The sequence below is a fragment of the Cetorhinus maximus genome, unplaced genomic scaffold, assembly GCF_964194155.1.
Source record: "Cetorhinus maximus unplaced genomic scaffold, sCetMax3.hap1.1 HAP1_SCAFFOLD_357, whole genome shotgun sequence".
Lineage (NCBI taxonomy): Eukaryota > Metazoa > Chordata > Chondrichthyes > Lamniformes > Cetorhinidae > Cetorhinus > Cetorhinus maximus.
Genome location: NW_027596303.1, coordinates 317,434 through 389,522, shown reverse-complemented (window position 1 = coordinate 389,522; position 72,089 = coordinate 317,434). Strand labels below are relative to the sequence as shown.

Genomic DNA, 72,089 nt, shown 5'->3' with positions numbered 1-72,089 from the left:
TAAGTAGGCAAATTTCAGAGAAGTATAAAAATAATAGGATAGTAAAAGTGGGGGATTTCAACTTCCAGCATTGACTGGGTTAGTCATAGTGTGGTAGGTTTAGAGGGAGTGGAATTCTTAAAATGCATCCAGGAGAGCTTTTAAAGCCAGTACATAGAAGGTCCTACAAGAGGGGGCAGTCCTGAACTTAATTTTCAGGAATGAAGCCAGGCAAGTGGTAGAGGTATCAGTGGGGGAGCATTTTGCAGATAGTGATCATCACGCCGTTAGATTCAAGGTTGTTATAGAAAAGGACAAAGATGGGCCAGAAATCAGAGTTCTAAAAATTGGGGGAAGGCCGATTTTAATAAGATCAGATATGATTTGGCCAGAGTGGACTGGGAGTAGCTACTTTTAGGTAAATCTGCGTCAGAGCAGTGGGACTCATTAAAAAAGGAAGAAATAGGGAGAGTACAGGGCCAACATATTCCAGTAAAGACAAAGGGTGGGACCAACAAATCCAGGAAACCGTGGATGTCGAGGGATATACAGGATTGGATAGAGAAAAGGAGGCTTATGGCAAATACCAAGGGCTCAAAACGGCAGATGACGTAGAGTATAGAATGTATAGGGGGAAAAACTTAAAAAGGAAATTAGGAGAGCAAAAAGGGGGCATGAGAAAACATTGGATTTTTCTTTATTTTACCTGCCAAAGTTATTTTACAAGTACATTAAGAATAAGAGGATAACTAGGGGAAAAAAAAGAGTAGGACCCATTAAGGACCATTGTGGTAATTTGTGTGGGGAGCCAGAAGACGTAGGTAGGGTTCTAAATGAGTACTTTGTGTCGGTGTTCACAAGTGAAAGGGATGACAAGGGTATGGAAATCAGGCAGAAGGACTGTGATATAAGTGAAGAAATTAGCATAGAAAGAGGAGGTTCTAAGTGGTCTGGCAGGTTTAAAAGTAGCTAAATCTCCATGCCTGGATGAAGTGTATCCCAGGCTGTTGAGTGAGGCAAGGGAGGAGATAGCAGGGATGCTGGCAATAATTTTTGATACCTCTCTGGCCACAGGAGGGGTGCCAATGTGACACCATTATTCAAGGAGGGAGGAAGAGATCAACCAGGGAACTACAGGCCAGTCAGTTTAACCTCAGTGGTGGGGAAGCTATTGGAAGCAATTCTGAGGGACAGATTTAATCTACACTTGGAGAGGCAGGGATTAATCAAGGACAGTCAGCATGGTTTTGTTAAAGGGAGATCATGTCTGACCAATTTAATTGAACTTTTCGAAGCCGTGACCAGGTGTGTAGATGAGGGCAATGCATTTGACGTAGTCTACTTGGACTTCAGTAAGGCTTTTGATAAAGTCCCACTTGGGAATATATATAGTAAATAGTGAGGAGGATAGCCTTAGATTACAGGAGGATATTGACAGGCTGATCAGTGGTAAATGGAATTTAATCCAGATAAGTGTGAGGTGATGCACTGGGGCAGATCAAACAAGGCGCAGGAATACATGGTGAATGTTAGGACCCTGGGAAGTACCGAGGATCAGAGGGACCTTGGTGTGCATGTCCACAGGTCCCTTAAGGTAGCGGGACAGGTAGATAAGGTAGAAGGCATATGGGATACTTGCCCATTAGCCGAGGCATAGAATATAAGAGCAGGGAGGTTATGCTGGAACTGTATAAAACACTGGTTAGGCCACAGCTAGAGTATTGCGTGCAGTCCTGGAATTCGCAATATAGGAAGGATGTGATTGCACTAGAGAGTGCAGAGGAGATTTACCAGGGTGTTGCCTGAGCTGGAGAGTTTTAGTTATGAGCAGAGATTGGATAGACTGGGGTTATTTTCCCTGGAGCAGAGGAGATTGAGGGGGGGGACATGATGATTGAGGTGTATAAAATTATGAGGGGCATAGATTGGGTAGACAGGAAGGAACTTTTCACCTTGGAGAAATCAATAACCAGGGGGCATAGATTTAAGGTAAGGGGATGTGAGGAAGATTTTTTTTTCCACCCAGAGGATGGTGGGAATCTGGAACTCACTGTTTGAAAGGTGGTAGAGGCAGAAACCCTCGTAACATTTAATAAGTATTTGGATGTGCACTTGCGATGTCATGACATACAAGGCTATGAGCCTAGTGCTGGAAAATGGGATTAGAATAGTTAGGTACTTGTTTGACTGGCGCAGATGTGATGGGCTGAAGGGCCTTTATCTGTGGACCTCTGACTCGAAAATTGCTTTTGCAATTTTAGATTATATAACGCATGGAAAGTTAACTCTAGATCAAGATAGCACTATGTTGACGAATCTAGTACTTATTTGTGCTGCAGAACAAGACATCCATAAATAAAATACAGTTAAGACAAATTATCAAAATGTCCACTCACTGAAAGGTTGACATTCCCCACTTGTAGCACTGCAATTTGACCTCTCCCACAAGTCATCCTCCTGCACTAATGTTTGTTACCATCCTGACCAGCACATGCCACACCAGTAATCAGGACCATAGTCAAATCTCCACAAAACTGAAGTGCGACACATTGCCAAGTGGAAACAGTGTAGGATGATTACATAGCCAAATATCCAACACCTCCTTCACTCCAAGCACCCTTCAACTATTTGGGAAAAGAAAAACTTACTTTGGAACCTCTTGCTGGTATCTTGGATAGGCAGGGGTGTTCTTTCCATAATCTATCTGCTTTTGTCGCCTCCTCAGCACAGTTTCATCAGTTTCAATTTCTGTTGGTTTCCAGCATTCAGCTGGAGTGTCACAAGCCAGCGGTGTGAAGCTCCAATGTCTGTAGTTTCTGGGTGAAGAAAGTAACAAAAAAAAGTGTTCGATCAGGTTCAGGTTTTAAGTAACATTTTTACAGTCTAGCATCATCCTGCTGGTTGACACTTCAATGTCTGATCTACTAATAGCATGTTTTGCAAAGGAAGAGTTTTTGCCCTGGTACAACACTTGTGAACTAACTTATACCATGAATGACACTATTCTTCTTAAGTAGCTCCGGTGACACATACTTCATACAACTCTGATGTTCTGCCCTTGATCAGGTGGCTCTTACCAATAAGAAACTCCAGAGCCGGTATTAAACTCAGATGTATGGTATACTGCTGGTATCTGCCAATAAGCAAATTAATAATCTTGGAAGCACTAATGCAGCACCATACTGTATAGGAGTGAACATGTTTATATACCTAAGGCAGGTGTGGCCAGCTAGGTTGAGGAAGTAACAATTGATTTTCTCAGGGTGCAGATATTGCTGGCAAGGCCAATATTTATTGTTTATCCCCATTTGCAAGAAGTGGTGTGAGCCACCTTCTTGAATGTGCAAATATAGTTATTTGGTGCAACTGTGTTGCTTGCTGGGCCACTTAAGAACCAGCCACATTGCTGAGGGTCTGGAGTCACTCATAGGCCAGATCAGGCAAGGATGGCACACTTCCTTTCTTAAAAAAGGACATTAGTGGCTAGATGGGGTTTTTCATTAAAAAAATCTGGTAGTTTAATGGTTACCATTTTGGATAGTAATTTATTAGAGATTAGTTCAGGCCTCAGGATTGCTAGTTCAGTAACAATCACGATGCCAATGTACCCTTGGTCACATGCTTCCCCATAAAGAAAGAGGAAATAGACAGACAGTCACCCTTGTACCATTTGGTAACTGAAGTCATCATACAGGCCTGCTAATGCAGCAAAGTAGTCTGAAGACAAACAGCAGCATTCCCAGGATTTAATTGTGACATGCTTTTATGCAACTCTTATTTAAGACAAGATGTCAGGTTCAGGAGCATCCCAATCCAAATCCAAAGGCCCTTTCAACATTAAAATGTCCTATTCCTATTATGGCCTCCACCAGTCAAGTTCAGAACGCTAAGGGAAAATGAGAAGTGTAACCTTTACATTTCTCTCCAAGAAAAAAATATGAAAACTAACTTTTTCTCCCAGCTCCATCTCGTGTTGGGTTCAGATTCTGTACCCACTCCAATGCTGGCTGTTGCAGGTGTATAGGCGTCATCCCTAATGGACATCAGAATTCAGATCGATTAATACTTTTCCATATTGTAATGACTTAGTTGAAACATGAATAGCTTAAAGGATGGTCTCAGCTAAGTATTGAAATAAACATGTCACAAAAAAATGTTAACATTTGCAAGATATGATTTTTAAAATATTCTAGAAGGGTCAGCTTCCAGAATTTTTACAGAGTCCTAACTTCTGAGATTGTCTTCACTGACAATTTTAGATCTAAGGGTCCAGGTTTTGCACCCAGGCCAAGTGAATAACCTTTGTCAATTGTTGTATTTTCTTTTTACGCATACTGGAATTCTCTGACACCCATCTCAACTGCACCACCTTCTAAAGAAAATGGTGAACAGAATAACTTCAGAGTTCATTAAAGAAACAAAAAAAAAAAGGATAAGATCCTTCTCAAATGGGAAACAACTTGCAAATGTAGCACCTTGTCACCAACACAGGGCCAGAATTTTACACTGTTGTGGGCGTGCGCCTGATCCAGAATCGCGTGAAATCACTCAAGACCACATTGGCTACGTGTCCCTACATCATCACATTCACGCGCAACATCATGGTCAGTGGGCGTGCACGGGAGTCAGAAGTGCGCTTGCCGACAATTAAGCCCATTAAGGAGCCACTTGTCAGCAATTTTATGTGGCTTGTCCACTTTTACGATTGAAGGATGGGCCAAAAGGCCTTCACGTTTTTACTACAAAAAAACATCCAGGGTGTGATGATGTCTGGGGTCAAATAAAATAAAGAAAGTGTTTGAGGGATGATCTGCTATGTAGTCTGCTGCCAGGTGCTTACATTTACAGTATTGTCAGTTTATTGAGCTCATTTCATTTTTAAATTACTGCAGCTCCAAGGCAGCACCACAGCAGCCGTCAGCCTCGGTGTGCAAGACCACACCCTCCCTTGTCTCAGCACCTGCCCTCTTCCTGCATCCCCCCACCCCTGGCAGTGCTGAACCTTTCTCAGCACACGTTTCAGGCTGGCTGGCTGGCCATTAATTGGGGAGTCAATGTGAAATTGTGTTGTATTTGGGGGCCGATTGCAGACAGAAGCGCATTTCGCATCCACTTCAGCCCGCAGATTTCATGTGCCCAAAGACTGCAAGATTCAAGCCCAGGTGATCCAAAAGGAAAGTGTTTATTTTGCATAATGCAAACGATACTTTTGAATTAGTCTCATCTGCAGGCAAATGGCAGTCAATTTATGCACAGACAAATCTCATGATTAAACAGAACAGTTCACCGTAGTAATGTTGGAAGGAACAAACATTTGCAAGGATACAATTTTTCCTATAGTAACAAGGAATTGTCAAATAAGCACATTGTGGGATTTAACATCTCACCTGAAAGACAACACCTCTGAATAGAGCATTTCCTCAGCATTGTACTGGAATGTCAGCTGAGATTGAACCAAGAACTGTGACTATTAACTGCAAGTGTGCTACTAATGGAGCCAACTCACATTTGCAATCAAATGCAGAGACTTTTTGTTGATACACAAATTATTATTTTTAAAAATCCTGGGGAAGGCAATGTGAAGCTGATGACAACTACTCAATTTTCACCTCAACTCAATATTTAAACTACAGTGCTTCACATCTCTTTGAAAATAGAGATGGGACTTCTGGATCTGGAAATTGTACCATATTTGAAAATAATTGGCTGTCATCCATAATCAACCTGTGTCTTGGCTCCTTGTTCAAGTTTTGGCTGTTTGCAAAATTGAAACATTTGTATTGAATGAAGTTTTGCTAAAAGACATTTTGTGACTGAACTTGAAGGAAATCAAGCTGAAATGAGATCCAAAGCCACTTCATTTTTGTCATAGTATGACAAGAGCAATTAAGTTTAAATATTTTAAAACTTCCCCCTCCTCTCCCTGACCTCCAAATAATCTGGTGGATGAAATGTACATTGTCAAGCCAGTGAAGACCAGGAAGATCAAAAGCCTCTGCCAAGTAAGCTGCTGATCTCAGTCAGGATAGTAAAATGGAAGTGTTGCTGTGGACTCAAAGTAGAACTAGACAGAAACAAAAAGGTGCCAAGATAACTGTTCCTGAGCATTCCCTCAAATGTATAACATGTTGACACTGGGAGTCACATTCCAAATAGTCAACATTCACCCATTTAGGCCCACGAAGAATAACTAGATACATTGCAATATACACGTCCACACCCCAACACAAGTCATAGAAACAAGCTCCAGTTAGAGAATTAACTATTACTGTAGGAAGCAGATCAAGAGAGGAAAATGCTTATGTTTTGCCTTTGAAAATGTTACAATTCTAATTGGCCATTAATAATCTGAGGCTAAGTACTTTTACAGTTTTTTAAAAAATCATTCAAAGGATATGGGCATCACTGGTTAAGCCAGCATTTACTGCCCATCCACAATTGCTCTTGAGGTGGTGGTATTAGTGGTAGTGAGCTGCCTTCTTGAACCGATGCAGTCCATGTGGTGTAGGTACATCCAGAGTGCTTTAGGGGGAGAGTTCCAGGATTTTGGCCTAGCGACAGTAAAGGAATAGCAGTATAGTTCCAAGTCAGGATGGCGAGTGGCTTGGAGGGGAACTTCCAGGTGGTGGTGTTCTCTTGTGTCTGCAGCCCTCGTCCTTCTAGATGGTAGTGGTCATGGATTTGGAAGGCGCTGCCTAAGGAAGCTTGGTGAATTCCTGCAGTGCATCTTGTAGAAGGTACACACTGCTGCCACTGTGCGTCAGTGGTGGAGTGAATGTTTGTGGATGGGGTGTCAAATAGGTTGTTTTGTCCTGAATGGTGTCAAGCTGCCTGACCTATTAGAGCTGCACTCATCCAGGAACATGGACAGGCTTTGGGGAGTCAGGAGGCGAGTTACTTGCCTCAGGATTCCGAGCCTCTGACCTGCTCTTGTGGCCACAGTATTTATATGGCTAGTTCAGTTCAGTTTCTGGTCAATGGTAATCTCCAGGATATTGATAGTGGGGGATTCAATGATGGTAATGCCACTAAATGTCAAGGGGCAATGGTTAGATTCTCTCTTGTTAGAGATAGTCATTGCCTGCTGTAAATGTTACTTGCCACTTATCAGCCCAAGCCTGAATATTGTCCAGGGCTTGCTGCATTTAGACTGCTTCAGTACCTGACGAGTCACAAATAGTGACCATTGCAGGAAAGATCCCCACTTCTGACATGATAGAAGGAAGGTCATTAATGAAGCAGCTGGAGATGGTTGGGCCTAGGACACTACCCTGAGGAACTCCTGCAGTGATATCCTGGAACTAGGACGATTAACCTCCAACAACCATCTTTGTGCTAGGCATGAGTCCAACCAGCAGTCTCCCCCCCACCCCCCACAAATTCCCATTGATTCCAGTTTTGCTAGGGCTCCTTGATGCCATACTCAGTCAAGTGCTGCCTTGATGTCAAGGGCAGTCACTCTCACCTCAGGAGTTCAGTTCTTTTGTCCATGTTTGAACAAAGGCTGTAATTAAGTCAGGAGCTTAGTGGCCCTGGCAGAGCCCAAACTGAGCATCAGTGGGAAGGTTATAGCTAAGCAAATGCCACTTGAAAGCACAGGGATGACCCTTCCATCACTTTACTGATGATCAAGAGTAGGTTGATGGGGCAGTAATTAGCCAGGTTGGATTTGTCCTGCTTTTTGTGTACAGGACATACCCGAGCAATTTTCCACATAGCTGAGCAGATGCCAGTGTTGTAGCTGTACTGGAAGCGCTTGGTACTGAACAGCAATAGAATAGAGTAAAACGAGACAAAAATTTTTTGCTGGCTGAGTTCTTTTTAACTTTGGTTCAGCAAGATATCACATTACTACTTCTTTCTTTGTATTTCATAGAGTGTCATCCATAAGTGTACTTGCAGACTATCATTTATCACAACATTCCATTAATACTCTAACCTCTTCACTGCCCAATTAGTAGAATCAACATCTGGGACTGCTGCTGCACCAATGTTTCCAAAGTCCAACCATGGAATGTGAGCATCTGTAATAGGGAAACTGAAATACAAATTGTAAATATCAATAAACCATATACAATAAATTTGATAGGCAGGTAAATTTACATCTCATTGTTTAGGCAGGCAAATTCTGAAAGATTAATTGAAAACAATAAAGCCAGATGTACAGTAAACTTTTCACAAGATAAATCTTCCTGTACCAAAGAAGTACCCTCAAACACAATTGAATATTTATATTTCAAAAATTAGCCAGCTTTATGACCACAGGCCAAGAACAAGCAATTTTGGGCTGTTAAATCATACATACTAGGAACTTGATCAAGACTGCTTCAAACATGTCACCTGGCAATATTGCACCAGGAAGTGGTGGTTTTTAATTCAATTATTATGGGCTGGATTTAAATCTATGCCCAAGGAGTCTGAGGTCAGAGTGCCAAAACACCACTCAACTCATTGCATTTAAAAAAAAATTAAAGCTTCATTTAACACAAGCATTACATCAGGAGATGCCCTAGTCATCAATTTGCACCTTCAGAGATGTTGCAAAAACCCATTAAAGTTTTTACAGCTGTCCATGTGCAAACACCTTGAATGGCAAAGGAGGCAAGCCACTTCATCAGCAATATGGAACAGTATATTCACAAACTGGTGCATAATAGAAAACTAAACCAAGTTGGAGTAAATTAAGGTGCATTAAGCCAAACAATTTCAGCTGACACTACTTCCCATCAATTCTAACACCCTACAACACATTTTAGCAGATAACAGAATCAAGTCAGTTACATTTCTACTCCACCCACTAGGTGGCAGAAGTGACATTTTTAAAAAAATCACTGACTAGCTGCAGTGAAAAAAAATTAGCAGTCCAGAAAGTCAAACTCTAGAAAAAATAGAAGTAAACAAAGATAAAACATGCAGAACAAGATTTTACAACCATCAAAAGAGGGCAAAATCAGCTCACTCTTTACAAGAGCACACATAATTTGTACCATCCAATCTTCCAAGGAGGTACTTAACCCCAAATAGAGGTTGAAGAGAATGAAGTCTCATTAAGTCAGCCCCCAACCCCTGCAGGTAGTTAGTAACATTACAGAAGTCACCATTGATACTATACTATCTAACTGGTTCTATTCCATAGATGACATTCCCAGCAACATTAGATTTATTTTGCATAAACTGCTTCATTATCCTGGCTCCACACTTATTGACATAGCCTTCAAATTCAGGTTTAACAAGATATCAAGTTATATTTCAAAGAGGCTTAATAAAAAATAAAAATAAGAAACCAATTAAACCAGGCTTTTTCCAACCAATTTCAAACAAGAAAGTTAGCTGTTAAACACTATATAATTATAACCTGTTTGCATGTGACTTGTGACTATAAAGGCTAGCCTGCATTATTTTTTTTTACCCCACTCTCCTTTACTATTCATATTAAATCACAGCTGCAGTCTTTAAATACCACACCACCCAGAAGGGGTGGGCCTTGTCTCACAATTCAGCCTATTGGGCTGCTCCACAATACAAGAAAAGGGGTCATGAGATTGTTTGCTTCTCCCCAACAAATTTTATCAAAAAGACCTCATGATATATTAAACTGTTAAGCGTGGTCAGCACTTTGAAATAATATCAAATTAGTGACTGTTCTTTCAAAATGTACAGTTTGAGCAATTCAATTATACCTCATTAAATATTTAACACTTCCCAAAAGATATACAGAAAAAATGGATGCTTTAATTACATTTTAAAACTAAAACTGCCATTGAAATACTGACTTTTTTTCACAATTTTCAGTTTTTAAAGCAAATTTCTGAACTGTGTCGGTGTTAAATGAAAAAAATATAGATAACTCTGTGCTACACAAATGCATGCTGAGATATCGTAAATATCTGAAATCCTAACTTACAAATGGCAACCAATCTGAGGAAGTTATGGATATTTAATCCGTTTTGCATTTTTTAAAGAACTAGTAGAAGTTAAACAAAAAGAAGTATATTTAATTGGAACTGCGTGCACCTCTAATTCCTTCAGCCCACCAGTGGTGACCATGTCTTCAGTCAATCAGGCCCTAAACTCTGGAATTCCTCCTCTAAGCCTCCACAACTCATTCTCATCCTTTAAGATGCTTCTTAAAACTGACTTTTTGACCCTGTCCTAATGTCTCATTCTTTGGACGAATTTCAATTCTTTTTGTCAGAATATGCTGCAGTGAAGAGCCTTGGGACAATTTACTATCCTACAGGTGCTATATAAATGTAACTTGTTGTTGGGATCATGACATGGTAATACTGAAGATCTTTTAAGAGTTTTTCTCAAAAAAATGCAGTTTAGCCCATACTGCATTGTGGGGGTTGTAGGTAATATGGGTCCTCATGAGGGAAGAAGTTTCAAGACTCGCTTTGTCATGAGAGGCATCCATTATGTACTCGTAAAACGTACTCGTATATTATCAATGTTTTCTCTCATTAAACATCCCCCAAGCAACTTTGTAGGCAATTCCACAAGAAAAGGATTAACTGTCCCAGTTTTCCATCCTTTCTGATGTCATGTCTGGCCTCTGATACCTCCACACAGCAGTCATTGGAGCAGAGGTACAGGAAGACAGGGCACTTGGGCAGGTGGGTCAGGTGATGGGGGGCATTCAGGGAAACAGAGAGACACCAAGGACTACGGTTAGGTGATGAGAGATAGAAATTTGATCATGTCAGGCCTGATGATATGGCATCTGCAAATGTTATTGCTTTTATCTTATGAAGATTATCTCCTATGTCGTGCAGTATCTTTGCTCTGGGTTTGCACCAGCAGCTGTTGTGTGGGAAGTTCTGAGAGCCAGGTGGCCTGGGGAGATTGGGAGACTGGGGATTGGGTTGAGAGGAGCAAGGGAATGGGGATTTGGAGAGAAAGAGAGAGAGAGAGATGGAGTTCTTGCAGGGGAGAGAGGGAATTCAGGGATGGAGGCTTGGAGAGAAAAACAGTGAAGGACCAGGTTTTGGGTAGGGCGATGGGAGTCAAATGGTAGGCGAGAATGACTGAGGGTTGTGGCGATTGGGACTCAGGCGGATGGAAAAGATTGGGGGATGGAGTGGATGTGGGGTCCAGAATTTTCTACAGAGATGGGAGCAATACCAGCGATGTGGTAAGTGGAGTGGTGTCAAGAGGCGCGCAGCTAGTAAAGGATGAGTGAAACCTGGGGCGCTTACTGTAGGTAAATAATGAAAAATTGTTTCCTCTGCTGGGTGAAGATATAGACCAAGGATTCTCCTTGGAAGAACCAAGGGGAAAGGGAGAATGAAAATTGTTGAATTGAGAGCAATTGGACCATGGAATGCTTTACTGCAAGTGTTTTCTGAGGCAGAGACTAGAACATAATTTAAAAGAAATGGTATAAGTATTTGAAAAATAGGAATATAATAGGATCTGGAGGGAGTTGAGTTACAGGAGAGGTCACCATCTCAGACAAAGGCAGAGTAGGGCTGAATGGCCTCCTTCAGTACTGTAATTTCTATAATTTATGAAACCTCTCCTTTTTTTAAGCATGAGCCCAGGGAATGGTTTAGAAATATTGGTCCTGAACTGAGTTTAGGACAATGTGCCCCAAACAACAAGCCCACTGTACCATCTCTCAGTTTGAGCCAGGTCAGATTGTCTCAGCTAGTTTTGACAAGCCCTTGTACAGATCAGCTCTGACTGATGCTTCTAGGTTGTTACCTTCAGACAGAACATGAATCAAACACAGAGTCCAAGAAGATTGGGTGTGTGATGGGGTCCATTAAAAGTGGCATTGACAGAGCAGCCTGACCACACCTTGTGCGATGGCTGTAGTTGCAGGCGGAATATCAGAGGGTAATAGAGTATTATTATTTGCAGTTAGGATACAGTACACCTAGTACTACCAGTTACATATAAACCATCAATCAATTATTGTATTACCGTTGGTAATGAGAATCTGAGTGCTACCACTATTATTATTGATTATCGGTACAATTTCAGCGAGCTACTGTTAGTTACTGAGGGAATCAAAGGTCCTCTTACCTCTGGTTTTGCCTCTGCAAACCCCTTCCCCTACCTTCAGTTTCCTTTCCTTCCCTAATCATGGGTGGTCTCCTGGTGCTCAGAACTTCCCACACAACAGCTGCTGGTGCAAAGCCTTGAGCAAAGATGCTGCGCGACATAGAAGATCTTTATCTTTATAAGATAAAAGCAATAACATCTGCAGATGCTGTATCATCAGGCCTGACATGATCACATTTCCAGGAACACCTCCAATCAGAGTTGCTAACCTTACTCTCAGGTCAGGTATAGCATACCCAGCTCCATCTACTCTGGCCCAACAATGTCCCTCAACATCTAACTCAGAAGATTATCTTGCCAATTGAACAATACACCATTTTTCTATTTCTACACACACAATATTCTGCAGTCTTTTCATTTGAAATTGCAAATTTGTGCCAAATTACGGACAGTTTTATGCTATAGGCTAATTCTCATGAGGGAACGGCTTGAGATAACCCAACTCATTTCACTATTGCAGCCTTCAGACACAGAGATGTCACAAATGAGGTCCCTTTGAATCCAGTCACAACAAGGACTTTAAAAGTCAGCTGCAGTTAAATTCCATACCAACCAACCTAAGTTGGTTGATGATGTTTGACCAGTTGTCTCTAAGGTTATAGGCTTGAGAGTGGAACCCAGCCACATAAATCGAGTTTATACACATGCTGCTATTTATTCTCCTCTTCACCTGTTGTTAAATAAATTCACTTGATATTTGAAGTTTAAAACAAGGTCTGATGTTTTGCTGTCTGCTGCCCTTTTGTAGATGAGAGAAAAATATTGTGGAGACACAGGGTAATTCCAGTAACTAAATTAAATAATGGAAAGCTTTATTGTTTACTCTTCTGGGCTCATTACTAAAAGCTTACATAAGTATCAGTGAAGATGCTCACAAAGTCACAGGGAGTCACAAATCATAGAATAGTATAGTACAAAAGGAGGCTATTTGATCCATCAAGACTGATGGCTCTTTCACAAAGTAATCCATTTAGTCCCACTCACTGGCACTTTCCCCATATCCCTGCAGTTTTTTTTCCCTTCAAGTAATTATCCAAATGCTTTTTGAAGGCTACAATTCAATCGGTATCCATCCCCTTATCAGGTAGTGCATTCCAAGTTCTAGGCACTTGCTTCGTAAAAATATTTTTCCTCATGAAGCCTCTTGTACTTTTGCCAATCTCCTTAAATCTCTGGTTGTCAACCCTTCAGCCACTGGAAGCTGTTTCTGTTTATTTACTCTATCTAAACCAGCCTCGTCCAACCCATGGCCACAATGCAGCCTCTGAAGCTTCTGTATCCAGCCCCTGGAGCCAGTGTTCAAACTACGGGTAAGTTCAATTAGAGTCTGCAAGGAGCTGCCCCTTCAATCAGAGGCTGGTTCTCTCCTGTTTTTGCTGGTGATAGGCTCACTGGTGATAGGCTCACTGGTGGTAGGCTCACTAATGAGCCTATCACAGCAAAAAGGTACAGAAGGTTTAATAGTTAACCCTGCTGCTTTTAATGGTCATTTTTATTAATTACTTCTTTAAAATTATCAATTTATTGCTTTGACATCAATTTTTAAAAATTCCCGTTTAACATTGTGCCAAACCTTAACTTGCCAAAATTCGCTTGTTGGCCCCTTGAGTGAGAAAAAAATTGAAATCTGGCTCTGCATGTGAAAAGTTTGGACAAGCCTGATCTAAACTGTTCATGATTTAAACAGCTATATCAAATCTCCTCTTACCCTTTCCAGCTCTAAGGAGAAAAATCCCTGCTTCAACACTATATCATGTAACAGTAATTTCTCAATCCTGGAACCATTCTAGTAAATCTCTTTGTACCCTCTCTGAAGCCTTAAGTTAATGTTTTGAGTCAAATATGACTCTTCTTCAGAACTTCTTCTTCTGAAGAAGAAGCAGAGTCATATTTGATTTGAAATGTGGACTGGAATTTTCTGTCTCCGATGTGGAAACTGCAGTAAGCCAACCAAAAGTCTATTGACTTCGGCGAGACCAGACGATCCCGCTGGTAGGCGGGACTGGAAGATCCTACCTGTTAACTCTGTTTCTCTCTCCACAAATGCTGCGGAAATGCAGAGTACTTCCAGCACTTTTTGTTCTTATTTCAAATTTCCAGCAGCTGCAGTATTTTGCTTTTATTGCTATTCTCCAACTATATATGATAGATGGTACAATTTTAGAAGAGAGAGACCTGTGGGTGTAAATGCAGAAATATTTGAAGGTGGCAGGACAGGTTAATAAAGCAGCTCATAAAGCATTTGGGAATGGAGTCATAGAAAAAGCCAGGAAATTATGTTAAACCCATATAAAACACCAGTTCAATCCCAACTGGAGTATTGTGTCCGTTCTAGGAATCAAACATTATGTGAAGTCTTTGGAGAGGGTACAGAAGAGAGTTAATAGAATGGTTTCAGGGTTGATGGAATACAGTTAGATGGATAGGGTAGGACAAGCTGGGGTTGTTCTCCTTAAGCAGAAAAAGGTAAGATATATAGTTTATGAGGAAATAATGAGTCACTGCTTGAAAGACTGTGATGTAGTCATTACAAGTTTAGTGAATGACAATTGATTACCAGAAAACAAGATCAGTAGAACAAACTACTTAATTACATAACCATATTACAATGTTAAATATGTTTCCACGCTTAATCAGCTTTGGTTCAGATTCCTTATCTTATTCTAAACTACCTGTCCTGACTATCAAACTAACTATTTTAAGTATTTTGGGGTCCTGCATTTTGCTTCTTTTTATCCCCTTTCTCTTAATGGCATTGACTCTTTCTTGGATCAAAAAATTCCTCTGGGCCCTTTGTTATTCATGTACGTAGTTAATTAATTCTAACTGCCCAATCCTCTCCCGTCCATCATGATGGGCTAACATCGGGCCCTTGATTTCCATGAGGTTATGCACCTTGAGAATTCCAAAGCTTTTGTTTTGTTGCTAAAGGAATTCTAGACCATGTGTAACCCCAGGATGCCATTTAATTCTAAAGTCCATTTTTCTACTGTATAACAAATGATTGTTAGAAATGGAAGAAAGTTGGGCGCACTAGTGAACAGAGCTGATAAGATTCATTACCAATACAGTGAAACAACATAGGGCCAACAGGTATTGGTGTGTATTTATAGGACAATTGAGTGTAAGACAAAAACAAACAATTTTGTCCTTGTACAAGGCCTTGGTCAGGCCTCAGTTTCCAGTTTTGGCCCCCACATGTGGTGGTGATATGCAGGCTTTGGAAATGTTGCTGAGGAGGACCAAAAGATTAATTTCTAGTCTGAAACATCTTGTTTATCAAGATAGGCTAAAAGCGACTGTATGTTGGAGAGAAGCGTAGACTTAAAGCTGATTTGATTGAGGTTTATAACATGATAAAGATAATAGGCTGTGTTTGAGTAGACAATTGTTTGGATTAAATGGTTAACGAGGACAGGAGATCACAGTTTTAAGCTGAACATGGCCAGATCTAGTTTGGATGTCAAGAGGTGGTTCTTTCCTGAGAATAGTGAACCTCTGGAAAAGGCTGCTGGCTTGTAGTGGACACTAATTCATTGAATTCCTTCAAGCGAGAGCTAGTCCTGTTTCTGGCTGGGATCATTCAATCACTGCATTAAATTACCAAAGCCAGAATGATCTTGATTAGTTCTGATCACCTTAGGGGTTTGAATAGCAATTTCCCATATTTTATCCCCACATAGTATTTTTTTTTTGCCTCTTCATGTAATCAATGCTGTATCAGTAAGGGTGGTGAGTGTATATTGTGAGGGGCAGCCTGGATGGGGGCCAAAGGGTCTTCCCATGACTGTTGGAATGTTTGTATAAATTACTTGGCATGGCATATATCTCCATTGTATACCCTCCTGCTCTTCATTCCTCCATAAATAATGTTTGTTTCTTGGTCCACCATTGACTGCTACGCTTTCAGCCACAATCCCCGGAACTCCTCATTAAGATCCCTCATCTTGCCAACTCCTTCCCTGCTTTCAGAAAGCTCCTCAAATCTCTTTTTTTGGTTTTTCTTACAACCCCAATAACTTCTTACTACAATTGGGAAGAATCATGGCTAGAGATTCTGATGTTTTCCTTGAAACATTTATAGCCACACTTCCACTTCAAAAGGCAAACTCATAAGTGGGAAAAGTATATTTTGCTGCTCTCTCCCCTTACTCCTACCTCAGCTCCCAGTTGCCCTCAATCTACTACCCGGTCTACCTCAGAAGCTTCTCTGTGTAGTTTCTTGCTGCCCCACCCTATCCAAACTCACTACATCCATTAGATCCAATTCCTGCTCCCCCAATACTCTCCCCATTTAATTACTGACTGCCCTACTAGTCCCCGTGCTAGCTGACATTGACAGTAGATTTCTTTTCTCAGGTATTTTTCAGTTCCCCTTCAAAACTAGTTATTATTGCCCTCATCAAAAGAAACACCTATGCTGCTATCTTCCAATTGCTAATCTTCCTTTCCTCTCTAAGGCCATCAAATATGTTGCCTGGCAGATTGGTGCCCCCACTCTGCTGAAACTTCTGTTTAATTCTGTTCAGCTTCCTTTCTGACTTTCTCCCACATCACTAAAAAGGCCTCAACCAAAGCCACACATTATATCCTCTATGACTGTAGTATGTTATGCACCCTTGTCTTCCCGGAGCTTTTAGCAATAGTTTGGTTCTTCCTGTAAGTGTTGATTTTGGGCGTCGCAGATTACCCGAAAAAGGGGGTCAGGCTCATAAGGGATTTTAAAATAGTTTGTTAAGGAGCAACAGTATAAATGTAATGCATAAATTAACTAGACAGAAAAAACATATGGCCCGTGACAGGTGAGAGCGGTTTACTGGTCTCGATGGACGAATGGACGGGTGACGCAGAGTGACTGATGGTCTCTATAGCCAGTGGCTGAGGTGGCAGCAGCTTCTTCTACTTTTTAACTGAAGTGTTAGGGAGTTCTTCCTCTGTCTTCTTCTGTCTGACGAAGGCTGCAGCCAACATATTTCACTTCGAAAAACTCCTTTCTGTCCAAAGCGATTTTGTTTCTGATGAGCCTGTTTTTAATCTTTTCTCAAATTTATCTTTATGTATGGATCATGAGATCCAACCTTATCAGGAATGTCTGTGCTGGAGACATGTTGGCAGAGATAACTGGCCTGTCCAGTGTTTTTCAGCCAGCAAGTTGCGGTGGGAGTTTTCTTCACAAGATTTCTACAATAGTCTATAAATTTCTTAAGATTTTATAGTTATTATACAGCGATTTCTTACATTCTCCCACATTTCTCTTTGAACACTTAATGTAGGATTGTGCTTGCCTGATTTCACTCCTAATGCAGCCAGTAGATCCCCAGTATTGGCTTCCTTTCCAACTCTGCACTGTGATTTCTGACAATCTATCTTATCTGTTTCTCTCTCCACAGATGCTGCCGGACCAGCTGAGTATTTCCAGCATCGTGCTCCAGAACTTGCCACGCCCCTAGCCAAGTTATTCCAGTACAGCTACAACACTGGCATCTACCCAGCTATGTGGAAAATTGCCTAGGTATGTCCTGTACACAAAAAGCAGAACAAATCCAACCCGGCCAATTACTTTTCCATTAGTCTACTCTCAATCATCAGTAAAGAAATGGAAAGGGCCATTAACAGTGCTATCAAGCAGCAGTTGCTTAGCAATAATCTGCTCACTGACGCCCAGTTTGGGTTCCGCCAGGGGCACTCAGCTCGTGACCTCACTACAGCCTTGGTTCAAACATGGACAAAAGAGCTGAACTCCTGAGGTGAGGTGAGAGTGACTGCCCTTGACATCAAGGTGCATTTGACCAAGTGTGGCATCAAGGAGCCCTAGCAAAACTGGAGTCAACGGGAATCAGAGGGAAAACTCTCTGCTTGTTGGAGTCATACCTAGCACAAAGGAAGATGGTTGTGGTTGTTGGGAGGTCAGAGATCTCAGCTCCAGGATATCACTGCAGGAGTTCCTCAGGGTAGTGTCCTCGGGCCAGCCATCTTCAACTGCTTCATCAGTGACCTTCCTTCCATAATAAGGACAGAAGTCGCTGATGGTTGCACAATGTTCAGCACTATTCACGACTCCTCGGATACTGAAGCAGTCCATGTCCAAATGCAGCAAGACCTGGATGATATCCAGGCTTGGGCTGACAAGTCGCAAGTAACATTCGTGCCACACAAGTGCCAGGCAATGACCATCTCCAACAAGAGAGAATCTAACCATTGCCCCTTGACGTTCAATGGCATTACCATCATTGAATCCCCCACTATCAACATCCTGGGGGTTACCATTGACCAGAAATGGAACTGGACTAGCCATAACCATACTGTGTCTACAATAGCAGGTCAGAGGCTAGGAATCGTGTGACGAGTAACTCACCTCCTGACTCCCCAAAGCCTGCCCATCATCTACAAGGCACAAGTTAGGAGTGTGATGGGATACTCTCCCCTTGCCTGGATGAGTGCAGCTCCCACCACATTCAAGAAGCTTGACGCCATCCAGGACAAAGCATCCCACTTGATTGGTACCCCATCCACAAACATTCACTCCCTCCACCACTAACACACAGTAGCAGCAGTGTCTACCATCTACAAGATGTACTGCACGGAATTCACCAAGGCTTCTTAGACACACCTTCCAAGCTCATGATTGCTACCATATAGAAGGGCAAGGGCAGCAGATAGATGGGAACACCACCACCTGGAAGTTTCCCTCCAAGTCACTCACCACCCTGACTTGGAAATACATCACCGTTCCTTCACTGTCGCTGGGTCAAAATCCTGGAACAATCTTCCTAACAGCACTGTGGGTGTACCTACACCACATGGACTGCAGCAATTCAAGAGGGCAGCCCACCACCACCTTCTCAAGGGCTACTTGGGATGAGCAATAAATGCTGGCCCAGCCAGTGAAGCTCACATCCCGCAAATGAATTTAAAAAAATCCTGCTTTTATTTCTTTTTCCTTGCTAATCTTCCATCTTCCATACATTCCAAATTATCCAAATGTTTCCACGTGTATCCTTTCCCAGGCTAAATCCTGCTTGACCATCACAGAGATTTTTAAATTCAAAATCCTGGTCCTCATCTATAAATCCTTTCATTGTATTTCTGCACCAATCTCTATTATCTCCAGCAGCCCCATTCCCCTCCCAGCTGCTTCTTTAATTTGATTCCAGCCTTCTGTGTTTCTCCACTGCCTTTGGCCCAATGTTTGTAACAGAGCTTTCAACTGAACTCTCTCTCTCTGTGTTCAAAAACCTTTCAAAATCTTCCGTTGAACTTCCCTCAGTCTACCAAATCTCTTTAATCCTTGTACAGCGTCCATTCTTCTTACACCTATTTAAAAAGAATTTTGGGATGTTTATAAAAAGGACTTCTGGTTATCAACTTACATTTTAGAAAATTTTAAACAACCAACTCATAACGTATATAGTCCAATCTTGTACAGGTTGTGGTAAACCATCGAGTCCATGCTGGCTTCTCGCAGAGCAATCCAGTCAATCCCTCCCCTGCTCGTTCTCTGTAGCTCTGCGAGTTTATTTATCTCAGGTGCCCATCTAATTTCCTTTTGAAAAAATTAATTGTTCACACTTCAACTACACTCATGTTCCAGGTCATTACCACTTGCTGCGTCAAAACATTCTTCCTCACATTCCCCCTGCACCTCTTGGCCCAAATCTGAAATCTGTGTGCCCTAGTCCTTCTACCATCAGCTAATGGGAAGAACTTTTCCCTGTCTGCCTTATCTAAGCCTGTCACAACCTTGTGCGCCTCTATCAAATCTCCCCTCAACCCTCTTTTCTCCAAGGAAAACAACACCAGCCTTTCTATCCTAACCTTGTAACTAAAATCTCCAATGCCTGGTATCATTCTGGTAAATGCACATTCTGCACTCTCTCAAGGACCTTCAAATTTTTCCTAAAGTATGGTGAACAGAACTGGACCCATTGCTGTTTGGTGGCATTTTGTTGGTGCATTAGGTGTTGCTCAGTTGGTAGCACTCTAATCACTGCATCTGAAGGTTGTGGATTTAATTCCTATTCTAGGCTGACACTCGATTGCATTGCTGAATGGGTTCCGTCTTGCTGTCTTTTTGGTGAGATATTAAGGCCTTATCTGCTCTCTCAGATGGACATAAACAATCTCATGGCGCTATTTTGAAGAGCAGGGGAGTTATTTCCAGTGTCTTGTCAAATATTTATCCTTCAGTTAGCATCTCAAAAAGCATCCTTGATCATTTTCACATTGCCATTTGTGAGTGTGCTGTTTACAAATTAGCTGTTGTTTTTATTACAATACAACAGTGACTACCCTGTAAAAAATATTACATTGGTTGCAAAGTGCTTTGCAACATACTGGAGTCGTGAAAGGTGAGGTGTGTGTGGCACAGACTGAGCTGTTGAGCAACCTGCTTTGGGATTTCGCTAGATGTCAGTGCAACTTTTTATTTGAACAAGCCCTCTGTCTACACCTGTTGCAGCATACCTTTTTGGAATGGAATTATTCTTGTTTCATTCATTGTAATGTAGAATTAAGCACTTTGTCTCAGATCACACTTTATGAAGGATGTGAAGGCTTTAGAGAGGGTGCAGAAAAGATTTACGAGAATCGTTCTGGGAATGAGAGACTTCAGCTATGTGGATTTCTTTTTATTCTTTCATGGGGTGTGGGGGTTACTGGCAAGGCCAGCCTTTGTTGTTCATCACTAATTGCCCTTGAACTGAGTGGCTTGCTTGGCCATTTCAGAGGGCGGTCAACAACATTGCTGTGGGTCTGGAGTCACATGTAGGAGAGACTGGGTAAGGATGGCAGATTTTATTCCCTGAAGGACATCAGTGAACCAGATGTGTTTTTGCGACAATCGATAATAGTAATATGGTCACCATTACTGAGACTAGATTTTAATTCCAGATTTTCATTAATTGAACTTTAGATCCTACCAGCTACTGTGGATAGATTGCGGCTGTTCTCTTTGGAGAAGAGAAGGTTGAGAGGAGAATTGATAGAGGTGTTCAAAATCATGAAGGATTGGGACAGATCAGGAGAAACTGTTCTGATTGGTGGAAGGGTCACTAGCCAGAGGACACTGATATAAGGTGATTGGCAAGAGAGCCAAAGGCAACACGGGTGAAACTTTTCTATGCAGTGTGTGGTTAGAATCTGGAATGTGCTGCTTAAGAGTGTGATGAAGGCAGATTTAATTGTTGTTTTCAAAAGGAATTGACCTGAAAAGAAAATAAATTGCTGGGCTATAGGGAAAAGGCAGGGGAGTGATATCAGCCGAATAGCTCTTATAGATAGGGCTGCCAACTGTAATTAAATGCATTCCTGGAGGTTTCATCATATGACATGCCCCATGCACCAGCCATTAGTCGGTCAGCACATCCATCCTTGTGACGGACTGCCTTCCTACGCAAATTGGAAAGCAATAAGGTACATTACCTAATTGGATGATGCTTGACTGTAAGCCAAACAGCATTTTTTTTAATTTACCATTTTTGATATTTTTATATCTGGTCAAGAGAAATGTTCAAAGAAAATGACACAAAAAAAATCTCTTCGAATGTCCTGATGATTTTTCTCCAGGGCTACATACAACAGTGTCCTGGAGATTGATCTTCAATTCTTGGAGACTCCAGGCCAATCCTGGAGGGTTGGCAACCCTGCTTACAGAGAACTGACACAGCACGACGGTCCAAATGGCCTCCTTCTGCACTGTAACCATTCCATGACTGTGCTTCCCGCACCACCCCTCATATGCCTACACTACATCATTGCAGCTCTGAAGAAGGTCCATACGGACTCGAAACGTTCACTCTGTTTCTCTCTCCACAGACGCTGTCAGAGTTTTGCCGACATTTTCTGCTTTTCTTCTACATCATTGCATGAGTTTTTATTTTCACATCTGCTACATTTATATTTTTTGAAGAATATTTTAACAGAGTGAAGTTTGAGAGAAAATATAATAGGAAGTCACCAAACTACACTCAAATGCCAATTTAAACTGTCTCGGACCAGAAGCTGTGGCTTGATTGGCACTCGCGTTATCCAATCATGCAGCCCGTGACGCTCAGCCCATCAATGGCCAATCAGCGCGTCCGAGAGGTAGGTTCTCAGTCTCCGTGACGCAACATGTAGCAAGACCCTGATTGGTTGCGTCCGAAAGCAGAGACGCCATTGGCTGATGGAATAACCGTGTCATTGCGGCAGATTTAAAATCCATTTGGAACCGGAAGTGGGGAAACAGGGGCTGTGTAGCATGGGAATGAATCTAGATACTGTGCCAGAGAGAGAGAGTAAACCCTGGGTGAGAGAGGCAGAGACTGACTTTCTATACTGAATTCGACTAAGTGGGAGAGTGAGAGATTTTTTAGTACTGGGAGGTAGGGTAAGAATGAAAGAGGCACTGTATACTGTGGAGTGAGAGAGAGAGAGAGGAAAGAGACTAGATTCCGTATACTGGGAGTTAGTTAGTTAGTGAGTGAGAGAATGAGAAAGAAAGAGAAATTGAACCTTTTATACTGGGAGTTAGAGTGAGAGAGAAAACAAGAGTGATTAGACCCTGTGTATTGGGAGTGAGAGAGAGAGAGAGAGAGAGAGTAGATCCTGTATACTAGGAGTTAGAGTGAGAGAGAAAGATAGATTAGGCCATGTATATTGGGAGTGAGAGAGAGAGATGAGACCCTGTATACTGTGAGTTTGAGTGAGAAAATATCAGAGATTAGATCCTGTATGCTGGGAGTTAGAGAGAGAGAGAGAAAGATAGATTAGATCCTGTATATTGGGAGTCGGGATGTTTGAGAGAGAGAGACAATAGATCCTGTTTACTGAGAATTAGAAAGAGAGAGAGGACTCTGTTTCCTTGGAATTGGGTTGAGAGAGAGAGAAGGAAAAAGACCCTGGGTGTTGGCAGTTGTGATTGGAAAAGGAGAGACCAGATCCTCTACTGGGAGTTGGGAGAAGACATAAATGAAACTTTTCCACCTTTAGGAATGGGTGTGTGAGAGAGGGAAAAAAAATCCCTCCTTGTATTTGGTAGTGGACAAGTGGAAGCAACAGCACCTCTTTTCCAAGTGCTGGGTGGAGGCTATTTAGAAGAATAGGCAATAACCCTAGGCAGTTCCACGCTCTGCCAGCTTGGCTTGGGTTTGGTGAATTATAGGTTTGGTGAAGGCATGCCGTCTGCCTGACCAATTAGAGTCAGAAAGAAATCCATGGACCTGTAACCTAAATGCAACCTTGACATTTGACAGCACTCTACTTCTCAAATCTGAAGAGGTAAGTGATCATATGTTGAGAATCCAGTGTTTGTGTAGTTCTATTTTGAACACTTTTTGAAAGAGAGTTGAACTGACTGTATTGGTATCCAGTGCATTGGAACACCAGTGCCTGGTTTTATGATAGGGGGTTGCAGATTCAAATGGCCCCTTGCAGCTGTTGGAGCTGTAGTCCATGCTCATCATTCATCGCAAAATGTTTGTTTTTGTCCTCCAAATACAGTTTTATTTTAGGTTATCTGAACTACCCATATTTTGGACTGTTCTTTCCTGTCTGTGCCTGACTCTACCATTGCCCATTAGTTCACATGACTTTATCTGTTTCTATACATTAATAGCTGCTTGACTGGTGAATCTTCCAATCTAACATGTTGGTGACCGTGTGAATAGCCTAATAATTCCAATGGAGCCTCTACAGTTTTTTAATGAAATTGTTTCTCCAGTTTTGCCCCTGCTCTCCCAATGAGAATGCATTATGTTGACAAGCTGTTTCACCAGTGCTGTCCAACATATTGCCCAGATAGCTATTCTTCATGAGTGAGCTCAGCATAAGGGCATTTGATTGTGGGCGGAAAGCACCTTAGCTGAGCCCAACCTTGTCTTCAATGAGATCTGCCCATGCTATGTTTTCCACTGAAGGTCACTGGCTGCTGTCCAGGAACTATGGTTAATCTGCATGTTCCTGACCCAGGGACCAGCCTTCCTTACCCTACTGCTGCCTCCTAGCTGAAATCTCACAACCCAACAACTTGGTGTCTCTTGTACAGTTCCAAACCAGGTTGTCGTTTACTCATGACCTGCCATCTTTTTCACCCCCATTAGTGATTAATGAAAGTAGTTATTCTAGAATTAACCTAGGTTTTAACATGTGATGTAAAAAAAAGCTAGCTCAGTATCTAATGACCTTGTAACACCTTGTCTGCCAGTGTGTGATTGCCATACATTAAATTAAGTTACTTTTGTTGTGCCAGCAGTGCACGCTTCTCTTTATCCTGCAGTATGTCATATGTGAGTGCACAACGGTATTGCACGTTTTAGAAGTTGGAATGGATAGTACAAGCTAGCCCCAAGCCCTAAGATCAAGTACATTGTCGAAAGAGTCCAAACTTGTACCAGTCATGTGTTCAAAGTGGTTACACCTTATGAAGTGAGTATGACTGTGGGATGCTGCATTTGTTGTTGTCACTACACAGGAGTCATATTTTTATTCCACAACTGGATGCCAGGACATTAGGAATTTTCATGTTACATTTATACTTGTGGCTATAAACAAAAAATAAACCACCATCCATTTAGACTCCCAAGTAACTGCAGCCAGCAATTGAACCATTTCCGGAGAAGCAACTGGCTGCTCTCCACGTAGATACCAGGATAAAGTAAACAGACTGATATTGGAAAACAGGCAGAAGAATGTTTGCAGAGAATAATGAATAGCAGGTGAGAGAGGGAGCTGTGATCTAATGGTGGGGTTCAGGTGTTATAGAGTCAGGGTCATTATGGCACAGAAGGAGGCCATTCTGCCCATATGCTGGCTCCATGCAGTGCAACCCAGTCAGCCTCATTATTTTCTGTGCCCTGGGGATTGGGGTTTACTGGGATATGTCAATCCCAGCCTGGGAGGGGTAGCAAATTGTCAGAGTGATCAACTATTCTGACTCCGTGAAATAGCTCATCATGAGATGACTGTGGGTGCAGATCTATATCTCTTTCTGATGCCATAATCTGGAGTATCCTCAGGATGGGAGAAGGGAATTGCATGACAAACTTTAAAATTCCTGACTTCATCCCCAGTTACTACTACTTTTAGTTAGCCACATTGATTAACCTGTGCTTTGCAATACTGAACATTATTGCACACTGCTTGAATGTTTGCAGAACAATCTTCTTTAAAGGGTGTTACGGAAGAGCAAATCCAGTATATGTCAACATTCACATCCCAGGAAATTTTGGATAAATCCATCTCGTAGAGAAGCAGGAATCATAAAACCTCAGGTTTTACATTTTCTTGGTAGTACAAAACTTGAATATTGCTGAACAGAAGGACATGTTTCTGAAGCTTTTCATCTTGTGCTCATCAGAACAAACTCAAGAATGTTTAAAATTTGGCAATCACAGCAATTTATACTGCTGGAGAGAAGAAGTGCTTGCTAACCAATCAGCACCCTTCCCTCTTGTTGTGACTGTTTGAAATTTGGCATTCTTGCGTTTGTTGTAACGAGTGCAAGAGGAAAAGCTTTGGCAACCTGTCTCTCTTTTTGCAGCAATATTCAAGTTTGACACTTTAGTGTCCCAAGTCATCCATTTCTTTCCATGGTAGAAACCTAAGCAATTCCGCCTCTGTGAATAAATCTAAACTTGCATCACTGAAATAAATGAAACTTTGCTTCACTTATTTGCTTTTTCTTCTCGCAGGTTTTTGGAATCTGGATTGCAATGATGGATGAATGTGAAGATAGTTCCATGGCCCTTAGTCCTGATTTTTGTCCAAGTTTCCGACTGGGTTCCAAGAAGTTGCTGTCTATGATCTGGGACACCAATTCTCCTATGCCCTTCTCCCCTGAGCCTATGACCTCGCCTAATTGTGCTCTCAACATGAGTAATCTTAGCTCCTGTGATGGGTAAGCAAGCGGGATGAGAGATTTACTTTTTCTTCTAGCACATCAATGCACAAAGACTGAGTAGTGAGGGAAGATATTGTTTCATTCCACTTCGATATATGTGTAAGCTGTGGTGAGGAGCAAGTCCAAAAAGCTCCTTGTGTCTAGGTTCAATGGGATGATAATGAGATGCCTTGGAGAAATGGGGAGCCGAATGACAATCTGCAGCGCGTTCTGCCAGTTGAATTGGAATTTTGGGCAGGTCTAGGAAATAAATAGAATAATGGTGTTTGCTTTGTGCAACCTCCCAGCATTGGACCATAGTTCTAGATTCAACCTGCTGGAGCTGTTGATATCAGAGAAACGTTTAATGGAAGATTGGAGTGGGAAGTGTGCTTCCTGTGTGTCGCTGATTTTTTTTCCCCTTGCAGGTTTATCCAACAGGGCCCACCTGGGTAAAGGTGATATGGAAGACCGTGACTGAGGTGGAGACAGGACTGTATAATGACACTTATTAAGCTGTTCAAATTCTTATTTTCAGAGCTCTCTATGTCTAAGGTGACATTCTCCCTCTTAGATCTTTATTCATCCTGTGCCCTGGCTTGACCTTTGCTATTTTAACTCCGATCTACTGTGTGCCCTTCACCCATCAGATCAATGACAGAATCTTCAGCACCAGGTTCTGTATCCTGGAATTCTCTTCCTACACTTTGTCTTGCTATACTGTCCTTACCTTTTAAAGCTTCCTCAAAAATTACCTCAAGAATTATGCTTCAGTTCACTTCCCTTAACTTCCCTCTCACTTCCTGCCTGGTGTCAACTGGTCCTCCTGTAAAGCGTTCTGGGCACTTGGGTCACACACAAGATGCCAGACAAATGAAAGTTGTGTTTTTGTTACACAGGTTATGTAATTTGATTCCATTGTTAGACAGCCGGTCACAAAAGCTCTATACTGAAGCACTTTTTTCATTGAATTGAATAGCTGTTTGGAGCATCCCTCACTTAATGAAGGATAGATACTGGTTCAAGGCCAACTGGGGATGGGGTGATTTAATACCATAAGGATGGTATTGAGGAAAAGAGAAGGAGGGAGCTTAGTGGAGTTTACTAGCAGAAAGATTCCGTTTTGAGATAAATAGATAAATAGCACTCCAGTTTGGACAATTTGATTTAAACCATGTAATTGAATTTCCTGAAGACAAGGACATTTATGAAGTGTGCTTCAAAAATCCCCAGCTGTTAAGAGTCCTCTGGGACTGCTTTAATGAACAGAAACTGGCAAAGAAATGTTATTACATTCCTGGTGGGAGCCCTACTGGACAGGGGAATGACTTTTTTTTACACTAAAACTGTACTTGGGAGAAGCACACAATGCTTAACATTAAATCATGACTGAGAGGTGTCATCTCCTTTTGTGTGGTGAGAAAATGGAAGATTCAATTCGCATCTAATCCCAAGTGAGCAGGCCTCAGACACCACCTGAGTAGTATTACTTTTGACTTAGTTTGGGGTTAGCGTGTGTTTCAGTGAATCCTATTGGAACTGTGGGCAATTGGGTTGTTTGTTGCCTGGAAAACTTTGGTGTTTTAAGACTGAGGGGACTGGCAGTAAATGGTCAAAGAAGAATATATATTAAGGGGAAGGTTTAGGAGAATAATAGCCAAAGGTGGTTGGAAAAGAGGCAGCAGTATTTGAGTGACCTTATATTGGAGAAACGAGACAGGCAATTACAGCAGTAATTTATAGTGAAACAAAGAAAAGCTTTCAGGCTGGGTCTGCCGTACAGAACACGAGATATAACAGGGGTTTTTAATAGGGACGCATATGTGATAATTTTGTGCAAGGATGGCAGCAACCAAAGTTACCTGCAGACCTCTTACTGAATAACTCAGCAAAAGGTAAACTAGAAAATCAGAGGCTCTTTTGAATTGAATAGAGACTGATGTCAGAGAAAATGAAAGATTGATTAAATTTAAAGTACCCCAAACACAGTGTGTTTTTTTTAAAAAGAAAAAGGATGTGAGCAGATGGATTTTGGGTGAAATTTAGATCACCGTAATTGGGATAGTATCACAATCTAGAATGAATGTTCCAGATGTGAAACACTGGTTTTGGTGTAGTGGATAGAAGAATCCAGTATTGAAAAGAATTGTTTTTCCACTTAAGTCAGAAGGAGTCAAAGTTGTGGTGGCATGGTTTAAAGACATTCCGCAATATGCAGTAAATTGGTGAGAAGTAAACAATTTGTTTGAATAAGGGGAGATATGTTTGGAAAAAGTTGAAGAATTTTGGAGCAGTAATTTGTTGTTGCTGATGCTGGATTAGTGCCATAGACCAGCCGGAGTCCCTCCACGTTGTATCTCCCTCTGTCTCTGACCAAGAAGAAAAATAACATTTCGAATATATTAATGCAAAATGACATGGATTTTGTTCCATGTTTTGTTGTTCAATTGTCTGTAGCCCAAAAGCTTAAATGAGGATATACTTGGTCACCTTTTATTAGAAAGAATTAAAAATTGGTAGTGATGGTGAAAAACTGAGCAGTGAAGTTATCGTATGAATTGCAGCTAAATAATTCTGGTTCTCTTTCAGTGACACTCCAAGACGTTGCCTGGACATGTCAAATCTGAGTAATGGAGGTGAGACGTCAGCATCTCCGGAGTTTGTAGGCAGGGGTCAGTAACATTTTTTTTCAAATTTATTATTCTTCATGCAAAATGCCAAAGCGCATCTTTCCATAGGTTACAATTATCTCTTTGGAATAAAAGCAGAAAATGTTGGAAATCAGCCAGCAGCACAGACAACATCTGTGGAGAGTGAAACTTAGTTTCAGGTCATTGAACTTTCACCAAAATACATATTCGAGGTTCTTTGTTTGTCCGAATGTATAGAAAAGGGTTTGGTGATGCAGATTACAACTTTTTGAGGTTTAAAACTTTTACAAGAAAATTAAATGCTATTTTAAAACTTCAGAGTGAGGCTGGTTCACGGAAAACAAAGCTAGGGGGATATGTGAACCACCTATATCTTAATTCTCAATATAAATAAAGTAAAGCTTATTTGTTTTGAGATTTAACTGTGCAGTGCGCTACCTATTTATCCAGCTACAATGAATAGAGTGCTAACTCATTGGTTTTCAGAAACAAATCAAAATGTCATTGCTTTGTTGTTTTGGGGGTGAAGTCTTAGAAGCTTTTTTCTAAATTCCTCTTGAGAGATGTGCACTATTTTCGCACGCTGACAAGCTGTCTTCGGCCCTGAGTCAGAGGAGTAACTTGTGCCTCACTCTTGTAGCTTGTGTGGACGAGAGCAGGAACAGCAGGGAGAATGAGCAAACTGAACACAGCTCCAAGGTGCAGGGGGCCATTCAAGTGCGGGGAGTAAAAAGGAATGTAGGTGTAGTGGGGGACAGTTTGGGGATAAATACTGTTCTCTGCAGCTGAGAGCATGAGTCCTGAAAGCTGCGGTGCCTACCCTTAATGCCTGGGTTAAGGACATCTCGGGGCTAGAGAGAAACTTGGAGTGGGAGGGGAAGGATCCAGTTGTTGTGGTCCATGTGAGTACCAATGACATAAATAGGACTAAGAATGAGGTTCTGCGAAGGCAGTATGAGCAGCTAGGGGCTAAATTAAAAAGCAGAACCACAAAGGTGGTAATTTCTGGATTGCTACCTCAGTCATGAGGTAGGTGGGTAAATAAGATTTGACAGTTGAATGTGTGGCTCAAATATTGGTGTGGGAAAAATGGGTTTCGACTCATGGGTCACTGGCACCAGCATTGGGGAAAGAGGGAGCAGTACAGTTGAAGCCTTCACCTGAACCACGTTGGGACCGGAGTCCTGTGAAATTGTATAGCTAGGGCTGTAGAGAGGGCTTTGCACTAAATAGTAGCAGGGGAGGGTTCACGTGAGGGGAAATTTGGCAAGTTAAAGAGAAAGGACAAGGAAATAGTGCAGGGTAGCGATGCGAGTAATGATAACTAGAATGTGACACAAAGGGACAGAATGTACAAACTTAAGAGTATACCAAGAAATAAGGTTAGAGTAGGGAAAAGTGGTAAAAATACAGAATTTAAGGTTCCTTATCTGAATGCATGCAGCATTCTTAACTGGTGGATAATTAATAGCACAAATAGAAATAAATGAGTATGATATGATAGCTATTTCAGAGATGTGGTTGCAAAGTGACAAAGGCTGAATGCTGAATATTCAAGGGTATTTGACATTTTGGAAGGATGAGAGGTGAGAAAGAAGGAGGTGGGGTAGCTTTGTTAATAAAGGATGTGATCAGTGCAGTAGTGAGAAATGACCTTGGCTTGGAAGATCAAGATGTAGAATCAGTTCGGTTGGTGATAAATAGCAAAGGAAAGAAGTCACTGATGGGAGTTGTTTATAGGGTCCCTAACAATAGCTACACTGTAGGACAGATTATAAATGAAGAAATAATCGGGGCCTGTTAGAAAAGTACTGCAATAACTGTAGGTGATTTTAATATATAGATTGGACTAATCAAATTGGAAAAGTTAGCCTGGAGAATGAATTCATAGTGTATTCAGGACAGTTTTTGAGAACAATATGTTCTGGAACCAGCCAAAGAGCAGGTTACATTAGACCTGGTAATGTGTAATGAGACAGGATTAATTAAGTACCTCATAGTAAAGGGTCCTCCAGGCAAGAGTGATCATAACATGATAGAGTTTCATATTCATGTTGAGGGTAAGAAACTTAGGCCTGAAACTAGTGTCTAAATAAAGGCAATTAAAAGGGTATAAATACAGTTTGCTAAAGTGGACTGGGAAAATATGTTCAAAGGTAGAGTGGCAGACGTTTAAGGAGATATTTTGAAAAAAACAGACAGTAAAAAGCTTCTGCAGTATATAAGGAAAAGAGTAGTTAAAGTAAGCGTTGGTCTCTTAGAGGACGAGACTGGGGAATTAATAATGGGAATCAAGGAAATGGCAAACATTGAACAGGTATTTTGTATCTGTAATCTCAAGAGAAGACACAAAGAGCACCTCAAGAATAGTAGAAAATTGAGGCAAAAGGGAGGAAGGAACTTAAAACTACATGGAAAAATAAAGGCTGACAAGTCCCCTGGACCTGATGGCCTGCATCGTAGGGTCATAAAAGGAGTGGCTACAGAGATGGTAGTTGTTTTGGTTGCAATCTTCCAAAACTCCCTAGATTCTGAAAAGGTCCCAGCAGACTGAAAAACAGCAAATATAATACTTCTATTCAAGAAAGGAGGGGAAACAGAAAGGAGGAAACTATAGGGCAGTTAGTCTAACATCTGTCATTGGAATTCATTATTAAGGAAGTAGTAGCAGGACAATGAGAAAATCATAATACAATCAAGCAGAGTCAACATGGTTTTACGAAAGGTAAATCTTGTTTGGAAAATTTATTAGAGCTCTTTGAGGATGTAACAAGCAGGGTGGATAAAGGGGAGCCAGTGGATGTATTGTAGTGGATTTTCAAAGGTCATTCAATAAGGTGGCACATAAAAAGTTATTACGCAAGATCAGAGCTTATGAGGTTGGGGGTAATATATTAGCATGAGTAGAGGTTTGGCTAACTAACAGGAAACAGAGTAGGGATAAATGATTGGCAATCTCTAACTAGTAGAGTGCCACAGGGATCAGTACTGGGGCATCAGCTATTTGCGATCTATATTAATGACTTGGATGAAGGGACAGTGTGTGTTATAGGCAAATTTTCTGATGATTCTAAGATACTCTACTTTTACACTCCATCCATCTTGCAATAAAGGCTAACATTCCATCTGCCTTCCTAAATACTTACTGTACCTGCATTTTCTATGAAGTCAAAGAAGGTTTGAGCAGAAACAAAAACACCTGGAAAAACTCAGCAGGTCCGGCAGCATCTGCGGAGAGGAATACAGTTGACATTTCGAGTCCTTATGACCCTTCGTCAGAACTAAGGAAATAGAGAAATGGGGTGAAATATAAGCTGGTAGAGGTGGGTGGGACAGGTAGAGCTCGATAGGGGGCCAGTGATAGGTGAAGGCAAAGAAGAGATTGCCAAAGATGTTCTAGATGAAAGGACAAAGGGATGTTGATGGTGGTGATATTACCTAAGGAATGTGCTAATAGGGACATTAAGGGTAGCAAGCAGGACAAGCTAGTGGCAGATGGCCCTAGTGGGGGTGGTGTGGGGGGAAGGGATCGAAATGGTCTAAAAGGTGGAGATAAAACAATAGATCGAAATAAATTTAAAAATAGGTGGGAAAAGAAAAATATATTTGTAAAAAAATTATAAATTATTGTAAAAAGGGGGATCGGAAAGGGGTTGGGGATGGAGGAGAGAGTTCATGATCTGAAATTGTTGAACTCAATATTAAGTCTGGAAGGCTGTAATGTGCCTTGTCGGAAGATGAGGTGCTGCTCCTCCAGTTTGTGTTGAACTTCACTGGAACATTGCAGCAGGCCAAGGATGGACATGTGGGCATGAGAGCAGGGTGTTGTGTTGAAATGGCAAGCGACAGGGAGGTCTGGGTCATGCTTGCGGACAGACCGAAGGTGTTCCACAAAGCGGTCACCCAGTCCGCGTTTGGTCTCTCCAATGTAGAGGAGACCACATTGGGAGCAGCGAATGCAGTAGACTAAATTGAGGGAAGTGCAAGTGAAATGCTGCTTCTCTTGAAAGGAGTGTTTGGGCCCTTGGATGGTGAGGAGGGTGGAAGTAAAGGGGCAGGTGTTGCACCTTCTGCGGTTGCATGGGAAGGTGCCGTGGGAGGGGGTTGAGGTGTAGGGGGTGATGGAGGAGTGGACCAGGGTGTCCTGGAGGGAACAATCTCTGTGGAAAGCTGCCAGGGTTGTTGAAGGGAAGATGTGTTTGGTGGTGGTATCAAGCTGGAGTTAGCAGGAATGGCGGAGGATGATCTTTTGAACGCGGAGACTGGTGGGGTGATAAGTGAGGTTTGACAAGGCTGGACATGTACACATTGGAGTTTAGAGGAATGAGAGACGATCCTATTAAAATAAATAAGATTCTGAAGAGGCTTGACAGGGTAGATGCTGGGAGGATGTTTCCTCTCATGGGGGAGTCTAGAGCTAGGGGACACAGTTTAAAAATAAGGTGTTTCCTGTTTAAGACTTTTGTGGAGGATTTTCTTTTCTGACGGTCCTTAATCTTTGGAATTCTCTTCACCAGAGAGCAGTGCAGGCTGAATCGTTGAACATATCCAAGGCTGAGTTAGAAAGATTTTTGATTGACTATGGAGTCAAGGGTTACGGAGGGCTGGCAGAAAAGCGGAGTTAAGGCCACAGTCCGATCAGCCATGATCTTATTGAATAGCAGAACAGTCTTGTGGGGCTGAATGGCTTGCTCCTATTTCTTATGTTCTTATGAAGGTCCACCAATTTTGTATTTACAATAGTGCTCCTTTCGCACAAAGATATATCACATTCCTGTAGAAACACAAACCAATCTTAAAATGCTGGGTGTCTTCTAGCCTCTGGCCTGAAAAAAGCCAGTGTATGCTAATCTGCAAAGTCCCCTGACCATGCAACTAACCTGTGATTGATCTGAGCTTTCATTGGCTTCACAACAATTAAGACTTTTTGTCCTCTGCACGGCTTTATTTTGCTTCTGAACTGGTGTTTATCCAGCAGTGTAATTGTTTGAATCACTGATGCTATCATTTGTCAAGTTGTCCTGCACATTGTGCTCATTAAGATGGAGATTTAATTGAGGGGATGAACTGATGATTCTATAGGTCAGAGCTGTGTACTGAGTTGGAACTAATGTTCACCTCTGACCTATAGTCATTAATATGAATGCTTTAGTTTTTTCTTTTGCTGGCCCTCACCTTCTCCAATGCTGGTCCTGTAGTGGTTCTCACTGTGATTAGAAGAGCAGGAGATATAGGAGAATCTGATTCTGACCAGCTCAGTCTAGCAGAATTGCAACTGCTGACAGACAACGGAGGAAAGCTGCAACTGTTTAAATGGGGAATGGGGGCTGTGGTTGGGGAAACAGGCAGAAATAAAATGGCAAAGAGGGAATAAATATATGTAAGGTACTATTTCTTTTTTTCAGGTTTATGCCTTGACTCGCCTGGTTTAACAGATGTGCAGTCCAGTGAATTGTAAGTAATGTTCAAAAGCATTGTCACTGACTGGATGAGGCCTTGAACAGAATACACTATAGAAATCCGCATCGATTGGATAATAAGATCCACACAAATGATCATGGATGTAGCAGCATTTCGGCTGGAGAGCTGTCAAAATTAAACACTCCCTTTTTCAAAAGAAAATCGAAGTTTTTTTTTCACTTTATAACAAAACAAGAAGCTAAAGATGGGGGAAAAGTGATTTAGGCCATCCAAATTTGCCACTTGCTTACAAAGCCTTGAATTTGTTTCAAGACACACACCTGCATGCAATCCAAACTCTTATCCCTCTGTTCCCTTGAGTCAGGAATTTGTTCATACTGTTTCTGAACGATTGAACCAAATCCACATGTTGGGAAAGCTGATGTGGGTGCTTTGCGATTGCTCTCTTTTTATATATTCTTTCTCCAATCACATCCATTTCCAGAGTGTTGCGCCATTAGAATCCCCTCACTCCCCTTGTGATCAATGGTTACATGGGATGTAAAATGTTACACTCTTGCTTGCTTTAATACCTCTTGCTGACAACTGCATTGCTCAGATAACGACCCCTCCAAGAAATGAAATGCTATAATTGAAATAAAAATTCTGGAATTACTCAGCGGGTCAGGCTGCATGTGGAGAGAGAAAGGGTGTTTACAATATCAGAACTGGGGAAAGTTAGAAATGTAATGGATTTTAAGCTAGTGAAAGGTGGAAAAACCAAAGGAAAGGTCTGATGGGGCGGAAGACAGGAGAGATTAAACGACAAAAAGGTTCATGGTGCAAGGCCAATGGGAGTGGTAATGGGACAAGTAAAGAAATGAAGGATGTGTTTGGAGGAGGTGTGAATGACAGAATGATGGACAGCTGCCATCTGAACGCAAGAACAGGAGAAAAGCAAGGTTAAGACCAAACATGCAAAGAAAAGGAAACAAAATGGGGGCAGAGATTATTTACTGAAATTGTTGAACTCAATGTTGAGTCCTGAAGGCTGTAAAATGCCTAATCGAAAGATGAGGTGCTGTTCCTTGAGCTTGCGCTGAGCTTCACTGGAGCGTTGCAGTAGGCAGAGGACATAGATCTCCGCATGAGGGATCGTTCTTGCGGACTGAATGGAGGTGTCCTGCAAAGCGATCACCCTGTGTGTGTTGGTCTCCACAGTGTAGAGCATTGTGAGCAGCGAATACAGTATACTACTTTGAAACTACATGAAAATTATTGCTTCACCTGGAAGGAGTACTGGAGGCCTTGGACATTGAGGAGAGAGGTTGTAAAAGGACAATTCTGTCATTGATGTTGTTTGTGTTAAGATTAACCATTGCTTAATTTGTTTAATGTCTGTAAGAAATTATCCTTTTTCTCTCCACCTGCCTGCTTCACTCGCCAAAATGTGGTAAAGACAATGGAAAAAGGAGTGAAAGGTCCTACCTCTTAGGATAGTTCTTCCCAGAACATGTCCCTCTTTCTAAACAGCTGAATTATGTGTACAATTGGTGAACCTGGGGATACCATTAACCTTCTGCTCTGTGGTAGCTGTTAAATGGAGCGTTTTTAAAAATTCTGCAATATTGTTTTATTGCTAGATAAGCATTAACCATTAACACTGCCATTGCATGTATGTCTATTTTGAATGTTGCTATGTAATTCCTATTCAGGCAGAAGACTGTGCCTGTTTTGAAGAACATGAAAATACACGAGTGATGTGCTATTTTAAATTAATCGCACTGGATCCTAATAGGTGGGGATCCCCAAAAGCAGGCTAAAAATCATGTTAGGCTTGCTGTCTGTACCGCTTTGGACATCCCTATTGTGGTCAAGTATCGTTCATAATTAACTTTGAGAATGTTCGCCCCTGTTTCCCTCTCCTCCTCCCCTTCATTGGCTGAGGCAATCTGATTTCTCTCATGCCAGTCAAGAAACATTGAGGAGAGGTCAGCACCTCTGCATAGTAGGTGGGAAAGAACTTGCGTCGGAAGTCAGAAGCTTGTAAGTTCAAGTCCAACGCCAGACATGAGCATATATTCTTGGCTGACATATCGGTGCAGTACTGAGGGATCAGGTTGGAGCACGTAAAAAAAAAACCCAGCTGCAATTATCACAGTCTCTCCAGACTGTTGGGGGGACAAAAGAGGACGTTATTTGATCATAGTTGCTCTTGAACCGTGTGTGGAATGATTCTACAATCTTGCCCTACCGCTGGCTGTTGCTGTCTCTGATGTAAAGTGTAACTGTATCTCCTCTGATGTTTATTTTTTTTTGCAGCAAGCAGCCCATAGGAAGAACACAAGCACTTCTGGTAAGAACCTGTATTGCCAGTGAGAGATAACCCTTCAGAGCATGCAGTGTGAGGAAGGGCAAGGAGTAGAGTTGTTTATTCCTAATGTTTCCCCTTGTAAAAGCAAATGGCACAAGAACTGTCTAATTTGGCAAACGCACTGTTTTGGGAGATGGGCATTGGCTCTTGGGAGCTGTGCTTGGTTGTGGTGATGCTGTTGTGGCATCTGGATAAGAGATGGGTGAGATGGGAAGAGGTTATTAAACTTAATTTCTACCTTTGTATTTAAATTTTACTCCTTTTTTTGGTTTTTTGAATTGAAAAGAATTTCCCAAAAAGCAAATACTTTTTCCTGGAATTTGGAATATAGGATTAGTTGAAATAAACCAGTGGTTTCAAATTTCCAGAGGAAACCTGTGTAGTAAAGGAATACACAGAAGATGGGGCTGCATTTATGGCCTTGTCCTAGTCATTCCTTCCAAACAATGAAATAAAAGCCCTGGTTATCTCTGCATGGCCCAGCGATTAAAATAACTTTCGCTTTTAAGGGGAGGAGGAAAGAAACTGAAACAGATTATATTTTTAAAAATGTGCCCTCTAAACAATTGCTCTGGGCTTGATCCCTGCTCTGGGACCTGGCTCCTTACCCTACCTGTGGTGGAGATCGTGATGCTGTGGGTCAGACCTGCCTTTGAGCAAAGAACCCAAGAAGAAGAAGATACAATTGCTGTAGTATTGCGCATGCACTGGAATTGGTCAATACTCTGACGCAAACCCGTCTGGGAATTAATACAGTAGCATGGTGGCCGTGGCCCAGAGGTTGAGAGTTCAAACCCCACCCTGAGAAGTTGAGAAACTCAATTCAATAAATCTGGTCATTTTGGGCTGGTACCAGAAATATAACCCCAAAAGCAGCCTGACTGTTATTTTTATAAAGTTAGTGGTCTTGCTAATGTCCTTTGTGCGACACTGACTTCCACGGAATATCCCATGCACAGCCCCTGCAACACACAAAGTAAAAGGTTAACTCTGGGAAAATAAGTCATTAAAAACACATTTAACTCAAATTACACTTTGTTTTAAAAAAAATACATATACAATATATTTGCCTTGCAGCCGAAGGTTCTCTGCAGCAGTCCTATGTTCGGAGTGTATGGCTCTCGGAATCTAATCCAGGACCGCAAGGATTTTGGAAGTCTGGGACCCAACAAGGAAAATGTAAGGAGTATTTTTTTTTTAAGATTCTAAATTAATTTTGTTGGAAATGTTTTAGTTCAGCCTATGATTCATCAAGCTGCGTGTATATATACTAATTTTCTTTTTAGAATATTGCTGCAGTTAGACTGTGTCAAGGTGAAGATCACTTGGAACATTTGACTGTAGCTGGTCTAAGGGATTAAAAGCAAAATACTGCAGGTGCTGTGGGACCTGAGATAAAAACAAAGTGCTGAAAATACTCAGCAGGTCTGGCAGCATCCGTGGGGAGAGAAACAGAGTTAATGTTTCGAGCCCAACGTGACTCCTCTTGGCCAGTATAAGTGACATGTGCTTGCAGGATAAATGTCTGTTTGTATTTTACTTCCAGGCTATAGAGACATTGAATTTTACAGAACAAAAGGATATTCAGCCCTCTATCCCTGTGCTGACATTTTTGAAAGAGGCACCTATTGAGCCCTAGATACAGCGCACAAATGATGGTGACAAAGTTGGCAATGGTGGCTGGGTAAAATTGAGCTAAATTAACACGCACAATTAATGCTGAAGCAATGATAGACAGTCTTGTATTAATTCGTACCTCTGTCTCATTGAATGAATTACAGTGTGGAAATGGGCAGTTCTGCCCAATTATCTGTGTTGGTGATTATTTTCCAACTGAGCAGTGGTGTTAAATCTAAGTGCCTGCATTTTCCATGTCCTTTATTTCCCTTTCCTTTAACCACCTAACCGACCTACCCTTAAATATTGACATGGGCTCTTTTGCAATCACTAACTCTGAAAATGTAGCTCATAGTACCCCCATCCCAACTCTTTTAAGTGTAAGTTTCACCTTTCTGTTTTGCATTTTCTTGCATCTAATCCTGTATTGCTATCGCTGGCTCTAGACCCCTCAATCACTGGAATCAGCCTGTTCTTTATAATTGTAAATGCCATTAACAAATCACTCTGTTCAGTAGTTGTGCCTGTACTAAAGAAACTAGACCTAAATTTTCAAATCTGCCTTATCTTTTGTTTCCTTGTATTGGGCAGCAACATAATGAATCAACAATGTACCCTTTCAGTCGCATCAAAAACAGTCCTAGAGTATGGAATCCAGAGCCCCTCACAGTCCTCCCAAATGTACACCTGCTAAGATTAATTACCATTATGCCTTGATTTTTATTTTCCATATCTCTCACTGTAAAATAAATCTAACTGGCTACCTTCCCCCTTATTCCTTCATTATCCCTAATTTTCATTGTTAATCTACTTTGTCGGCTTTGAGAAGTCAATCAAGTAATTGAAATTGTGCACAGCCAGTTAAAAAAACAAAGGATATTAACCAAAGTTCAGTTTGAGGAGTTCGAAGGTGATTGGGTATGTGTGTACTGTTAGAATCTGTATGCTGAGGTAGCATACCAGCTTTGTAGTTGGCAGTGATGCACAATGCTCACCACAAGTGCCTAATAGAATTCTTGTAATCCTTTACTCCTAGGAAGGTGACTGGTCTTGGAGGCCCCTTTCCTCAGCTCCCAGGACAACGTCACAAGATCCAGAAGTCTGTGGCACAACATCTTCCACGTCCTCTCTGGTGAGTCCCAACTTAAACAGATTTGTGTAAGGGAAATTGAGTAGTTTGTTTTCATCTCTTTTGCTTTTCCACTTTGGTGTTTGTCTTCCTTGTCTCTCCCCACCTGAGGACAATGAGTGTCACTGAATCCCATGGCTGTTGTTAAATTTGCATTTTTTCTTCCCTTGAGGCCTGAGGACACTGAGGCCATTTGGAGCTGCTCCACTGAGATGCACTAATTTAGCTCATATCAAGGATGGAACCTTCCTAGTCCCGATGGGTCACTGGCAGCCAGAACCTTCCTTGGCAGTGAATATTAGCTGCTCCTTACAGCTTGTTTAATGACTGAACTATTGGGGCAGACTTTAAACCTGGTTGCAATGTGTATTTTTTTTTTTAAATCAATTTTCAGTCCATCCCTGGTTGTTTTTGGGTAGGTTTGACCCACATTCTTGAATCACTGCACTGTGTGGCGAAGGAACAATCACACTGCTGTTAGGAAAGGCTTTTCAAGGTTTTGACCCAATGACGATGAGGAATGGTCGTATATGTTGCAGCCGGGAAAGTGTGTGATTTGAAGGGAAACTTGGAGGTGATGGTGTTCCTATGTACAAGTTGCCCTTGTCCTTCAAGGTGCTGGAGGTCATGCCATTTAGGTGATGCAGCCACAGAAGGCTTGGCAAATTACTGCAGTGCATCCTATAGCTAGTATACACTGTGGTGTGCTGGAGGTGGAGGGAGTGAATTTTTAAGATGGTGGATGGGTGGCCAAGCAAGTGGGCTCCTTTGTCTTGGATAGCGTCGAGCTTCTTGAGCGTTGTTGCAGCTGCACCCATCCAGAAAAATGGGGGGTATTCCATCACATTCCTGACTTCTGCCTTGTAGATGGAGGAGAGGTTTTGTTGAACCAGGTGGTGACCCCACTCACTGCAAAATGCCCAGTCTACCTACTCTAGTAGCCAGGGCATTTATGTAGTTGGTCCAGTTGAGCTCCTGGTCAATGGTGACCCCCAGAATGTTGATGGTGGGGTATTCAATGATATTAATACCATTGATTGTCAAGGAGAAGTGGTTAAGAGATTGCTTTTTGGAGATGGTCATTGCCTGGCATGGATGTTACTTGCCACTTATCAGCCCAAGCCTGAATGTTGCCCTGGTGTTGCTGCATAAGGGCATGGCTTCAGTATGGTAATTGCGAAGGAAACTGAACACTGCAATCATCACGGACCAGCCCCGTTTCTGACCTTGTGATTGGAGGGAAGCTCATTGAGGAAGCAGCTGAAAATACTCTGATCTAGGAAGCTGCCCTGAGGATTTCCTGCAGCATTGTCCTGGGCTGAGATGGTTTGACTCCAACAGCCAGAACTATAATCTTTTGTGTTGAGTATGACCCCAGCCAGAGTGATATTGGGGCTCCTTGATGCCACATTCAGTCAAATGTTGCTTTGATTCCAAGGGCACTCGCTCTCCTCAACTGAGACTCATGAGGTCTGGAGTCGAGTGGTCCTGACAGAAACCAAACTGAGCAGGAGTGAGCAGGTTATTGGTGAGTGTGTGCTACTTGATAACACAGATGATGACTCCATCCATCACACTGTTGCCTGTCTGTCAGCTTGAAGGTTTGATTTTAAAAATGAGAAGTTTTACTGAACTGCAGGTTTAAGGTGACTGATCAATCTTGCTGCAGACTGAGTCGGGTACTATTAATGTTTAATCTTACATTATTCCTGTGGATTTCTCCACGTGGAGGGAGACCAATGCTCAGTTCAGTTATTTATGTAACTTTAAATTTTAGTATGACTTTGAGATGGAAGGAGTCAATAACCCTACGTCAACAGAGCCTCCCTGTCTGGATGATTCCATGAACGCCAATATTTTTTCAGAGCTGGTGCAGAATGATACAGAGGTAATGAAGTCACTATTCCCCATGGAAGACCTTCATCTTTATTCTTTTTCCATTTTAGTTGTTAACTATCTCCTGACCAGGACATGTGCTATTTGTGCTGTTCAATAAAAAAGCAGACTTGTTACAGTTGACCGTATTATTTCAAGTGAATGTTGGGAATAAAAAGTGTGTGTCAGGTGTGATCCCTGCCAGCTGAGGTAGCCAATCTCAGTTGGGAGGGTAGTGGGGTTGCTACAATTAGGCTCATGGAGAGGGGAAAATACGGTGGATGCTGTGGGGAATTGTGAATGTGGGATGTAGAGTGAGAACAGGATAGCACTCAGCTGGGATGTCCTCACAGTTAATACCCTACTGACTGTCTCTGCCTGGGTTCACAAATGAAGAATGGACTGTGACACCACAGGACTGCAGTCAACTGCGGAACTGGAACTCTCCTACAGTCAGTGATGCCTTGATCGGAGAGGTGAAATAATAAGTCCCCATTTTTCTTCAATTGATTTCTACCATTTAAATAACTTTAAATGTAAATAATTTGATCCCAGATTTGTGATCACTGCAATTGAAATGATCATTTCTGTACAAACTACAACTACAGTTGCAAGCAAATGACTGAAATGGCATTGAAGATATTCCGTTACAATTCAAGCTAAGATGTTTCACTAACTTCTTATGCTGTGAATTTCTGCTTCATGCTGCAAGGTTGTTCTCTTTGATCTTGATTTGCTGTCATTTGAGCTGGAGGACCCCAGCTGTGTAATGTTATAAAATGCACTGTGTTGGTAAATGAGCAATGACAATGTATCAGTTTTGATATTTATCCCACAGGGAAATAAGAACATGACTATGTCCTCCAGCATGGCTGCTCTTCTTACCAGCAATCTCATGAACCAGGGAATGGACTTAAGCATGGTAAGAATTTAGTGCTGAGGAAACTCTATGTGGACGGGTGGGTAAAGATTCTCTCATCTTTCCTGGTTGCTGAAGTCTTTAAGTCTTTTGTTTGGGCTGTGTGATTGGCATTTAGGGTTTGATAGTGGATTGATTCTTCCCCGATAACAATCCTAATGCTACCAGCAGCTCACCCATAAACTCACCTCATGTCTTTGCTCTGCTATTCCAAGTTCCTGTGAGGCTCAGTGATCTCTTAACTGTGCCAAAGATTAAAGCATGAGGCTGTCTTGCTCCTAACTGTTAATTTTTATTTGTTCTTGGAATATGGATGTTTTAAGACTGTATTTGTCCATTCCTTGTTACCCTGAAAGAGCAAATATAACATCCTTCGTGTTCTTGATGCGCTAAACTACACAATCAATTAATTACTTTCAAGTATTCAAAATAAACCTTGTTCAAAAAAGGGTGTAAGGATAAACCTAACAACTACAAGCCGGACAGTTTAACTTCAGTGGTGGGAAAACTTTTAGAGATGATGATCCAGGGCAAAACTAACGGTCACTTGGGCAAATGCAGATTCATGAGGGAAAGTAACTGTTAAAGGCAAATCGTGTTTAGCTCACTTGTTGTTTGGTAGTACAGAACTTGAGTATTGCTGAAAAAAGAGACATGTTAAAGCTTTTTGTCTCGCACTCATCAGGACACATCACAAGAATACCAATGTGAGGGGAAAATAACAACTTATACTGTATGTGAAGAGGGTGCTGATTGGTTGGCAAGTGGACTCTGGTCGAGGCATTGCCATGGATAATGCACCAGTGATGGTGACTGATAGTTAACTGCCAAGCATTGTTTGAAATTTAAACCAGGCAGCTTGACCCTGATTGGTCAAGGCATTGCTTTGAGGAATGAGACAGCAAATGGCTGTCACTTACTTTGTTTAGCTGAAACTGGCACAATGCGTGTACATGTTCTTTCTGCCTGCAAAGAACAGGACCCTGTGTATTAATGTAGCTTCCAGTACACACATATGTGCCACACTGCCAGCCCGGTTGACTATCTTAAATGTCAGCGTAATAGCAAACTGAGGATTATTTAGCAAATGTTGTCCAATCAAGTTTTGCAAGTACGGGCTGGTTGGGTACAGTCTGTACCTTGCAACGGGCAAGTGTCCATCTTTTGGTGTGATTCTGCGATTGGACAACATTTGCTAAATAATCCTCAGTGTACTAAGAATTACGTTGACAATCAATTTAAGATCGTCAGTCGGGCTTGCAGTGTGGCGCATTTGTATGTATTGGAAGCTACATATATTAATACACAGGGCTCTGTTCATTGCAGACAGAAAGAACATGTACACACTGCCTGGGTTAAATTTCAACAATACTTGGCAGATAACTATCAGTCACCATCACTGGTGCATTCCCCTTGGCAATGTTACTACCAATCAGAGTCTGCTTGCCAACCAATCAGTACCCTCTTCACATGCAGTATAAATTGTTGTTTTCCCCTTATATTGGTATTCTTGCAGTGTGTCCTGATGAGTGCAAGACGGAAAGCTTTGACTTGTCTCTTTTTTCAGCAATACTTAGCTAACTTAATTGAGTGTTTTGATGAGCTAACAGAGGGTTGATGTGGTGGGTATGGATTTCTAAAAGGTGTTTGATAAATGGACTTGCCAGGAAATTTGAAACTCGTGGAATAAAAGGAACAGGGCAGCATGGATATACAGTTGGCTGAGTGATGGGAAATGAGAAGTAAAGGTGACAGTTGTTTTTGGACTTGAGTAAAGTTCTCCAGCGGTCAATACGAGGACCACTGCTTTTAAAAAAAATCTATATTCATGACCTAGACTTGGATGCACAGGGCACAATTTCAAAATTTGCAGGATGTCACAAAGCTTGGAAGTATTGAGAACTGTGAGGAAGACAGTGAAAGACTTCAAGACATAGACAGGCTGATGGATTGGGCAGACACGTAGCAGATGAAATTTAATGCAGCAAAGTATGATGTGGTGCTTTTTGTAGGAGAATGAGGAGAGACGATGCAAAATAAGAGGCACATTTCTATAGGGGACACAGGAGTAGAGGGTATACATGCACAAATAGTTGAAGGTGAAAGTGGTTAATAAGGCAAACGTGATCCTGGGCTTTATAAATTGAGGCACAGAGTACAAAATCAAGGAAGGTATGATGAACTTTTACAAAATGCTAGTTAGGCCTCAAATGGAATATTGTGTTCATTTCTGGGCACTGCACATTAGGAAGGTTATAAAGGCATCAGAAAGGGTTCAGAAAAGATTAACATGAGTGGTTCTAGGGATGACAAACTTCAGTTATGTGACTAGATTGGAAAAGCTGCAGTTGCTTTCATTAGTGTGGAGGGGATTTGTTGGTGTTCAAAATCATTAGGGGCCTGGACAGAGTAGATAGATAAACTGTTCCCACTGGCGGAAGGGTCGAGAACCAGAGGACACTGATTTAAGGTGATTGGCAGAAGAACCAAAAGTGTTGTGAGGAAAATTTTTTTAGACTGTGAGTGATTAGGATCTGGAATGCACTACCTGAGAGTGCAGGGGAGGTAGATACAATCAGGGTTTCAAGAGGAAATTGGATAAGCACCCGAAGAGAGGGAGTTTACAGGGCTATGGGTAAAGGGTGAGAGACTGTGGGAGCAGTTGAACTGATCTTGCAGGGAGCCTCATGGAAAGAATGGGCCATAAGGCTTTTCCTGTATTAGAATCATAAAATGGTTACATGATGTGCACTCTCAGTTATGGAGGCAAATGTGGCAGTACATGTAGTGATGCTGATTGAGGAATAAATATTGGCCAGGGTACTTTTAGAACCCCCTGCTCTCCTTCACAGCGGTATTGGATCTTTTATGCCATCTAAAAGAGATGAAGCCTCTTTAACATCTGAGCCAAAAGAAAGCACCTCTGATAGTGCAGCAGCCGCACTCAGTACCTCCCTGAAGATTGTGCTCAAGTCCCTGGAGAGGGATGTCAATTCACAACTTTCTGACTTGCATGCAAGAGTGTTAACCTTTGAACAAAGGCTTGCACCTACGCTGAGGTTATTAAAAGTTACCCAAGTTGCGTGAGACTGATTGACCAGGTAAGCCAGACCCAGTAGAGGTGGCAGATCCCCTCTTTGAAAGACATTAGTGAGCCAGTTGGGCTTTTATGACAATCCTACAACTTTCATATTCATTTTATCTTGTGCCAGCCCACAAATTCAGATCTATTAAGTTGAATTTCACAGCTAGCACATTGGTGGGATTTGAATTTTTGACTTTTGGTTGCTAGCCCAATGACGTAATCAATAGAGACTTAGTGTGTTTTACTAAAATACAAAGGGAGTCCTTATCAAGCTGGGGATGAGGGAAGAGAGAAGTGGCCTACTTTTTGGACACATGTCGCAAGTATTGTATGGGACCCTAAGCACTGTAGTTACCTTTCTCTCCTGTTGATATCATGCCCAGGAACATTCCCTGTTGGTTGGCTATTTGTTATAGTAAATGTTCTTCATCTTGATATTGTTCTGCATTTTGTAGCAGCAACAGCTGTTTATACAGATGACAACTGTGCTCTCCCTCTGGGGTGTGATGACAGTCATGTACTAATTAAAAATTATTCCTTGATGACTCTCCAGTAGTTCCGCCAAAGTGTATGAGTAATTATTGGAAAGTCTTGTTCCTGTGTATATAACTGTATTGACCTCTAATTAAAAGGAGTTTAACTCAACAGTTCTGAGTTGAAAGATCCACCTCATAATTCAGAAGAACTCTGAAGCTATGAGCTCCATAGATAGTTGCATGAAGGTGACACCTGGGCTGAATGATCGAGATCTTCCTTGTGGGGAAGACTCTGCAGAAGATGGGGCTATGTATGCATAAAATCATTTCTATGTTTTAATCATTGTTTGCTTTGCTTCTTTACAAGGTGCCAGTCCGCAAAAGTAGGCCAGGCCTGTTTCGGTCACCCTCTATGCCAGAGAAGTTGCACAGACCTTTCCTGAAAAGATTGGAGCGATCTCCTGAAGTAGACACTCCAGTGAAGACTAAGCGGCAGAAGAGTTTTGGAGGCTCCTCGAAGGATGAAGATCAGGAGAAGCAGGAAAATCAATTCATAGTAATGAACCCTTTTGATTGCTTGCTCAGTTAGAACCAAGATGTCCACCACACGATGGGAAACAATTCGGCCTGTCGCCTGCATCTTTGCTTGAGCAACCCAAAACTGATCCCACTGCCCTGGTCTCGCTCCACAGCACTGCCCCTTCCTCAGCTTCAAATATTTATCGAATTTTCATTTAGGTGTAATGCCCTTCTTCTCAACTGCAAAGAATTCCATGCTCTAGCGACATTGTCTAAAGAAATTGAACCTGAACCCTTTTCCTCACCCTCTTACAGCATCACATTCAATTAGTGCACTCTTACCATTATCTTCCGAAGTAGAGGAAGCAGTCGTTTAGTTAATATGCTGTACTCTCCATGATTTCCCCCCATGCTAAGCTATAAATCTCCCCCATGCTGCCTGAAGTGTGTTGGTGAGAGGGTCATACAAAGCAAACCAAGGAAAATCAGATGTTCTCATTTTTCTCCCCTTCTGTGTCTTTACAAAATAAGCCGTTCTCAGTATTGTATATCGCTATCCGATTATAGGAGCCTGGAGCAGTTCCTCCACGTCCCCTCTTGTGTGGGAAAGGAGAGGATTTTTTTTTTATTAATGAGGAGGGGTGGGGGGTGAAGAGTTGGAGATTCAGGAAATATTTGAAGTGTGGAGTGTGTTTTAACTGTCACAGGAGGTATCATTTGTTCCTGATCTGGATTGGATTGGGCACCATCGTGAAAGTAATGGGACTTGTATATCGGACTGTTAGTCAGCTCCAAATAGAAAAAAGTTAAGTGATGTGAATTCCCTGCAGCCTATTTGGGGAAAAAGCATCAACTTCTTCATCCTTACAGCAGCTCTGAATGTTGCCATTTGCTGCCTGCTATATGTAATTGAAATAGCTGGTGCTGTTTTATTTCTCTTCAGTATTTGGTGATTCTTTTTAGTTTTATGTTGTTGAAGTGTTTAGTCTGGGCTGCTGAGTGGCCTTGTTTATCGTACTTTGATTCTGGGGAATGCGAAGAAGGGCGGAGATACTGGAATTATGACTGTCACTGGATCTTCAGCCCTTTCGTAAGGACTCTAAGATGCAGAATTAGTAGCAGTAAATCTTGCTGTTTAGGAGGTGGTTACTTCAGCCTATTACCCTCTATGCAGGGTAGGTTATTGGTGTGGTGGGGGGCGGGGAGGGTGGCACTACAGGGGCTTTGGACATCCTGTGCATCTCTTGGTAAATTGCTTTTGATCTTCAAGAGGGACTTCAGAATTCGTTTATACAGAAGATGACTATGCTCTCCCCCTGGGGTGTGATAGCAGTCATGCACTAATTAACAGTTATTCCTTGACGACTCTGCAGTAGCTCCGGCAAAGTGCATGGGTCATTGCGAAGTCTTAGTCCTGTGTATATAACTGTATTAGTCTCTAATTAAAAGCAGTTTAACTCAACAGTTCTGAGATTTGAAAGATCCACTTCATAATTCAGAAGAACTGAAGCTATGAGCTCCATAGATTTTACGTGATTGAAATGTATCCATGAAAACTCTCAAACAACTGTTAAGTATTTTTTCCTTCCTTTGCAGAGTCACGCCATGACCGGCAATATTGACATGACAAACGTTTTGGATGAGGAGAGGAATGCCATGGAGCTGATAGGGAACTTTTCCAAAGTGAGATTTTAAACATTTTTTGAAATTTGTCTCTTTACATTCTGTGTCCCCTACCCTGCTACCCTCACCCCTCCGCCCTACCCTTGTCCAGTGGCTTTTGCTGGATCTGGTTTGTTTGCCAGAAGGCCCTCCACACCGCTGTCTGATAGATACTCATCATGTAGAAGCTGAGATGATGAGTGTTGTTAGGCTACTGAAATTTTGTGGTTCCGTGTACACATGCATCCCTTTTCAGCTGGGGACATAGGAATAGGAGCAGCATGTTTCTCAAATCAATTAGATCATGGTTAAACTGTATTGCAGCTCCATTTACCCACTTTGATCCCTATCCATTATATCCTACCTAATAATAATCTGCCAATCTCTGTCTTGGAAATTTCAATTGAACCAGGATATCTCAGTCCAGAGAGAGACTTCCTGATGTCACTCTTAATTTTAGGATCATGCTTCTTGTTCTGATTCTCTGACCAGGGAAAAGAGCTTCTCTTTCTCTCAACTCTATTGAATCTCCACAACCTTGTAAACTCAAGGAAATATAACCCAAGTTGAAGCAGCCTGTCCTCCTAAATTAATCCTTAGGATAGAGCACTTTAACTGATTCTCCCTTCCATCCCTGTAACCCACAAGCACTATAGGCATTTAATGCTGGTGCTCTGACAGCTGACTTGATGCATTCCAAGAAATGATCCTGGAACGCTTTGCTCTGTATGGTTTAGTGCTATTCTATGCACTGCCTTTGCTCACTAGGCTGAAGATGTCTCACCTTTATATGTGCTACATTTAGTGAGTAGGCTGTTTCTGGCTTAAATCATTTTTGGATAAGGCAGAGTAGTCAGTAAACACCTAAATCCAACATGACCATTTTCTTTCATACTAAACATTTCACATTTATTGGGAAGTAATTCTAAACCATTCCAAATACCAGATTTTAGGTACACTTCACCTATCTCTAATGATGTCCTCTTTGGCTATTGCGGACCAGTGGTGTGAAAGTCTCCCTAAACTCCACCTCATCTTTGAAAGCTACTTCAAAACCTGTCCCTTTTGACCACTCCCAGATGGTGAGTTCTTACTCTCGCTTGTGCAAATAGATGTTAAGGATTTCCATTCCCGCTCGGGGATAAAGAAAGGAAAAGAGCAAGCCTGTCGATTCCTCAGTTTTCCCCCACCCACTCCCTTCTCCCACCCCCCCAACTTTCTCAGATACTGAAGCAGTCTGTGTCCATGTATGCCACACAAGTGCCAGGCAATGACTATCTCCAACCAGAAAGAATCTAACCGTCTTCCCTTAACGTTCCATGGCATTACCATTGCTGAATCCCGCACTATCAATATCCTGGGGGTTACCATTGACCAGAAACTGGATTGGACCAGCCATATAAGTATTGTGGCTATAGGAGCAGGTCAGAGGCTGAGTATTCTTAAGAGAGTAACTCACTTCATGACTCCCCAAAGTCCACCATCTACAAGGCGTAAGTCCTGAGTGTGTTGGAATACACTCAACTTGCCTGGATGAGTGAGGCTCCAAGAAGCTCGACACCATCCAGGACAAATCAGCCCACTTGATTGCCATCCAATTCACTACCTTAAACATTCACTCCCTCCACCACCAACACACAGTGGCAGCAGTGTGTACCATCTACAAGATACACTGCAGTAACTCGCCAATCCTCCTTCAACAGCACCTTCCAAACTCATGACTGCTTCTGCCTAGGAGGACAAGGACAGCAGATTCATGGGAACACCACCTGGAAGTTCCTCTCCAAGCCACACACCATCCTGGAACTATATTGCCGTCTCTTCACTGTCGCTGGGTCAAAATCCAGGAACTCTGTCCCTAACAGCAATGTGGGTGTACCTACACCACATGGACTGCAGCGGTTCAACAAGGCAGCTCACCACCAACTTCTCAAGGACAATTTGGGATGGGTAACAACCTAGCCAGCGATGCCCACATACCATGAAAAAAAAAAGATCTGATCAGTGTCTGTTGCCAAACCTTGAAGTCTTCGGGATATTTTATTGTGTTAAAACATCGAATGAGTGTTGTTGCTGCTCCTGTGATGCTCTTGTACTATCTGAGGGGAAGTATTTGTGATGAGACCTTCCCCTACGTAGACTGAGTAAGACCAGGATTCTGGCTGATGTGACATTAAAAGCCTGACCTGTCCTTAAGGTGCTTGCACTGTGGTGCTAATGATTTATTTTTTTGCAGGTGTATGCATTGCCCACAGTAATGGGTAAGCACGGGGATCTGAAGTACATCAGCTCGGAAACGGTGAGTTCTGGTGCTGGCTGCTTGTGTTTATAAAGAAAATTAGCTACTTGCAGAGCTCAAAAAAAGGATATTAAGAATAGAGCCTTCCTTGTGATAGAGTATGCCGAGATGATGAAACTGTTGTATAAATATTTCCTGCTGCCTGTGATGCTCATACTATGAGGGAAGTCACAGTAATGTGATCTCCCTAGATAGCCTGACTGATACCAGCTCTGAGTGACCTGCTATCAAACTAAGTTGGTGAAGGTCTGGGAGCAGGTCAATGTACCATACCTTCTCCTCAAAGGCGTTGCCTCTGACTGAATAATATTGCTGAAATGCATTGGTGGAGTTGGGGATGTGGATTCTTGAGGCATATAAATGACCCTGAGTGTTGGCTGCGGAGTATTAGATCCCAGTAGGGCATGCCCGAATCCCTGCCAGGTTTTCTGGCCACATTCCATGATGTTGGTAAACCTTTGCAGTGGAATAGTGATGGCTTGGTACAATACATTGGCATAGCTCTAATCATTTGCATAAAAGCAGTCACAGTAAAAACAGCTTGCTCAATCTCTTAGTCAACCCATGGCCCAGTACTGATTTTTGGAAGAACATCCTGATCCTACCATGCACGCACATTCATTGGTGGTGTTGATCCCCCTTTGCTGTTTCCTTTTGTTAAGTGCCTTTGTCCAGCAGCAGTGTATTTTAGACAGTGACTCACTGGTATAGAGATCATAGAATGGTTACAACACAGGAGGAGGCCATTTGGCCTGTCCTGTCTGTGCTAGTTCTGCACAAGGGTTGAATTGTGAATGCAGTGAAACATTGCATTTTGCCACCCCGCATTCACCCACCCCACATTCAAAGGTCTGGATTTGTTTTTCCCGTCCTTCAGTCAATGCAAGCCTGTGTTTTGTGCAAAAATGATCAATCAGGTGCAATGTAGGATTGGCCTTATCTTTGAATGCTACAAACCAATCCCTTGGATATTTTAACTGACAGCCCATGTAAGAGTATGTGGATATTTTAATTGCAAGAACAGAAAGTCACCATAAAAGGTGTATGCTGTAAAATCTGACTTTTTTTTTCACAGATGGCCAAGGTGCTATGTGGAGAATATGACCACCTTTTAGAAGGAGTCCATATTGTTGACTGCCGCTACCCTTACGAGTTTAAAGGAGGACATATCAGGGTAAGTGCAGTGGATACCAAATGATCAAGCCTTTTTTTTTAAATGCCACCCCATCTGCACTCGTACCATTCCTCAGCAAAGTAGATAGGTAGATAACCTGCTGTGACCTATTGTAAGTCATTACTTCCTTCCTTTTTGTTCCATATTTGCCCTCTCTCTGTTATATGAAGCAAATGATAAGTTATCAAATGAGAGCTTTGTTCCTTCTGAGCAGCTAGCATCTGTTTCTTCATGTGTCTAATTTTGAACTTTGAACATGTTCAGGTTTTTGAATAAATATACCAATCGTGCGAAGATCTGAATTAATTGCAGAAGTGCAGTTACTCGTCAACAGTTGTTCTTTGCAATTGCATTTTGGCTTGCCTGCAATTTGCCAAGAAGTCCCAGTCTAGGAATAATGTTTCTAGTTCTAACTAGTCCTGCCAGTTCATCATCCAAGCTGATATTCTTTCTGCTTCTCCTACTTTCCTAGGGTGCCCTGAACCTTCACAAAGCAGATGATACTGTCGACTATTTCCTAAAGCAGCCCATTGTACCCAAATCCAAAGATAAGAGGTTGATCATAATTTTTCACTGTGAATTTTCATCAGAACGAGGACCAAAGATGTGAGTTGCAGGAATTATTTTCTTGACCTCCATTGTAAGGGCGTTAAATGTATACGGAGGGTTACGAAGAGACTTAGCATAGTTACAGTCTCAAACTTTCTGGGACCGAGGACTGAAGCGAGATCTCAAAAATATAAAAAAAAAAATTGGCTCCTGTATTTAGGTGTGCTAGCCTCTTTAACGAGGGGCTAGTTGGCACAATCTGAGCCTTGTACCCTATCATTTAATGTGGCTAGGACCAGATGTGATTTTCCTCTTGTAGATAGTTTTAAAGGGCATTCTCTAAAATGAATTTTGGTATTTTCAATCTTGTCCCAAGTGTGGGGTGGGGGGAGCACAGTGTAAATATAGAATCATACAGAATAATGTAGTTACTGTAGTGATGCTACAGCCGGGGTCACAGATGTGAGTGGAATTATTCTCTATGGTACAGAATCACAGAATTGTTACGCTGTAGAAGGAGACTATTCAGCTCATCATGCCTGCACCGGCTCTCTGAGCATTTTAACTTGCTATTTTCCTGCCTTTTCCCCGTAACCTTGCATATTGAAAGTTGATAAGTCACCAGGGCCAGATGGATTGTTTCCGAGGCTGCTGAAGGAAGTCAGGGAGGAGATAGTAGATGCTCTGAGGATGATTTTCCAATCTTCACTAGATACAGGGAAGGTACCGGAGGACTGGAGAAATGCAAACGTAGTTCCATTGTTTAAAAAGGGATCAAAAGAAATGCCAAACAATTATAGGCCAGTTAGTCTTACACCGGTGGTGAGAAAATTAGTAGAATCAATCCTGAGAGATAGGATTAACTATCATGTGGAAAGGCATGGACTAGTCAGAGATGGTCAGCATGGATTTGTTAAAGGAAGGTCTTGCCTCACAAATTTGATTGAATTCTTTGAGGAAGTGACAAGAAGGGTTGATGAAGGTAGCTCAGTGGATGTTGTGTACATGGATTTTAGCAAGGCATTTGACAAGGTCCCATATGGCAGATTGGTCAGGAAAGTAAAAGCCCATGGGATTCAGGGTAATGTAGCAAACTGGATAAAAGGTTGGCTTTGTAACAGGAAACAAAGGGTAATGGTCGATGGAGGCCCTTGCGAATGGAAAGTTGTCTCAAGTGGTGTTCCACAGGGCTCGTTGTTGGGACCCTGCTGTTGCCAAAGATGAAGTGAGAGATCTTGGCGTACAAGTACACAGGTCCCTGAAGGCAGCAGTTCAAGTAGACAAGGTTGTAAAGAAGGCATATGGAATTCTCTCCTTCATTGGCAGAGGTATAGAATATAAAAGTAAGGATATAATGTTGGAATTGTATAAAACACTGGTGAGGCCACAACTGGAATATTGTGTGCAGTTCTGGTCACAGCATTACAAGAAGGACATAATAGCTCTGGAGAGAGTGCAGAGGAGGTTTACAAGAATGTTGCCAGGGTTAGAAAAGTGTAGCTACGAGGAGAGATTGGATAGGTTGGGGTTATTTTCCTTAGAACAAAGAAGGCTGAGAGGTGACTTGATTGAGGTGTACAAAATTATGAGAGGAATAGATAGAGTGGACAGGATAAAATTGTTTCCCTTGGTGGAGAATTCTAGAACCAGGGGACATAGATTCACGATAAATGGCAGAAGGCCTAGGGGGGACATGAGGAAGAACTTTTTTACACAGAGGGTAGTGGGCGTCTGGAATACGCTGCCCAAGTTGGTGGTAGAGGCAGAAACTCTAAACTCTTTTAAAAAGTACGTGGATCTGCACCTTAAGTGCTGTAAGCTGCAGGGCTATGGACCGGGTGCAAGAAGGTGGGATTAGAAAGGGCACCTGGGTGTCCTTGGGCTGGCATGGGCAAGATGGGCCGAATGGCTTCCTTCTGTGCTGTAACTTTTCTATGGTTTTATTGTTTTTATTTAAATAATCATCCAATGCCCTCTTGAATGCCTCAATTGAACCTGCCTCCACCACACTACCAGGCTGTGCATTCCAAACCCTAACTACTCACTGTGTGAAAAAGCTTTTCCTCAACTTGCATTTGCTTCTTTTGCAAAACATTTTAAAACTGTGCCTTCTGGTTCTCGATCTATTTACAAGCAGGAACAGTTTCTCCCTATCTACTCTGTCCAGATCCCTCATGATTTTGAAAACTTCTATCAAGTCTCCTCTTAGCCTTCGGCCTTCTCCTCTCCAAGGAAAACAGCCCCAGCTTCTCCAATCTTTCCTCAACTGAAGTTTCTCATCTCTGGAACCATTCTCGTAAACCTCTTCTGCACTCTCTCCAATGCGTTCACATCCTTCCTATAGTGTGGTGCCCAGAACTGTACACAATACTCCAGCTGAGGTCTAACCAGTGTCTTATATAAGTTCATCATAACCTCCTTGCTCTTATACTCTATGCCCTATTAATGTAGCCTAGAATACTGTATGCTTTAGAAACAGTTCTCTCTACCTGACCTGCCACTTTTAATGATTTATGTACATATACACCCAGGTCTCTCTGTTCCTGCACACCCTTTGGAATAGTATCCTTTATTTTATGCTTTCTCTCCATGTTCTTTGTACTAACGTGTATCACCTCACACTTCTCCCCATTGAACTTCATCTGCCACCTATCTACCCACTTCACTAATGTGTCAATGTCCTTTTGAAGTTCTACACTGTCCTCCTCACAGTTTACAATTCTCCAAAGTTTTGTGTCATCTGCAAACTTTGAAATTGTCTCCTGCAAACTAAGGAATAGCAAAGGTCCCAAAACTGACCTCTGGGAAACTCCACTACAAACCTTCTTCCAACCCGAAAAATACCCATTAACCATTATTCTGTTCCCTATCCCTCAGCCAACCTTGTATCCATGTTGCTACTGTCCCTTTTATTCCATGACCTATAACTTTCCTCACAAATCCTCGCCCTTTACCTCATCGATCATCGCTGTTACCTCTTCAAAAACCTCCAGCAAGTTAGTTAGGCACAATTTTTCTTCAACAAATCTATGCTGACTCTTCCAAATCAATCCACATTTTTCCATGTGACTATTAATTTTATCCCGAATAATTGTTTCTAGAAGTTTCCCCACCACCGAACTTAAACTGACTGGTCTGTAATTGCAGTGTAGATCTTTACAACCTTTTTTGAACAAGGGTGTAATGTTTGCAATTCTACAGCCCTTCGATACCTCTCCCGAATCCAGGGAACATTGAAAGATCATTGTTAGTGCCTCTGCAATTTCCACACTCTCTTCCTACAATATTCTTGGATGCATCTCATTCGGTCTCGGTGCCTTATCAACTTTAAGTACTGACAGTTTATCCATGCCACCTCTTTATCAATTTTAACCCTTCTAGTGACTGAGTTTCCTGCTCTGTCACCATGACCTGGGCAGCATCTGCCTTGTACGTAAAGACAGATGCAAAGTATTCATTTAACATCTCAGCCATGCCTCTTGCCTCTGTGTAAATCCCCTTTTTGGTCCTTACTCCTCCTTTTACCACCCTTTTACTATTGATGTGCTTATAGAATTTGGAATTTCCTTTTACGTTAGCTGCCAGTCTTTTTTCATAATCCCTTTTTGCTTCTTATATTTGCTTTTTCACATCCCTTCTGAACCTTCTGTATTCAGTTTGGTTCTCAATTGTATTTGCTGCCTGACACCTGTCGTAAGCACACCTTTTTTTCTTTAACTTAATTTCTATCTCCTTTGTCACCCAGAGAGCTCTGGATTTGTTTGTCCTACCCTTCCCTTTTGAGGGAACATATCTTGACTGTGCCCAAACCATCTTCTCTTTGAAGGTAGCCCATTATTCAGCTACTGTTTTTCCCACCAACCTTTGGTTCCAGTCTATCCAGCCCAGCTCCATTCTTGCCCCATTGAAGTCTGCTCTCCGCTAGTTGATTATTCTTGCTCTGGATTGACCAATGTCATTTTCCGTCCTCCTCCTAAACCTTATGATACAATGATCACTGTCCCCTAAATGTTCCCCCACTGTCACTTGATCTACGTGGACCACCTCATTCCCAAGAACCAGGTCTAACAGTGCATCCTTTCTTGTTGGACTGGACACATACTGCTGTAGGAAATTCTCCTGAACATAATCTAGGAACTCTTGTTCCTCACTGCCCCTTACACTATCACTGTCCCAGCCTATATACGGGTAATTAAAGTCCCTCTTTATAACTACTCTTTGATGTTTACACCTCTCTATAATTTCTTGGCAGACTTGTTCCTCCATATCCTTCCCACTAGCTGGTGGTCTATATATTACACCGAGCAATGTATTTTCACCCTTCTTATTCCTTAGCTCTAACCAAATCGATTCTGTCCTTGAATCTTCTAACACATCCTCTTTCTCTAGTACTGCAATACCTTCCTTAACCAAAAACGCCACCCCTCCTCCTTTTTACCCTTTCCTATCTGTTCTAAACACCTTGTAACCAGGAATATTTAACACCCAGATCTGCCCTTCCTTAAACCAGGCCTCCGTTATCACCACAACCTCATAATCCCCAATTTTATTAACTATACTCCGTGCATTCACATATATGCAGCGTAATTCTGATTTGGACTTTATTACTTGCTCCCTTCCTTTAACTCCATCTGTTAACTTGCTATTCTCTATTAGTGCCATTTGCCTCTTCCAGCATTCTGTGCACTCTGGTATTATTTTCTAACATTCTCCCCTGGTTCCCACACCCCTGCTGAGTTAGTTTAAACCCTCCCCAACAGCACAGCACTAGCAAAACACCCCACAAGGAACTCAGTCACAGCTCTGTTCAGATGTAACCTGTCTGGCTTGTACAGGTGCCATCTCCCCAGAACCAGTCCCAGTGACCCAGGAATCTAAAGCCCTCCCTCCTACGTCATCTTTCCAGCCACACATTCATCTGTCTTATCTTCCTATTTCTGTACTCGCTTGCACATGGCACTAGGAGTAATCTGGAGATTACTACTTTAGAGGTCCTGCTTGCTAATTTTTTTGCCTAGCTCCCTAAATTCCGATTGCAGGACCACAGTCCCCTTCCAATGTGGACCACGACCTCTGGCTGAAGAATCTAGGGAAGAATTATTATGGTCAGTGGTAAAATATAAGGTGGATATTACAAGATAAAAGATGAAAACATGGTTAAGAGCAAAGATTTGTGAAGAAAAGCATTTAAGATTTCAGCAGAAAATTTTGAAGAAATCGCTTTGAAACCTCTTGTAGGTCTTCCCTGGCTGCTTGGTGGTTATGAGGCTGTCTATCCAATGTGCTTCTTAGCCACAGAGGCCAGTAGTGACCCAGGTTCAGCCCACTTTTTATTTCTGGATCAAGAGGAGGGAAAACTGGTTATGGTTCTGCAAAAAAAAAATACATTTACGTACTACTTTTCATGACATCCTTAAGCATTTTACAGCAAGTGAAATACTTTTGTAGTGTAGCCTTTGAAGTGTTGCCACTATTGTAATGTAGGAAACATGGCAGGCAATTTGGGCACAGCAAGCTCACACAAATAGCAAGGTGATAATGGCTAGATAATCTGATCTAGTAATGTCGATTTAAGGGATAACCAGGGCGTTAGGAATAACTCTCCATCTCTTCTTTGAAATAGTACCATAGGATTTTTTACACTCACTTGAGAGCAAATGGGGCCTTAGTTTAGTGTATCATCAGAAAGACTGCATCTCTGGTAGTGCAGCACTCCCTCAGTGCTGCACTGGAGTGTTGGCTTAGATTTTGTGCTCAAGCCTCTGGAAGGAGACTTAGACCCACAACTTTCTGACTTGGGCGAGAGTGCTACTAGCTGACCCATGGCTGAAAAATGATCCTGATCCGTATAAGATGGCATCTGCAAAAAAGTGGTATATGTGGATTTAGGGTGGGGATTAAACCAGGCTTGGTTATGGTGGCTCAGGATTTCTAGAAAATGTGAAACTCACTGTCAAGGCCCTTAAGGAAAGGTACTGTAGGCACCTGGTCAGTCGAATGACCTGCTTCTGAGCTGTAAAACTGTATGCTCTGGAGGTTTGTCTGCACCTATAGAACTGAACCACAGTGTTAAACGTTATCTTCACCAAGGGAGAGGTGGGCAAGAAACCGGTCACCATAGAAAATTTAAATTAACTTGATTCGCAAGTTGAGGCTTTGCATGTGCACTGCATATACCTGTCTGTCTACTTCATCTTGAAGGTGTCGCTTGTTGCGGGAGGAGGACAGAAGTATGAATGAGTACCCAAATCTGTACTATCCAGAGCTCTACATACTGAAAGGAGGGTATAAGGCTTTCTTTCCTCAGTTCATGGTAAGAAATGGCTTGTCGTTTCTCTGGGAAGATGGAGGGATCCTTGTATAGCATACTGGGCAACCTGTTTCTCTGGGATTGTCAGGCAGCTGATTAAGCAGGAAATTAATTCTGAATGTCGAGATATGAATCCAAGTGCCTTCATCTTATACCCTTTTAAGCTTGGCTCTGTTGCTAGCCCCATTGCCCAACTTAGAAGACCCATTTCAGACTTGAGGCCATAATCTAGGCTGAAATGTCATGCAGTATTGAGGGTGTGCTGCATTGTTGGAACTGTCGCCCTTTGCATGTGGCTCAAGCTTTGTCTTTGCTGGTTTGAGTGGAAGCCAAAAGGTCTTATTGACTAATTGAAAAAGAGCAGCGAGTTCTCTCGTGTCCTAGCCAGCATATTTTGGTCAATCCACATTTATTAGAAGGTAAATTCTGATTTGAAGTCTTTCCACCTGCCCCACATCTCCCCCAACCCTGCCCCACCTCACACCTACCATTCACTTTGATTCCAGTAGTTATCCACAAAGTGGAAATGAAATGAACCAGATTAATCCTGACCACCACCATGTGCCCTTTGTTGACTTTGGCTCTTAGCATATTCAGACCTGTTCATGATCTCTGTAACATTGGGATCAGGAACATGTATAATGGTGAGATTGTACCAGCAAACCTCTCCATACAAAATTGTCAGCAAACCAGACTTCCAATCGTCATCTCTTTGCCATTCCCACTCCATGGCCACCACTGATTCATTTTCCAGAGAACTTGCTAAGTTGCATGGATGTGGAGTACCTTTAGAGACAGGTACTCTCAAATTCAGGTTGACATTAAGCAGCTTTGTGAAGGATATCTTTACTACTCTGATAAAGATTTCAGAAATGTGTATGTGCTGGTAAATACTTCAAACGTTTCAGAATGAGAGGAGCTGTGATATTTTTATGGTAGTATGGCTACTGTTGTGACTTTTTGAACACACTTACAGAAACCTGAGAGTCCAGGAAACTGAAATTGCTCTGCTGCTCCATTTTATTTTTCTAATGGGAAACTACCTTTAGTTAGTGCTCATCTCTCGAGAACCCCATTGCTAAAGGTGATGTATGGTATGCATCATCTTTTGAGAGACTGTTGTTTTTATGTTGGGGTTTCCTAGGTGTTGGGGCAGGAATTTGATCAGCAATGCTAGTGATGTCTTGGTGACCTGCCTCACTGTGAACTGGCTCTAGGTATGGCCTCTTCCAAAATTGTCTGGCTGATCTTACTGCTTTGATTGCTGTACTGCAGAGTTACTGTGACCCACCCAAGTACTGTCCCATGGACCATGAAGACTTCCAGGAGGAGATGTTGAAGTTGCGGAAAAAGAGTAAATCTTGGGCAGGAGAACGTCGGAGGTGGGACCTAATCTCGAGATTGAAGAAGATGTGATTGGATGTGAGAAAAAGGCAATGGCACTCTCTCTTGCCATTTAATAAACACTGTCTTTTTACAGGTTATCTCCAGGGTGATAATAAGCTATTCCTGAATGTTCCAACTCTACCATTGCTCATAATGGAGCAGAGAAAGGTTCAGCTTCCAACTAACTCTTAATGTTGCAACATCAGAAAGCACGAAAACTATTCTATATGTGGAACTGAAACAAAATGGATTGATAATGCAAAGAGGATTTTTTTTTAGCCAGTATGCTTTTTGAAGAATTTATTTTAAGGATAACAGTCTTAATTTAATAGAAGTTCCCTTCTCTGTTTTTGAGAAGTGATTTAACCATCTGACATCCTCCTTTCCCCCTCTACCTATCCCATCCAACATAGGCATAGACGGGCAGCACAGATCACTGGTCTTACCAATTTGCTGCCCTGCTGACTGATAGCTGGCACATTGCTCCTGTAATTTCTTTGTGCTATGAATTCCCAATCTTGTGGTCAATGGGTAGAAGCCTGGGAGAATGTCAGTCTGCCCACCTCTTCCATCTTCCATCACATGCTTGCCTTGCACAGGCAGGGGAACTAATGTGAGAATACTTACAAAATGAAGTTAAATGCCGCTTTCTTTGCATTGCACTATGAGCAGTTAATTAAACTTTTTTTTGCTGTTGTTGCCTGTAGTGTTGCAAGCTGTTTGCTGGTGAAATGATCAAGTATCACTTCTGAAGTACAATTCCACGTGTTACCTGCTCCCAACTCTCCCTTTGAGCTAACCAGAGTGGTATCTAGAAATGCTGATGCAAATGTAAATTGGATTGAGATAAAGGATAAAGCAGAGATCTGGTTGGTTAAGAAGCATTGAAAAAAGGAATGACTGCCAGCTGGTGATTTAGTCTGTGAACCGTCCGGCTATTCATCAGAGCTTGTGCTGATCAGTAGATAGCGACAAGGCCATCAGACAGAACGATGGACGGTCAGCATAAGTTGTAATGCCCTCCTTTAAGATCAATAACACAGTCGAGGGCACAGTTTTACTCTGCATAGATGTGTAGGTGGATGTCAGTGGTAGGTGTGAATGTAATACAATGAACATCAACCAGGATCAAATGCATTCACAGTCCTTTGGGCAGCCCTGCTTTCCGCTATCTCACACCATTGCTAAATCAGCTATTTTCTGTATTTAAACCCCTGTTGAAGTGAAGAGATGTTCTGAGGGAGATGGCTCTGCTGTGTTGGGGATGACGAGCAAGACCAGGATCAAGGGCAAAAAAATGCTTGGAAATACTCAGCAGGTCTGACAGAACCTGTGGAGTTAATCTTTTGGGTCTTGCGACCTTTCATCAGTTTCATCGGAACAGACCTGAAAGGCTAACTCTGTTTCTGTCTCCACAGATGCTACCAGACCTGTTGAGTATTTGCAGCATTTTCTGTTTTTTATTTCAGATTTCCAGCATCTGCAGTATTTTAGTTTTGTAAGATGAGGTCAGGTTGTCATGCTAGTCATGACAAAATAGCATGTTGGCACTTGTGCTGTGATGGCTTTATGCAGCATGTGTCAGCATGTTGTTTGACTATGAAGGACGCCACAGTATGCCCTGATCCTGCTTTTGCCTGACATCTACAGACATGTGTGTTGCAGCAGGGGCCACTAAATAGTGCTGGGCAATGAACTCTACTGTGTTTCTTTCAATCCCTTCCCCCTCTAGTGCTGCCTTGGCTGAGATCAGCTATCTTAAAATGACACTTTGCTTCAAAAGGAATGAAAGCACAAACCTTCTGGTGTTATGTCACGTGATGCCTTTGCTCACTCACTGAGTCATCCAGAAGCACCATTTTCATGCATTAGCAAATTATAGGTCACCTATATGAAATATTGCATCAATGTATTTATTAAGCATGAATACTTAGAGCACCATGCTCACTTCAGCCATTTCAATGTAAATGAAATTGCTAAAATTCTGATTCCCATACATAAGGCTTGAGTATTTATACTGAAGAGGACTTGCTTCCAGAAACAAAATGTGGCACTAATTATTGTAAAAATCAGCAACAAAACCATTTTTTTAATCCCCTCCTTCTGAATTTGCTGACTCTTGGAAAAGGTTCTATGATACCTCCATCCAGGTACCCATTCTCCCTTTTGAATATTGAGAGTGAGTGCTGTGAACTATTCAACTGTGGATGACAACACAGCCTTCATGCAATTGAATAGCTTGTCCCACAATTCTTCTCAAGTTGGGTGAAGTTTGACCCTGTCTTCGTCTGTTGTCCATACACATCCTTTGGCAAGAGTCACTGGAGCAGCACCCCCTGGGTGGCTTTCCCAGCACCCTGACAACTCCACCTGACTCCACCACAAAGTTCAAGACTCTGGCCAATCCTAGAGGTCCAATTGCTGCCTTGGCTAATGGGGGCAGAATGTAATTTTTATGTTTTTTAAACAGGAAGAACTGGGTATGTTGGGAAATGTGTGTTTGTGTAATATTTTAAATAGTTTTAATGCTGAGTAGGATATTGAGAAAATTGATCATAAAAGAGGATGTTGCTCATGAGTAACCAGTCAAAAAAAAACAGATGTAGATCAGATTAAGATGAGTTGTCTTCATCCAGCCAATGGTGAAGTTTGTGGTGAACTTGATGGGAATGCATATAATGTTGATCATTTTTCTCTATATTGGTTTTCATTTGTAAAAAAAACCATGTTAGATGTTTGCAAACAGACATATGGTGAGTTGCCAGCACACCACAGCTACTGGAATCCATTTCGCACTCTGACACCGTGTTTCTTCCTATAAAGATAGTACTGCTTTATTTAAACTTTTAAAACAATTCCCTCCATCCTTTTATTCTCACCCCACACCACCAATCGGAAAGGGAACCGGAGACCGACATTCTAAGCCCTCCCACATGTGATTCTGTTCATAGGTAAGAATGGGTTGGATGTGGACTCATTAGAATCTAGCCACCATGGACCACAGAGACTGTCAATCATCTTCAACCTTGAGCTAATTTGATCACAAACCGCGAAGTTTAAAGCAATGCTAGCAACGACATCATTAAATGAAACATTGCCTCACTGGTAATTTTATCAATATTCACCATAGCGAGAAGATGATCTGAAGATCAATCTCCTTAACAAAAATTGAAGACAGCTACCATGTAGTGTCTTGTTTATCTGTTTGATTTTTCTAAGTAAACAACATTTTTGTTGATCTTTCTTACATAGTCAAAGTTTATTTTTAAGCCTTTATTTAATTTTCACTGCCTTTAAAATAACAAACTGCTAATCTCCAGTGTTCCCATTTGATGCAATACTGAGCCCATTAGAACCACCAGATGCCTGCCAATAATTCAATTCAATATCTGTGTGTAAACCATTTTAATCTAAATGTAAGTTGCTGCCTAGGGACAGTAATACATTTTAATCCAACACTGTAATAAAATCTGAGCGTTCAACAGTGAGCCTGTTTCGTTTCGATAGTGAGTTTTAATGCGCATTATTATTATAGAATATCACTTCAAGAACACAATTTGACTCATCTCCCCTCTCCTGATCCTTGCCGTTTGTTTCAGTTGAGGAAGTTGAAGATTATGGAGCAGAGGTAAAGGCAGGGAAGGACGATTTACTTGTTTTGATCACCTACAGGTGGTTTGTGGAGGAATTTTCAAGAGGGTTTTTTTCCACCCTATTGTCCCGGAGATGTTTACTAAATGTCTAGTCATGGTGTTCCAGGCATTATGTGGGGGGCAGACTCAATGGAGCAGTCCTGATGTTTTCATATATACATGTGATGATACAGTTAATGTGGTGTTGTGGGTTTGCACAGTGTTGGTATCTGAGAATTTGGTTTGCAATTTTGAAATCTGTCAGACTGGGGCTGGACCGGGTGAAATTTTTAAATTAGTTTATCAGCTATGGGTGTCACTCATAAGGCCAGCGTTTATTGCCTATCCCTAATTGTTCTTGAGAAGGTGATGGTGAACTGCTGCAGTCCATCTCATGTAGGTGCACCCACAGTGCTGTTAGGAAGGGAGTTCCAGGATTTTGACCCAGTGACAGTGAAGAAACGGTGATATATTTCCATGTCAGGATGGTGTGTCACTCAATGGAAAATTTGCATGTGCTCGTGTTCCCTTCCTGCTGCCCTTGTCCTTCTAGGTGGTAAAGGTCACAGGTTTGGAAGTTGCTGTCAAAGGAGCCTTAGTGAGTTGCTGCAGTGCATATTGTAGATGGTATACACAGCTGTCATTGTGCAACAGTGGTGGAGGGAGTGAGTGCTGGAGGGAGTGAATGTTGAAGGTAGTGGATGGGGTGCCAATTAAGCGGGTTGCTTTGTCCTGGATGGTGTTGAGCTTTTTTGTGGTGTTGGATGGAGCTGCAATCATCCAGACAAGTGGGCAGTGTTCCATCACTATCCTGACTTGTGCCTTGTAGGTGGTGAACAGGCTTTAGGGAGTCAGGAGGTTAGATACTCACAGAATCACACAGTGCAAAAGAGGCCCTTCGGCCCATCAAGTCTGCACCGATGCATGAGAAACACCTGACCTACCTACCTAATCCCATTTACCAGCATTTGGCCCATAGCCTTGAATGTTATAATGTGCTAAGTGCTCATCCAGGTACTTTTTAAAGGATGTGAGGCAACCCGCCTCCATCACCCTCCCAGGCAGTGCATTCCAGACCATCACCACCCTCTGCATAAAAAAGGTTTTCCCCACATCCCCCCCTGAAACTCCTGCCCCCCATCTTGAACTTGTGTCCCATCATGACTGACCCTTCAACTAAGGGGAACAGCTGCTTTCTATCCACCCTGTCCATGCCCCTCAATCTTGTACACCTCAATCAGATCGCCCCTCAGTCTTCTCTGCTCCAACGAAAACAACCCAAGTCTATCCAACCTCTCTTCATCCCAGGCAACATCCTGGTGAATCTCCTCTGCACCCTCTCCAGTGCAATCACATCCTTCCTGTATTGTGGTAACCAGAACTGCACACAGTACTCCAGCTGTGGCCTCACCAAGGTTCTATACAACTGCAACATGACCTCCCTACTTTTGTAGTCTATGCCTCGATTGATAAAGGCAAGTGTCCCATATGCCTTTTTCACCACCCCACTAACTATGCCCCTATGCCTTCAGAGATCTATGAACACACACGCCAAGGTCCCTTTGTTCCTCAGAACTTCCTCGTGTCATGCCGTTCATTGAATACTTCCTTGTCAAATTACTCCTTTCAAAGTGTATCACCTCACACTTTTCAGGGTTAAATTCCATCTGCCACTTATCTGCCCATTTGACCATCCTGTCTATATCTTCCTGTAGCCCAAGACACTCAACCTCACTGTTAACCACCTGGCCAATCTTTGTGTCATCCGCAAACTTACTGATCCTACCCACCACGCAGTAATCTATGTCGTTTATATAAATGACGAATAATAGGGGACCCAGCACAGATCCCTGTGGCACGCCACTGGACACTGGCTTCCAGTCGCTAAAACATCCTTCAGTAATCACCCTCTGTCTCCTACAACTAAGCCAATTTTGAATCCACCTTATCAAATTACCCTGTATCCCATGTGCATTTGCCGCCTTTATAAGTCTCCCATGTGGGACCTTGTCAAAGGCTTTGTTGAAATCCATATAAACTACATCAACTGCACGACCCTCATCTACACATCTGGTCACCTCCTCAAAAAATTCAATCAAATTTGTTAGGCATGGCCTCCCTCTGACAAAGCCATGCTGACTATCCCTGATCAAACCTTGCCTCTCCAAGTGGAGATAGATTCTCTCCTTCAGAATTTTCTCCAATAGTTTCCCTACCACTGACATGAGACTCACTGGCCTGTAGTTCCCTGGCTTATCTCTACAACCCTTCTTAAATAGTAGAACCACTTTAGCTGTTCTCCAGTCCTCTGGCACCTCCCCTGTGGCCATAGAGGAATTAAAAATTTGGATCAGAGCCCCTGCGATCTCCTCCTTTGCCTCCCCTCAGCAGTCTGGGACACAGGATCTGGAGATTTGTCCACTTTTAAGCCTGCCAAAACCTCCAATACCTTGTCACTTCCTATATCAATTTGCTCAAGAACCTCTCAGTCTCTCTTTGAGTTTGACACCTTCATCTTCATTCTCTTGGGTGAAGATGGATGTGAAATATTCGTTCAACACTCTACCGATATCCTCTGGCTCCATCCATAGATTGCCCCCTTGGTCCCAAATGGGCCATACTCTTTCCCTGGTTATCCTCTTCCCGTTGATATACTTATAGAATATCTTGGGATTTTCCCTACTTTTACCAGCCAGAGCTTTCTCATATCCCCTCTTTGCTCTCCTAATTGCTTTCTTAAGCTCCACTCTACACTTTCTGTACTCCACTAATGCCTCCGCTGATTTGCTCCCCTTGCACCTGCTAAAAGCCTCTTTTCCTTCTCATCGTGTCCTGAATATCTCTGGTCATCCATGGCTCTCTGGGCTTGTTACTCCTTCCTACCACCCTAGAGGAAACATGTTCAGCCTGTACCCTCCCCATTTCCTTTTTGAATGCCCCCCAACTGCTCGTCTGTAGGTTTCCCCTCAAGTAGCTGTTCCCAGTCTACCTTGGCCAGATACTGCCTTATTTTACTAAAATCCGCTCTCCCCCAATCCAAAACATTTTTTTGCAACTTGTCAATTTCTTTGTCCATAACAAGCTTAAATTGTACCATGTTGTGGTCGCTATCACTAAAATGCTCCCCCCCCCCACCACCTCAGCCACCTGTCCGACTTCATTCCCCAGAATTAGGTCCAGCACCGTGCCGTCCCTTGTTGGACCTTCTACATATTGACCTAAAAAGTTCTGTACACATTTCAAGAAATCCACTCCATCCAAGCCCTTAACACTATGTCTATCCCAATTAATGTTGGGAAAGTTGAAATCACCTAATATAATTACCCTCATGTTATTGTTTATACACACCTCCACAAATTATGCACATGTTTGCTCCTCAATTTCCCGCTGACTATCTGGGGGTCTATAATAAACACCTAGCAATGTGGCTGCCCCTTTTTTATTCCTAAGCTCTACCCACAAAGCTTCATTCGATGCCCCCTCCAAGATATCATCTCTTCTTACTGCAGTAACTGACTCCTTAACTAATAATGCAATGCCTCTTCCTATTTTACCCTCTCTCCAGTCCCGCCTGAAGATTCTATATCCCGGAATGTTGAGCTGGCAATCCTGCCCCTCCCTCAAAAACGTCTCTGTGATGGCTACTATATCTCAATTCCACGCGTCAATCCTCACCCTTAACTCATCTGTTTTACCTGTAATACTCCTGGCATTAAAGTGGAAGCCACCCAGCCTTACCTTACTCCCTTGAAATTTAATGTAGCTGTACTCCCTCTGACTTGATTGTTTTACTGTATTATGATGTGTCCCTATTCTGCTAACATTGTGTCGCCTCCCCCTGCCGAATTAGTTTAAACTCCTCCCAACAGCAGTAGCAAACCCGTCCACCCGCAAGGATGTTAGTCCTGCTCTGGTTCAGATGTAGACTATCCCGCTTGTATAAGTCCCACCTTCCCCAGAAATGGTCCCAGTGATCCAGGAATCTAAAGCCCTCCCTCCTGCACCAACTCTTAAGCATTCTCCTATTTCTGAGCTCGCTAGCACATGGCACTGGGAGTAATCCAGAGAATACAACCCGAGAGGTCTTGCTTTTTAGTCTACTGCCTAACTCCCTGAATTCTTGATGCAAGATCTCATCCCTCTTTCTACCTCTGTCATTGGTACCAACATGTACCATGACCTCTGCCTTATCACCCTCCCTCTTCAGGATGCCCTGCAGCTGTTCAGTGACATCCCAGACCCTGGCACTAGGGAGGCAACACACCATCCTGGAGTCACATTGATGGTCACAGTAGCGCCTATCTGTTCCCCTGACTATAGAATCCCCTATTACTATTGCTCTTCCTCTCTTTCTCCCCTCCTGCACGGACAGGCTGCTTTTGGTGCCAGAAGCTTGGCTCTGTCTGCACTCCCTGGAGGAACCAGCGCCCTCATCAGCTTCCAAAATGGAATACCGATTTGTGAGCAGGACCCCAGGGGACTCCTGAACTACCTGCCTGTTTCTCTTGGACTGCCTGGTGGTCACCCATTCCCTTCCTTCCTCAAGTCCCTTCAGCTGCGATATGACCACCTCTCTAAACGTGCTATCCACAATGCTCTCAGACTCGCGGATGCTCCACAATGTCCCCAGCCGCCGTTCCAGCTCTGAAACCCGAGCTTCCAGGAGCTGCAGCTGGACACCCTTCCTGCACACATGCTGCTCCTGGGCATTGGAAATGTTCCTGGCTTCCCACATGGAGCACGAGGAGCACACCATGGGTTTGAGCTCTCCTGCCATAACTTATCCCTTTAAATTAAACCTTTTAAATCAATTACTCTAGAGCCCTTCTTTCCTGATCCTCGTTACTACAGAATATACAAACTATAAACCACAAAAAGACTTTAAACTATAAGCGATAAAAGTAGTAAACACTTACCCGACCTTACCCACTACTTACCAGTCATTCCTTTCCCTTGTAGCCTCTACTGCTGCAGCAGGGCAAGACCACTCTCTGAAGATTTAAGAAGTTGGATAGCAAAGAAAAAATGCAGAGTACCCAGCCTCTGACCTGTTTTGTTTACCTCCTCCATTCCTACAACCCTCAGATCTTTGCACTCCTTTAAAATTGAAATGCACATGTCTGAATTAAATTACCCCTAAGTGCTGACTATAGCCTTCAGCGCTCTCTCCCTCTCCCCCTCTCTCTCTCCTCCCCCTCTCTCCTCCCCCTCTCTCTCTCTCCTCCCCCTCTCTCTCTCTCTCTCCTCCCCCTCTCTCTCTCCCCCTCTCTCTCCTCCCTCTCTTTCCTCCCTCTCCTCCCTCTCTCTCTCCTCCCCCTTTCTCTCTCTCTCTCTCTCCTCCCCCTCTCTCTCTCTCCTCCCCCTCTCTCTCTCCTCCCCCTCTCTCCTCTCTCTCTCGCTTTTTCATGATGCTCCTTGAAATCTACCTCTTGATGGTTTTTAGTCTCTGTCCTAATATGACCTTGTGACTGTCAGATTTTGTTTAATGCTGCTGTGAGACACCTTGAGAGGTTTTACTACTTTAAAGGTGCTACATAAATGAAAGTACTTATTGATGCAGGGATTGACTTTGCATGTTAGGAAGGGAATACTTCGATGGGGTGTGTGGGCTGGTTATTACAAAAAGGATGAATAAACCAATGCTGGTTATTAGGAAGGGAATCCAGGATCCAATATTGATCCATGAAGATAACCCAGTTAAACTCCACATCAAATAAACATGACTGTCTACCATTCGGTCCTAACAAGTGCTTTCCTGGGAAATTTCCATGGTTCAATATATTCTCTCATGAGATGTGGCCATCGCTGGCAAGGCCAGCATTTGTTGCCCATCCCTACTTGCCCTTGAACTGAGTGGCTTACTAGGCCATTTCAGAGGGCAGTTAGGAGTCAACCACATTGCTGTGGGTCTAGAGTCCAATTTAGGCGAGACCAGGTAAGGACGGCAGAGTTCTTTTCCTAAAGGACACTAGTGAAGCAGATGGGTTTTTATAAACAATTGATGATAGTTTCATGATCGCCATGACTGAGACCAGCTTTATATTCCATGTTTTATTAATGGATATTAAATTCCACCACCACCTGTGATAGGATGGTTTACCCAGCACAGATTTCATCCTTTTTTACACCACGGATGAAATTGAGAATTCAGCTACAAGTATTCCATCCCTTCAAGGCACAGCATGTCAGTACATCAGTACATCGTAGCTATCAACTGAACTCACATATATATATCTACCTCTGTAGAGTAGAGGCCATGGCATCTGCCTGTGCCCATTGTAAATTTCGATCAATACAAAGTCATTGCTTTTTAGCTTCCTCAAGGCAACAATGGCAGAAATGATTGAGGGATCATCTGTCCTCTAAAAGCAATAACATACCTAAGCTGAATCACTTACATGAGAAATATGATCATGCTACATACTGACCAGGCACTACCCCTACCCTTTCAATTGTATTGTCCAGATAACCTCCTCGAGGTAAGGGACAACAGGGCTGACCGTGTTGTTCTTGCTGTTACTGTAAATGTTAGAGTGCATTTTCAGTGTGTTTTTATTAAATTCAATTACTTTTCCCCCAAGCCCTGCTGTTTGTGTTAGGTGGATGATATGGGAAAGCCCCATCTCACCACACACCCCTATGCACTGACCCCTTAGAATATCCTTTACAGGCACCCTCTTCCACTGAAGAAAGTCCCCTAACTTTGGACAAGCATTGTTCCTGTAGTCGTTCTCCTGATTTTTTTTTTTTGTACACAGCCCTGCCAATCCTGGGATAATGGGATGATTTGTGAGTGACCCTTGGGAATTTGTGTGTGAACATTGAAGATCCCTTTGGGAATCATCTTGCTTTAAGAAAAGATGTCAATTGACCTCTAGGTTGAAGTTTTCCAGGCAATAACATACAAAACTTGCCCTGTTAAGTATGCTTCTGTTACAATATTCTTTTGACCTTTTGCATTGTAAAATTTTCTGACTTCCCTAAAAGCTTTTGATCACTGCATAAGGGGGCTATAACTACCAGCCTTGTATGTTACATCATTGTACCCCCTTGCTAATAACCAGGAGGCATGTGTATGATATCACTTCATCCCTTTGCCAGTGGCTAACAAGCATGTATGTCCATTACCACATCCCCTCTCAGGCAATTTACAGCAACATCAGTATGCATGAACTGTAACCATTGCAGTTCCATCACTACTGAGCCAGTTAAACTATCGTTGCTGAAATCTGTTACGGCCAGGGGAGAGAAGTGGGATAATTTATCCCTTTTTCCCAGGTCTCAATTGACCGGAACAAGGTGTATTCGTATTTTAGAGAAGTAATTTAACCCTTTGAATTCTGTGACTGTTCAGAACAGCCACAAAGCATGCTTTCTGAAAAATTTAAATCAAAAGAGATGAATGTTTGTTTATTTCTCACAACACCCAAAAACGTATACACCAAACACCACTCCTTATTCATACATACACACACACACCTGCATGAGTGCGCACACACAAGAAAAGATGATTTTCAAAGATGTAACATGCACTTAGACTATTTCAAGTCCCAAAGATCAATATTATTTTGTTTCTCCAAGAAGTTCATCAAAAGCATGGCAGACCTGGAAATTCTCTTTCAGTTTACTAAAGAAGAAAAAAAAACAAAGGTTGGAGGTTTCTGGTGATGAATTCAGAATGGTACTCTCAGCAATAGTAGCTTTCTGGCTTTTGAGTTGTAAGCTGTGGTTGAGCTCCTGTAGTCAAAATTGCAATCCGCAGGTGCAAGAAAAGCTCCTCCTCTCTGCTTGAGATGACATTTTTTTTGAGGCAGGATTCTTTTTCTTTTGCTGGCTGAGACCGCTTCCTCTGTGGTGTTGATCCCAGACTGATTTGCCCTGGCCTGTCCGAGGGATAATACGATATTTGCTATTTCAAGTTAAATTTGATCATGTAGCCATAGAATCAATACTCCCATTATCCACACAAATGCTTTGATGGCAAGCCATTGTCACAAAATGGGGAATGAATAGTACCATTCATACCTGCTTGTGATAAAATAGTTCCTTCACACCCCTCTTTGTTAGGTTTCATGTTAGCAAAAAAACAAGCCTGAGGAGACCATTTCATCTGAGTTTCTGTAAATATCCAGTCAGTAGTAACTAAATTCCACAAGTGATTGTGCATCCTAATGCCTCTTCAATGGAAGATCTTCCACAAGGACATTTACATTTTAATGACATTCCAAAAATATGTTCAGATATGAATTAATTCTTGTCTGTATATAAACCACAAGAAGTCATCTGACTCTCGAGTCCATTTTGTCAAGGTAAATTGTCCATATTCCATGCTGCCTTTTGGAAGAAAAGTGTCCATCTTCCTAATAAATTTATGGGCATATACCGGGGTTGTAACAAATGTTCAAAATGGGTTCTGTTCTGCATCCCCACAGACTTTAGCAATCAAACCAATCAGGAGGGACCCTTGCTTGAGTTGGGTGTTGGGCCGGTATAAATGAAATGTGATCTGAAGCACTGGATACGAAGGATCCCACCTGAGTCCTGGCAATGTTTTAAAGTTAGTTTTGAATCTTTTGGGTGGTTCTGTCAGTTCTCTCTCCTAGTATAAAATTTTAAGCAGCATTTCAGAATCATTGTTCAGACCCTGGCACACACATGTTAGAGTATATATGCATCCAGCTCTATCTGCCCTGAGTAGAGGGATTGATGCAGGACCGTGTAAGGCACATCTAGCTCTCTCAGTCACACTACACAGGGATCAGTCTCAGAGCACTGCCTGCAGCGTTAACAAGGGTTCTCAAGTTTTGCCCTTTGGGATTCTGAAGGATCAACAGTTCACTAATGCTACCCTCAAAGGGAGAAAATAAAAAACCCCTATATCTGTTGCTAGCTTTGATCGAGAATGGCTGTTTTCTCTCATTCCCTGCTTCCATGTCAGTTAAAGCACTGAGAATTGATGCTGATGTGTCTGGCAAAACTGCCCTCGTCCTGAATTCGCTTGCAATCGTGTATCCCTATTAACATGTCAATATAATATTTTATCCCTTTTAAGGCCCAAGCATTGTACAAATATGTAACTTAAGTAATGGCTTAATGGTACTACGCATCATTAATGTGATGGATGAGGTT

The 72,089-nt window shown here is 42.2% G+C and overlaps 1 protein-coding gene across 2 annotated transcripts; it reads left to right on the top strand.

Moving 5' to 3' along the window:
- The first annotated feature begins 22,263 nt into the window (after nucleotides 1-22,263).
- On the top strand, nucleotides 22,264-62,571 carry LOC144673386 (M-phase inducer phosphatase 1-B-like). Of its 2 annotated transcripts, XM_078535254.1 has the most exons (15): nucleotides 22,264-23,304; nucleotides 25,716-25,921; nucleotides 28,493-28,575; nucleotides 33,960-34,008; nucleotides 36,277-36,310; nucleotides 37,406-37,507; nucleotides 38,982-39,077; nucleotides 41,788-41,871; nucleotides 45,797-45,985; nucleotides 47,545-47,631; nucleotides 49,847-49,909; nucleotides 50,985-51,083; nucleotides 51,556-51,689; nucleotides 57,834-57,945; nucleotides 59,218-62,571. In XM_078535254.1, exons 2-15 carry the CDS (start codon nucleotides 25,737-25,739, stop codon nucleotides 59,356-59,358), a joined length of 1,458 nt encoding a protein of 485 aa, XP_078391380.1. In that variant the 5' UTR covers nucleotides 22,264-23,304; nucleotides 25,716-25,736; the 3' UTR covers nucleotides 59,359-62,571. The 2 variants fall into 2 exon arrangements, with proteins under 2 accessions (XP_078391380.1, XP_078391381.1); XM_078535255.1 differs by lacking the exon at nucleotides 25,716-25,921.
- The last annotated feature ends 9,518 nt before the right edge of the window (nucleotides 62,572-72,089 follow it).

Coding starts and splice junctions, on each gene's coding strand:
- LOC144673386 (XM_078535254.1), top strand. CDS start 25,737: ATGATGGATGAATGTGAAGATAGTTCCATGGCCCTTAGTCCTGATTTT. Junction 37,508..38,981: donor TGGGACCCAACAAGGAAAAT/GTAAGGAGTATT, acceptor CTTTACTCCTAG/GAAGGTGACTGGTCTTGGAG. Junction 57,946..59,217: donor CTTTCTTTCCTCAGTTCATG/GTAAGAAATGGC, acceptor GCTGTACTGCAG/AGTTACTGTGACCCACCCAA.